This window comes from Solanum dulcamara, chromosome 8 (assembly GCF_947179165.1).
Source record: "Solanum dulcamara chromosome 8, daSolDulc1.2, whole genome shotgun sequence".
Classification (NCBI taxonomy): domain Eukaryota; kingdom Viridiplantae; phylum Streptophyta; class Magnoliopsida; order Solanales; family Solanaceae; genus Solanum; species Solanum dulcamara.
In genome coordinates, this window is record NC_077244.1 from 8,249,285 (window position 1) to 8,321,095 (window position 71,811).

Here is a 71,811-nt window from a genome sequence, read left to right on the forward strand (position 1 = left end):
TGTTCAAGTCTTCACTAAGGTATTAAGGCTAACCTAAACTATGGATTGATTTCTTCCATATGCCCATGGATGTGTTGGTTAGGAGTTGTGAAAGAGTTGCACCTTCTAGAAAGGTTTTTTTGAAAGTTTTCCCTAAACTATGGAATGTTTTTAGATACAAATGGTTGATTGATGATTTTAATGACTTGAATTTCTAAATAGTTATTTTTCATATTATTAACTATAAATGTATTCTTGTATATAGATTTATAGGTATTGACGATATTCTTGAGTTGAGTTTTATTGAGAGTATGGGTTCATGTTTCATTCACATGAACCCAAGATGAGATTTCTTATCATAAATGTGTTGAGGTTGAGATGGATAGTTATGTGTATGTATGTATTGATTGGAATGAAAAGAATGAATTGGATAGTTAAGAATGTCCTTTTTCTTCTATAAAATGAACATAGGACTAAAATAAGGATTTCGGAGTGGATGTTTGACGATTGATGTGATGATCATGTGATGATAATGTTTTATGATGATGTGAATGATGATATATGACGATGATGTTTGATGACGATGTGAATGATGATATTTGACGATGATGTAAATGAAGAGGTTATGTTGAGGAGGATATTGTGTGATGAAGTGGATTGGAGTCTAATGTGATTTTTTTGGTATATGATGTGCATAATTTGAGTTGATTGGAGTCTTAGGAATATTTTGAAAATAAATGATCTTTTGAGAAGGAGCTTTAAATAAATTATTTGTGAACCTTTTTGCATAAACTACTTATACACTATTTTGAGTCTAAAGAATTATTAGTTTCATCTTTGATTTAGAAAGGAGTTTCAGTATGAGTTGAGTATGAGGAGCCTTTAAATGAGTTGAGTATTTTTACATTAAAGTATCTATTTTGAGTTTGAGTTGAGGAGTTGAAATTATGTTTTAACGTATATAATATTTTCTGCATTCATCGAGTTGAGATTGTATAAATTTTTAAAGAGAAGAGTTTGATGATTTGAGATGAGTCGATTTGAAAGGAGGTCCAATGAGGCTTGATTGAGTTGAAATGAGAACAGAGTTGATGAGGTGTCAATGTACCACATGAAACTAGCCGTGAGGGCTTGTTTGAGATGATTGGAGGGAGTCTTATGAGCATAGAGTCATGGGAGGAGTATCGAGCACCAAAGCGGGTAAGAGTATAGTCCATACTCGAGCCCCAGAAACTACGCCGCCAACGTAGGTAGGGATGGAACTGTTAAAGTCGGATGCTTCCCATGGGATCGAACCGTTAAAGTCGGATGTTTCCCATTTTATTGTCCTGAAATGATAGGACTTGACTAATCGATGGTATCCATGATTAGGGAGGCGTTCATGCCCTGTCAAGGTATGGACGGACGTGGTAACAATGTCTGATTGTTCTACTATCACTGGCTCATAAGTGATGGTTGTCGGTTAAGAGAAACTCCCATTTAGGTCTTGATAGTGCTTTGAGTCAGTTGAGTTTCGTGAGTTGCTATATGCTTATGAATTAGTCCTGTCTAAACTATTTCTTGTTAGACTTATGACACTTGAGTGAGTTGTTACATATTTATTGAGTTGAGTCCTTTGAGTTGAATTGTAAAACGTTGCATAATTTAATTTGCATATTTACTGAGTTGAGTCCTTTGAGCTGATTGTTGAGTTGAATGTTGAGTAGATTGTATATGGTCGGATTGGAATAGATGAATTGTGATTGGATTGAATAGAATGGTATGTGACTAGATTGGATTTGATTATTGAGTAGATTGTTGAGTTGAGTGTATATAATCGGAGTGTATATGATTGAAAGGGGTCGAATTGTAAATGATTTGGTTGAACTGTATTATACATAATTGGGTCGGATTGTATGGTAGATGATTGGTCTCTATCTAAACTGTATCCTTACTTTAAATTTACGATGCTTTATTTGAGTCCCTCTTATCTTCCTGAGTTGAGATATTTGAACCAATGTTACTCTTCCTTGAGGTATGTTTCATTCTGCCATTTTACATACCAGTACATTCCACGTACTGACGCCATTTGGCCTGCATCGTTTCATGATGCAGAGATAGGTTTATGAGATCGTCAATAGGAGCATCATTGGGGATCTATTTGCACTCAGCGTATTGGTGAGTCCTCCCCTACATTCGGAGGACACCGTTTGTGTATTCTTACATCGAGTTAGCCCTTTTTATTTCTATTTGAAGTAGCCATGAACATGTCATTGGCACCAATTAGATAGTAGTGATAGAGGCTTCATAGACTAGATAGTGATGAGTCGATTGAGTATTTCTATCCTTGAGTTATTCTTGTCAAACTATTTTTAAATGACAAATATTTTAGTTGATCTGTCGGCCCATGGCCTTTATTCTTTGAGTTGGATGGGTGATTTGAGTTGGCCGTTAAATTATTCTTTATTTTTAAACTTTCCGCTGAATGAATGAATGAACGGATGTGTGATCAGGCTATGTGGTTCGCTTGGGAGCCAGAAATGGTTTCTGAGTGCCGGTTATGTCTAGGGTACCCTCCCGGGGCGTGACAAGTCATGTTTATGCATTTTGACTAACCAAGGTGATTAGGTATAGGTTGGAAAGCATGTGAAATGGGCATAAAATGTGAAGAACTAAATTAGAGGTGAAGCGGATTTGTGGAAGCAAATGAGATGAGCCTAGAAGAAGCAGAAGAAGGGAACAAGAGAAAGAAACCCAGCTCCGTACTGGCTCTGTGTCGCGGAGCTGGTAATGTAAATTCAGCACGCGAGAGTTTTTAAACCAGAGGAGTCTGTAATGACTCTGTTTTGTAGAGAAGGCCAAGTGAGTGGATGGATAGGTCCATAACGACTCCGTTTTACGAACCTGCAAGCTAGAGTTTCGCCGCATTTTTTGCCTATAAATAGACTCATTTTTATTATTAGGAATTGTTCTTTTTTTATTTTTTTGGAGGATAAGACTTGGACGACTTCTCTCTTCCAATATTAGGGCTTATTCCTACTCTTTTTTTCGATTTCGTATATGATTATTAAATATTCAAACATTGTGAATCAAATTATGAGTGGCTAAATTCCTTTGTTCTGGGGATACGACTATGAATAATTGTGAAAATATTACCACCCAACATAGTCTTTTGGTGATGGACTTGGAGATTAAGAGGGATAGAAGAAAAAAAAACCATTTATGATCGATAGAGGATTAAATGGGAGGGTCCTATTCCCTGCCTTCTCTCGGGAGATAGGGGAGAAGTTAATTGGTGTGGGGGCATGGAGTAGTAGCGGAGATGTGAACAACATGTGGGACACGACTGCTGGTTGTATTAGAAATGGAGCTACTGAGGTACTAGGGGTATTGAGAGGTATATTTGGTGGTCGTCAAGGAGATTGGTGGTGGAATAGAGAAGTTCAATACAAAGTGAAAGCTAAAAAAGTTGCATATATGGAGTGGTTGGAGTTTATGTATGATATTAAAAAGTGTAGGCTTAAATCTATCCATAAGACGGCCAAGATGAAAACCAAGTCGGCGGTCATGAGTGTTAAAACGACTGCTTTTGAATGCTTATATATCGAGTTAGGGGAAAAAGGTAGGGATAAGAGATTGTATAGGCTCTCTAAAGTGAGAGAGAGAAAATCTCGCGACTAGGATCAAGTAATGTGCATCAAGGATAGGAAGGTGAAGTGTTAGTGGATGAGACCTCTATTAAGCAAAGATGGCAAGCTTACTTCCACAAACTCTTAAATGAAAAAGGGGATCGAGATATTATTTTGGGGGAGTAGGGGCACTCTCATAGTCTATGGGATTATGGGTACTACAGATATTTTAGGGTTGAGGAGGTTATACGTGCTATTAGTAGGATGAGGAAGGGGAGAGCGATTGGGCCCGATGAGATTCCAGTGGACTTTTGAAAGAGCACTGACAAAGCAAGTTTAGAGTAGTTGACTAGGTTTTTTAATGTTATTTTGAAGACAGCTAAGATGCCCGATGAATGAAGGTGGAGTACTATGGTTTCATTGTATAAGGACAAGGGTGATATTCAAAATTGTAATAATTACAAAGGTATCAAATTGTCAAGGCACACTATGAAGATACTGAAGAGGGTGGTGGAGATAAGGGTGAGGACAGGAGTGTCAATTTCAAAGAATCGATTCATATTCATGCCAAGGAGGTCAACTACTGAAGCAATCCATATTATGCGGAGACTAGTGGAGAAATTTAGGGAAAGAAAGAGGGTTCTTTATATGGTGTTCATTGATCTTGAAAAGGTTTTTGACACAGTTTCGAAGGATGTTCTTTAGAGGTGTCTGGAGGCTAAAGGTGTTCCAATGGTGTATATTAGGGCGATAAAGGATATGTATGATGGAGCCAATAGTCGGATATGATGGTGGGAGGTGACTTTAAGCATTTTTCTGTTGAGATGGGACTACATCAAGGATATGTGCTGAGTCCTTTTCTTTTTGCCATGGTGATGGATGAGCTGACGCGGTCTATCGAAGATGAGGTTCCATGGTGTATGGTATTTGCGGGTGACATAATTTTGATTGATGAGCCTCGGGATAAAGTTAATAATAGGTTGGAGGTTTGGAGACAAACTCTAGAGTCCAAAGGGTTCAAATTGAGCAGGACCAAGACAGAGTAAATAGAGTACAAATTCAGTGGTGCGATGGATGAACAAGGCATGAAAGTGAGACTTGCTACTCAACCTATTTCTAAGAGAGAAAGCTTTAGATATCTTGAGTCCATTATACAGAGTAGTAGAGACATCGACAAAGTGGAGGCTTGCTTCTGGTGTCCTTTGTGATAAGAAGGTACCACCAAAACTTAAAGGTAAGTTCTACAGAATGGTGGTTGGGTCGTCATTGTTATATGGTGTGCAGTGCTGGCCAGTCAAGAACCCTCATATTCAGAAGATGCATGTTGCGGAGATGAGGATGTTGATATGGATGTGTGGACATACTAGGAGTGATAAGATTAGAAACGAAGTCATTCGGAAGAAGGTGAGAGTGACCTCTGTGGCAGACAAGATAAGAGAAGCAAGACTGAGATTGTTTGGGCATGTGCAGAGGAGGTGTGTCGACGTCCCAGTTAGGAGGTGCGAGCAATTGGATTTGGGGGGTTATACGAAGGGGTAGGGGTAGACTGAAAAAGTATTGGGGAGAGGTAATTAGACAGGATATGGCGCAACTTCGTATCACCGAGGATATGACCTTAGATAGAAAGGAGTGGAGGTCGCGTTTTAGGGTAAAAGGTTAGCAGGGGTTGAATGTTGTCTTGCTCTATGACGGTTTGGAGTTGGTCTTATGTCTAGGCGTGCCAATATAGTTGTGTTGTTATTGCCCATTGATTATCACTTTATTTTGCTATTGGTATTCTTCTTGTCTTATAGAATATGCATGCTATGATTTGTATATATACAGTTGCTCTCTCTTTTTTGGGGACTGATACTTTTGAGCCGAGGGTCTTTTGGAAACAGCCTCTCTATCTCTATGAGGTAGTGGTAAGGTCTACATACACTTTACCCTCCCCATACCCCACTTGCGGGACTTCACTGGTATGTTGTTGTTCTTGAAGTAGTATTTTGATGCTTGATCACCATTAGAATAAATATATTATCTTTTTTTTAACTCGAAAGAGGAATAGAAGGATAGAATGTGGAATACAAGGAGCATTATCTTTTATTGAATAAAAACTAGAATTGATTTGTATCAAGAATAGGAATATACCTAGAACCGTGCTTGGTTACAAAATATGATGAAAACTTAATGTTCAACAGTTGATTCAATCTATCCTCGCTCAACGATGTAGTTAGATTGTCAACTGGGTAGGTGATTAGAGGTCGGGAGATCATGATCATAATATCAACCTTGTAAATCAGTAATTTGATAAGCATCTGAAATCCATAAAAGAAATAGGACACATGAATTCTTAGTTAAGCTGCAGCCTTGGAACTATCCCATTCATTGTAAGTTAATCTTATTATTTAATTCTTGCAACTTATTGCGTACAAATACCAATCACATGACTCTTTAGGCGCGCTTAAATAAATAGTTAGACTTAATATAATTTAGTAAAATAGTTAGTCGACAAGTCCTTGTGGGTTCGACATCTGACTTCTAAAAAAGAGCCACTTTATTACTTCCACGACTGCGTACACTTGTGTGTGCGTTTGGATGCAACAAATAACAGGGTTATAGAAAAGATAACCTTTTCTGAGAGTACAAGGACAAATATGATTCTTTTTTGTTTTTACTTAGTTTGTTGTGTTTTGAAAGGATTCTATTTCTCTGTTTAGAAAAGGATAAACTATTGTTATATAGGTGTTATTTTGTTCCTTAATACTATATTTATGTTATTTTACCCAAAAAAAAAATCTACATTGATTACCCCTAACAGTTTGGATATTATTTTCACGAGGTTAAAGATGAATTTCGACATGTATACCGTACTCCTCCTTTTCTGTTTTTGTTGGAAAATGTATAAACTTTTTTCCCTCTACAAGAATTTACTCTATATTTACGTATTACAAATAACTTTAAACTGATGTGAACAGAAGAAAATTAAATTTTGTGATTTTTAGTTTCTTCTATAATACAAAGAAAAAGGGTGATGAAAATCAAGTTGTTAAGCCACACTATAAAAAGTGGCATAGAATGGTGGAGATGAGAGAAGATATTCATACTGGAACGTTCTACTACAGAAGTCATTCATTTTGTGAGAAAAATGGAGAAGCGGTGAGGAACTTATATATGGTGTTTATTTACCTAGAACATAGATTACGATAAAATTTCAAGAGAAGTTCTATGGAGATTCTTGGAGACTAGAAGTGTATTTGTGGCATACACTAGCACAATTAAAAACTTATACAGTGAATCCATGACACGAGATAAGATTGTGCGGGAGACTCAGAGCATTTTTCAATGATGAGATTGTACCAGAGAATGACTTAGCTCGTTTCTATTTGCTCGGTGTTGGATGAATTAATACGTTACATTCAAGATGAGACATCATGGTCTATATTATTTACAAATAATATAGCATTGATTGACGAGACTTGCGATGGAGTTAGCACTAGATTAGATAGAACATGAAATATCGATAACATCACCTTAAATAGAAATGTATGAATACCGCTAATTAGGGTAGGCAACTACATAAAAAAAAATGTATAGTTAATCAACAACTAACCGTCATCGAATGATGAATATAAAAAAATGATGAATTCTGTCTTCTGGCTGCGAGGAGCGCTCACTCACCTTTTGCAAAGTAGTGGACTTTATAAAAAAAATGATTGTGGTTTATGAAAGCCTAAGCCGGCAGTGGCCTTTTAAGTTTTAAAATATAATGACTGCCAGCATTGTATTTAATTATTTTTTGTTCATTATTTTTTTAATGATATAATAGATGCAAGTCATGTGTATAAAATGATGACATAATACATAAACATGCTTTTTAATTTGATCTTAGCTGACATTTATAATTGCCCTTCAACTTTAGATATATGTGCACAAATAAACACTTGAATTTGTATAAAATTGAACAAATAAACACACGAGTCCTACGTGACATAGTACACATAGAACGGATACCTAAACTATCACTCATTAGTTTAAAAAACACATCTCAACTAATATATGTTGGTATGTGTACCACGCTCTATCTTTTATTTAAAAAAACTTTGTCATATGGTATTCCACATAGACAAAAAATTTCACCTTAACAAACATTTAGCAAAGGATAACTTCAAATTCAACTCTGAAATTTTTTATTTTTGTTATATTCATTATGCAAGTAATTTTTTTTCTTAAAAATATTTGTGTATATCTAACCCAAAATAAAAAAAAATGTACAATTCTTTTGGGGGATGGGGGATGAATTTTTTTAAAAATTAATCAAAAAATAAGATTTTTATGGGAGGGGTGGGGGTAAGAAATTCTTTTAAATTTTTTTTATAAAATAAATTTTAAAAAAATTGATTTTTTTGGGGGTGTGTGTGTGTTGGGGGAGGGAGGAGGGAGTGGTGGTGGAATGAGGCAAGAAAAATGTTTTAAATTTTATTTTAAAAATATTTAGTATTTTTTTTATAGTGATACTTTAATCTTTAACTCAAAAAACGGTATGAAATCAAATAAGACATAAGAAATTTTAAACGTTAAAAATAAAGGACACTTTTTTTTATTATTATTATTTATTATTATTATTATTATTATTATTATTATTTTATTATTATTATTATTTTATTATTATTATTATATTATTATTATTATTATATTATTATTATTATTATTTTATTATTATTATTATATTATTATTATTATTATTTTATTATTAATTTATTATTATTATTATTATTATTTTATTTTAAAATACACAATTCTTTTGGGTGGGTTTATAATTTGGTTTTTATTTTTTAAAAAAATCAAATGAGTTTTAGAAATTTGGATGATTTTAAAAAATGACGTGGCTGAATCATCGTTCGCTATGTGGACAAAATGCTTTTGCAAAATCGGATGAATTTTTAATTAACCCATAATCGCATGGATGAACTTTTTCTCAAACGAAAATGATATAGATGAGTTAAACTTTTAACGGATTGCATAGATAAGCCTTTTCTCAAAGTTCGTTGACATATTTGAGCCTTTTTCCAAATTTATATCTTGCATTTGCCATGAATTGACGGAAAAGATGAAGCAACAACAACACAACAATAATATATCTAGTGTAGTCTCACAAAGTGGGTTTTGATGATAATAAAGTGTACACAAACTCAAATGTAGAGAGGTCATTTTCGATAGACCCTCGGCTAAGGAAAAGATGAAACAAAAAAGTAATGCAGGTTATACAATAACCACTATTTCTGGCCAAGCTAACTACTCTATTATATTATCTCTTGGAAATGCCTCGTAGACACCTCCAAAATTATTCAAGAAAAATGATCAAGAGGGAAAGGTAAGATTAAAGTTCAAAATTGAAATATCTCAAGAGAGAAAAGGAACTTTGCGACTAACAACATCGGAAGACATAATACATAAACATGCCCTTTAAGTTGGCTTCAGCTGGCATATATTATATATCCCCTTCAACTTTGGATATGCACAAGTAGACACTTAAACTTGTATAAAATTGAAAAAATAAACACATCCGTTTTATGTGGTGTCCTACATTGCAATTGTGTGTCTTACGTGGCGTCCTATGTGTATTATGACACATAGGACGAGTATATCTATTTGTTCAGTTTTATACAAATTTAAGTATATACTTGTGCACATCAAAAGTTGAAGGTCATAGATGCTAGCTGAAGCCAATTTAAAGGGTATAGCTATGTATCATGTCATATCTGAAACTAATTTCATGACACTATGATACTAATCATATTTTTCTATTGCCAAATAACAGTAGTGTCCACCCCGTTTGCGGGCACATATCGACTATTCCACTGGACACCTATTACCTCATACTAATACATATATCGAATAATTCTTTCCTAAACAGATGCAAAGAAATCACATTGCCTGATTTTCAACCAGAGAAATCACATAGCATAATTTTAGGTAGGTGCAATGAGATTGAATAGTGGGCAAGTCATTCACTAAGAGCAAAAGGATTAACCAAAAATTTCATGAGGTAATGCAACTACCTTTAACTTGAGTGTTGCACATGAAGAAAAGGAAATATTAGAATTTGGGGCTGGATAAATTCAGCAGGCCAAACTTTCTATATAGCATATATTTTCTTGTATTCATTGTTTAGAGCATCTGAATCTGAGAAGACTGATGCTGACCACGACCGCGACCTGTTGGCCCCAGAGTTCTTTCGGAAGCTCCTCTTGTTTGATGACCTTATCCGGTTCGTAACGATCCAGTAACACAATGTTCCCAGCGTCGTAGACATTATGCTTGCTCCTATAAAGGAAATTAATACAGGCATCCACAAATTGTGATCACCTACAACAACATACGATAGGGACAAGTAAGCAATTGAAATGAACAAGCATGCCACCCACATTAGCTTGTTTATAATCGACATCATCTTCTTCTTGGCTCTGCTTTCTATTACCACGATAGTTGTTTGGACAACCACGACAGCAAGAGCGATAAATAAGGATAATGAGTCGAAGATGAAGAAAACTAAAAATGCTGGATTTGGACCAATATTTGCTTCTCCAAGGGTATGATCAGGTGGGATATCGTCGGGATCATCAACCCATTGGCCATTGATTTGAAAGATTCCTCCAAAGGCAACCGTGGCAATGAGCACAGCGACAACCGTGGTAGAATTTATTGCATTGTTAAGGCCTTGCGCGTGCATTTTGTACACACGCTTGGCAATGTCTTGTATACGTCTCCTTGTTAGAGCTGTAGTCTCCAATTGATAGTTCACCCCGTGCTTTATGTCGCTTACAGTTTTCTTCAATTCTCTTTCTGGATTTATTGTCTGTGGCTTGATGGATCTAGCACTTTGAACGCCATATTCCTGCAAGACGGCTACTAATTCAGCCTGTCCTAGTTTCTCTGCAGTGTCAAGGGCTGACTCTTTGGACCTGTTGACGACACTAGTGTCTGTTTCATTTTGCGTAAGCAGCAACTTGACAATCTGCATTTGTCAAAACAAGTATGTATGAATTGTGAGCTCTTGATATATTTCTACTGCATGTACAACATTTCATCGAAAAGAACATACAATATGGAAAGTGAGGATTCATATAGCTGACTCTAACTTGCTTTGTGGATTGAGACGTAATAGTTTTGTTATTAGAAAAAGAACATACCTGATCCCTGCCTTTCCGAGAAGCAATATGCAAAGCAGTATTTCCCTTATTGTCAACCATATTTATCAATGAAGGATCAGCTCTAGTCAACTCCTCCACAACTTCAAGATTTTGTCCTTTGACACCCATATGAAGTGCAGTTTGCCCCTTTTTATCCATCCTTGTAGCAATCCCTGGCTCCTTACTCAAAAGAGCCTTCACAACCTGTAAATGTCCATTTCTTGCAGCAGAGTGCAACGCTGTTTTACCGTTACTTTTAGCTATGGTGGCCAAACTACTCTCTGCCTCCAGTAGATAATTCACCACCTCTATATGCCCTTGGTTTGCAGCTGTATGCAAAGCTGTAGTATTTGAAATATCAACTGTCATTGAGAGCTCTGGATGTGCCTCCATTAGTACCTTTACCATATCTGCAACAATACGATAAAATGAAATTCAGGTTCATACTAAAATCACGTAAATTATACATCAGAGGATAGAAAAGTAAACACGCGCAGTTCATACTAACACCATCTTCGTTGATAAGATTTCACTATAGCATGCTACAGTCAGACTACAATCATTTTATATAACAACATTTCACTATAACATGTATGTTTTCTGTGTGAACCGATATCTCATGTTATGTTATATTATATGTTCTCTAGAACAGTCATTCTCTATGACAACATTTCACTATAACAACCATGTTTTATGCATGAACCGATATTTCATGTTATGTTAAACTATGACAACATTTCACTATAAGTTATAACAACCATGTTTTCTGCATGAACCAATATTTCATGTTTTGTTGTATTATATATTCTCTACAACAATATTTCACTATATAACAATCATGTTTTCTGTGTGAACAGATTTTTCATGTTATGTTATGTTATATGTTCTTTATAACATTATTTCATTATAGCGGCCAAAAGTTATCAGTACAAACAATGTCGTTACAGAGAGGTTTGATTGTATTACTAACATGAACATACCTAAATCTCCTTGTTTGGCAGCAATGTGCAAAGCATCATAACCGTTCCTAGCTTTGATTCCAGCAGTTACAAGATCATAGTAATGTATCATATCCCTAACCAACTGATAATAACCATATTCTGCTGCAACATACAATGCAGTCTCTCCAGCTGAATTTTGCTTTATCATCAACTCTGCCAAATCTTCCTCCCCTGTCTCATCAAGAATCTCTCTTATCGCGACGAGATTTCCAGATCTAGCTGCTGCATGCAAGGAACTATCATCCCTTTTCCCTGTCAATTGTTTTGTCATCTTTTTACGTGGCGCCACTGTCTTACCTACCAGAGGATCCATCATACACAACTTGCCAAAACAACAATAACAACACCTCGATTTGAAATTAGTTGGAGTCAGGCTATATGAATCCTCAAATATTCGTTTCGCTCCTTTTCACCATCCTTCAACCAATGCAACAACAAGAACTACATAAGCCTAAATCCCAAACTAGTCTGGATTGTCTATATGAATCCTCAATATCCATTTTGCTCGCAATGCTAATCTTTATGCAAAAAGATCAAAGGCGAATTCAAAATTTGAAATCTAGGAGTTTCTGTAAATAGAAAATTAATATATAATTCAATAACTTGGTTCACAATCAAATATTTATAAATATTTAATAAACGTTTGACATATATATAGAATATAAGAAAAGATTACTGGATTCATGTGAACTTGTTACTTTCATGTTACGTCCGCCCCTGAAAAAAAGATTGATAAAAGGGAAAGGAATGGCTCTTTTTGTAATGTTGAGGATGAGGGTAATGTTTTGAATATTTAGAACCAAAAAAATAAAAATATTTTGCGGGTGATATCTTTTTTATTTTTCTGTTTTCTTTTCTTTCATTTGGGCAATAATTTTGTGAGACAACAGAAGAAAACGCTAATACCGATGGTGAGGAACTAAAATGAACTAACTATATTACCCGAACCACGTGCCATTGTTTGAGATCCGTATTGGTGTCCAAATAATTTGTATTTGCTCATTACAAAGATTATTTATGAGAGCGACAGTTGCAACATATTTTTTCAGTTTTCAAGAACTTAATCATTCCACCACAACTCATGTTAGTTGAGTGTTTCTAAATAAAATTGTTTTTTTCTAGTAAAAAATGTTTTCAATAAATTGAGAGGATGCCTTTCTCGGCCTTTTTGACTAACATCAAGTTCAGTATCTGTTCTTGTCAGTTTAATATTTTATATGTGAGCAAAACTTTAAATATTAATAAAATTGGTGAACCTGTTTTTTTAGGGTGGATTTTTGTTTTGTTTTCCGCCCGGTGTCCGGAGTCCGTGGAGCCCGACTAAATTCGGATCGTGCACTGCTGGGTCCATTCGAGAGTGACGCTCCCAACAGAGTTTTTTTCATACCCAGGGCTCGAACTCGAGACCTCTGATTAAAAGTGAATCAATCCCACCACTGCACCACAATCTATGTTTGTCTTCTAGGGTGTTATTTTCTTCATCAGCGATAGTCTTGCAGTTTTTGAACAACTGATTTCAATCCTAGATTAATTCTTAAAAGTCTCAATTAAAGCATTCATCAAGAAAATTAATTTTTTTAGAGAGATAAAAATGCAAATTTTCTTTTAAGTCAAAAATACTTACCTCAAAATTTGTTTCCTCTTCTTTCAAGTTTGAGTCTCTTATAGCCATAAACACAGTCACATCTGCTTCTTCATTATCAGACACTTTTGATCCTGATCTCCAAGAAGCCATCATGGCATATTCATCCTCTTTTTATTTTTTGCAATCTCTTTCTCCTTCATTTTTTTCCCGGCCCTTTCTTTCTTCCAATCAATTTCTCATGGTAGACAATTCGTCTCAAGGACTTATTCTCCTTCATCTTGAAAGCTTCATACTCAGTGAACAACAGGATCATCCTGAACGCTCTTACTTGACTAGTCCCTTCATGGATGTTTATCAGTGCATCCCATATTTGCTTGGTAGTAGTACAATTTGGGACCCTATTTTACTCATTAGGTCCTAAATCGCATACTAGAATATTTTTGACCTTCGCATTCTTCTTAAGTACCATGAGATCTTCAGCAGTGAGATTTCTCCTTATTTTTTGAACTTCTTGTCCTTCCATAGTTTTCATCAAAATGGTTATCTTATCTCATAGTTCATAATTTTCAGCTTGAATGAAGTTCTTATTTTTATGTGGAAAACACCCCACTCAAAAGGTGTAAAAAAACCACGACATACCCCTATAGAATTTAACTCCAACTTTAGTAAATTACTGAGCCTCAACATTTTAAGATTTCAAACTATATAAATTAAGGAATTAACCCTAATTCCATAATGTCAACAATCAATCCAATCGTCGAACCTACTTCAAGTTATAAATTTAGATTAAAACTCTTGCAATCATAGGAACTAAATCTAATTCCTAAACTTTAAGTTATGAATTCATATTATAACACTTATAACCCTAGAAACTAACTCTAATTCTAAACTTCAACACAAACCTCCCAAGGTATGTGTTCCAAGTCTTTTGAGTTATCCCAACTTGAAGACAACACTCCTAATACAATTTATAACTCACTGAACTAAGATTTCATCAATATTACAACTCAATGAAAAACTCCTAATACATAAACCCTGTAATAGGACTTGGTTCTTCAATATGTTCCTTCAATTTGCTGGTAGCACTTGCGAAGTCAATTTTTGAATTGCCCTTTTTGCTTTGTTAGTGCACAAGTATTCTGAATGACTTCGCTTCTATTTAAGCTAAACTTTTCAGAAAGTTGTTCTTCACTTCAAACTCAACATTGACTCGAACTCTCTTGTCTTAGAGTTCTACTTCAAGTGAGACTCATTCTTCAATTCAAATTCCTTGCCTCTTTAGACACCATTTTCAAATCAAACTCATTAATTTTTATTTTTTTTATGTTGTAGTCGAACTTCAACTCTTCAATTCAGCTCATGTTTGTTTCCTTGAATTTATCACAAAACTATCATCCATTCCTTGATTATTGCACACTTGTCTGTATTCATTAGTGATTAGCTTGCTACGAATTCAACTCCTTTACTTTCTGGAACTTCTTTCACTCGTTCTGTCGTCTCATTTCAGCTTTCAACCGCATTTCCACTACGATTTTTCTCCAAACGAGAAGCTAGCCAGTGTATCTGTCAACCCAATTGACTTACATGTTTCAGGTTACTTTGTTAGTTATCAAAACTGCATAAAATCCAACAATTTGTATGTCACTTATGCGATCCGCATGTTGACATAGTTCACTCAACTTAAATGTATTCAATTCTCTTCAACTCCAATCTTTGGTATACATTTAGGACATATTTAGATATTAACTTTACAATATATTATTTCCACCTAATTTATCATAATTCAAGTTGAATCACACAAAATTTAAGGGTTCAAATTTCCAAAGTATTAAAATATTGCATTTCTTCAAGAAGATCTACATGATGAGATTTAATAAGATTACACACTGATGAAGCATTCAATGTTGTAGGGAGCATACTTCAACTTTAGAGGAGAGTTTGGTCAACATAATTAAAACTGATTTACTTTATCCTTTATTTTTACTTGTCTATTTTAGATTTTACACGCCTCCTTAAAAATAACTAGTATAGTACTCGTACGATGCACGAATATTATAAGCTTATGATTATGATTTTATTTATTTGAACATGTTAGATCATATTAAATCAAAAAATATGTAATTATTATCTTATTTTGCTAATACAATATACTTAATAATAATTGAAGAAAACAAATTTTATTTATAAATAAAATCATCAAATAACTTTTCGATATACTCCAATTATCATGATTAGATACAAACTATTCGAAAATATAAAATGATTAAAAACTAAGAACACTATAATTTAGAGAAATTTGACAATCTCTCAAAATAACTTCTTTTAATTTTTTTCATGTCTTCAATATTTTTTTTATAGAAGAAAACATGATTTTTATTTTTACCTAAGCAAAAATCTTAAGTAAGAATTTACTTTTCCATTGTGTCAAAGGTCTATTACAAACAAACTTTCTATCTCTCAAACACTACCTATTAAATAACAATGACTATGCTGTTGTTGTTACAAAAATATAGGTGCAATTATTAATTCATTGTTTCTACAACTTAACTTTTGAATTTTAGCTTCATGTCTTACATAAGATTTATACTTTATCTTTAATTGTTTCAATACATTCTCAAATTTTATATAAAAATATTTTCAATATTATCTCTTTCCATTCTTTGCATATCATTGTTGCATTATCTATTATTTAATTTCTTTTATGTATTGTTTATTTATTTTATCTTAGTGGCCAAATTAATTTAACGAATAACCTCACATTATAATTCTTTTATAGATCAATTTCTCTATTATGATATCTTAGTTAACTTTTTTCTTTGGTATACATTCAGTACATATTTAGATATCAACGTTAAAATATATTATCTCCACCTAATTTATCATAATTCAGGTTGAATGACACAAAATTTAACGGCTCAAATTTCCAAAGTATTAAAATATTGCATTTCTTCAAGAAGATCTAAATGATGAGATTTAATAAGACTTCACACTGATGAAGCATTCAATGTTGTATGGAGCATACTCCAACCTTAGAGGAGAGTTTGGTCAACATAATTAAAAATGATTTACTTTATTGTTTATTTTTACTTGTCTATTTTGGATTTTGCACGCCCCTTTAAACATAATGACTAATATGATTGTTAGAATTTAGTAATCATATACATAGAGAAAGCAGAATTACAGATCGAAAACTTACATTAACATCATAATATAATTCAAGAAATATGAAATTCAGTTATTACTAACCTCTTGAAGCTTTCACTCAACTTGTTTATAGACAAGGAATCTAGAACTCTGATCTTCTACTAATTCCTCTCTAATTCTTTAACAATCAGTAGTTTGTGTGGGCAAATGTTTTCAGAAAAGATTGATTTCTTTCTCTGAGGAAATCCACCTATTTATTCTCAATTTTTCGCTGAAGAGAGAATATGTTTTGGCGACATAACGTTCATCAGCCTTTAATGGGTAATTAAAGGTAATAAAACCCATAAAAGGAAAAAACATTTTTGATTCCTTTTCATTAAAAGAAAATTATTTTTAAATCAAAATTTAACTTATTAAAAATATCTTATTTTATTCCTTCTAGAAGACTAGTAAAATACTTCTTTCGGAATATATTTTCTTTTCATAACTGGTTAATTAGTCAGGCATAGTAGGGACCGTAGATTTATTAATTGAGGCTTCCAATAACAATATTAATTTATGAAAGAAAGAATTAGCCATATTGTAATAAATTACAAATTATTCCACTAGAAATCTATAATTGCACTCCTCTATTTAATTTTCAAAATCTACCATTACATCTTATTTAACCCCCCATGTTAGAATTACTGACACCACTCAATTAAATTAAATTTCTGAAAGATTTAATTAATCGACTAATTTAATCCTTTATTATCATACTTAACTTATTTCACATGATGAATATAAAATCCACTTGCAGGGTTTTCACGTGAAAACTTATAAGTAAATATAAAGGGAAGTCTTCTATCTCAAGTCCGAGACACGGTTCTATCAACTAATTATTATTTCACTAGTGGAATTGATCATTATCCAATCCACTAGGATTTTATTGACTCGTTAAAAGATCTTACCTTTTAATAGATTAAAATAATAAAATAAAGATAATAATTATATCAAGATTAAGAGTATAAGTACATGTAATGATCTAAAGAATTTATTTATCAATATTCAGAACATAAATAAATTTTTCTAATTGGCCCATTCAATACATACAAAATGTACTAGGACAAGAAGTTGGAATTTTACCATTCCCATAAATAAGATCAAATTATATTTAATCTTGTGATACAACCATCAAGATGTTTGTCCAAATTATCTTTGATTGTAAACATTTAATTTATAACTTATAAGAACCGATAATTTTAATCTTCCATGTATGAATTAAAATACTCCATACACAAAATCGTCTACTATATAAGTAATGAACACACATATATACACAATGATCTATTTAAATATTTAAATCAAGACTTTATTATAATAACATAAATAGTCTTTCAAGGGATTAAATAAAAAATACTAAAACACAATTACATGGTTAATAGTATATGCCAACTATCTTCCACTTAGACTCATAACCATGAAGCCACAATTTTAACACCCCTTTCTTCTACGTCTTTATCGAAAACCTTCTGAGGTAAGCCTTTTGTAAACGGGTCTGTCAAATTGTTCTTCAACTCGATCTTCAAGACTTTTACATCACCCCTTTAAGTTATATCACTAATCAAGTGATATTTCCTCTCAATATGTTTACTTCTTTTATGGCTACGTGGTTCTTTCGAGTTTGCAACTGCACCACTGTTATCACAATAAAGTGTAATTGGTGCTTCAACCGAAGATACCACTCCAAGCTCTTTTAGGAAGTTTTTGAGCCAAACAACCTCCTTAGCCACCCCAGAGGCAGCTACATATTTAGTTTCCATAGTGGAATCAACAACACATGATTACTTGATACTCCTCCAAACTATGGCTCCACCTCCAGAGTAAATACATTTCCTGAGGTAGATTTTCTTGAATTTCTATCCGACTGAAAATCTGGATCTGTGTACCCAATAGGTACAAGATTACCAGAATGGAATACAAGCATGTAATTCCTAGTCCTTTCAGGTACTTGATAATATGCTTAACTCCGTCTAATTTTTTTGTCCAGAATTAGACTGAAATTTACTAACCATACCAATAACAAAGCAAATATTTGGTCTAGTGCACAACATAGCATACATGAGACTCCCTACTGCAGAAGCATAAGAGTCCGTCTTCATCCTCTCTATCTCATCGATCGTTTTGGGCGACTGATCCTTTGATAAAGTAATTCCATGTCTAAAAAGAAGAAATTCCTTTTTGAAATTTCGCATGTTAAACCTTGCAAGAATAGTATCAATATAAAGTGCTTGAGATAAGCTTAATATCCTTTGTTTGCGATCTCGCATAAGCTTGATCTCGAGGATATGAGACGCTTCTCCCAAGTCTTTCATATCAAAACGTGATGACAACCACTCCTTTATTAAATTCAACATGCTCACATTATTTCCTATAAGCAAGATGTCATCTACGTACAATATCAAAAATGCTACTTTGTCTCCCTCCTATTTCTTGTAGATGCATGATTCATTTTCAAATTGATCAAAACCAAAAATCTTAATCGAATTGTTAAAATAAATGTTCCATGCTCTAGATGCTTGTTTCAATCCAGAAATGGATCTCTTAAGTTTACAAAACATGTGTTCATTGCCACTTTCCTTGAAACCTTCTGGTTGTGCCATATAAATGCACTTATCAAGAGTTCCATTTAGAAAAGTCGTCTTGACATCCATTTGCAAATCTCATAATTGTAATTAGAATCAATGGCTAAGAGAATCCTACTGCACTTAAGCATAGCTACCGGTGAAAAAGTTTTCTCATAATCAATTCCTTCTTTTTGAATAAACCCTTTCGCAATAAGCTTAGCTTTAAAAGTCTTCAGTTTTCCATCCACGCATCTATTTTTCTTGAAGATCTACTAACAACCAATAGGTTTTACCCCTACATGTGGTTATACAAGATCCTAGACTTGATTAGAGTAGATGGACTCCATTTCAGATTTATAGCAACAATCCACATTTCAACACTTTTATCATGTAGTGTTTCCGCGTAATTCAATGGTTTTGTATTAGGCTATTTAGGGATTCTATCATATGATTCTCCCAAGAGCGTAAACCATTCCGGCTTTCTAATAACTTTTCCACTACATCGACTAGCCACTGCAGGATTTGCTACTTCGTGAACTAAATTTGGAACATCCTGAACATTTTCCTCCACAGTTGCAGGTTGCTCGACATTACTCCTACTACTTTGGGGTATTAAAATGTCTTTAGTTTGCTCTAGAGAAACCTCTTCTGCAATCTCATGTACAGTTTTTTGCCTATTGTCATTTCTCCCACTACGAGGACGTAATGGAATGTCAACAACCATTTGTGGAACTTGTTCTCTTGGTACAGTACCAGTTATTCTTTTTGTTAGTTCATGTAATACAACTTTACTTCTAGGAACATGGTTCATCAAATAGTCCTGTTCTAGAAATTTGGTATTTGTTGAGACAATTACCTTTTTGTGACACCCCAGAATTTGTTTCGCAAAGACTCGAATATTTCTTCATGTGTGGGCAGACTCAGACCGGAGGACTTGTAATTATACACATGAGTTAGGATTAATTCATAAGTAATTGAAGTGTGTTAGGTGTGTTTAGGGGTCATAAGGGATCTCTAACACCAAGTCAAGTCCAAAGAACTCCAATCGATTAAGTTTTCGGATGAGTTAGTATAAGGGTCAACTTCAAACGACCATATATCCTAGTATATAAAGAACTGGTGTCCCACGACCTACCAAATTAAAGGTATTTGAGTCTTATTTCCAACTCCACCAAGATTGCAATTTTTGGAGTTCGGAGTCAAACGTTATGGCCATTTTACTACAGACTAGTACTGCAGAAATTTCAAGCCTAGGCGAAATTTGGGCTTGGCGCTCCAGTGGCGCCCCACGCCACTATAGCGCCAGAAAACAGCCTCAGTAGTTTGGGGTTTGGCGCGACGGGCCACTATTAGATGTGCAGGGTTTTAAGCCTATTTTTTCTTGGCACTGCAGTGGCGCGACGCGCCACTATAGCGCCAGCAAGACTTTTGCCCAAATTTCCAGAGTTTTGGAAAAGGGGCAACTTGGACTTTTTCCAAATTATATATACACCATCCTTGAGCATTTTGGACCATTATTTTCATCTTCTCTCTCTCTAAAAAGCCCTAGAAATTTTCCCTCTCTTCTTCTTTTTCTTCCCCAAATCCATCTCCAACAAAGGGTGCCTTCAAGAGCTTCAAGAATTCAAGCCTTCGATTGAAGACCTAACATCAAGTTCCTTCAAAGTCTTCAAATAAGGTATGTAAGGCTAACCTAAAATATGGATTGTGTTCTTCCATATGCCCATAGATGTGTTGGTTAGGAGTTGTGAAAGAGTTACACCTTCTAGAAAAGTTTTCTTGAAAGTTTTCCCTAAACTATGAAATGTTTTTAAATACTATTGGTTGGTTGATGATTTTAATGACTTGAGTTACTAAATAGTTATTTTTCATATTATTAACTACAAATGTATCTTTGTATATAGATTTATAGGTATTGACGATATAAATGAGTTAAGTTTTGTTGAGAGTATGGGTTCATGTTTCATTCACATGAACCCAAGATAAGATTTCTTGTCATAAATGTCTTGAGGTTGAGATGGATAGTTGTGTGTATATATGTATTTATTGGAATGAAAAGAATGAATTGGTTAGTTAAGAATGTCCCTTTGCTTCTATAAAATGAATATAGGACCAAATAAGGATTTTGGAGTAGATGTTTGATGATTGATGTGATGATGATACTTGACAATGATGTGATGATAATATTTGATAATGACGTAAATGATAATATATGATGGTGATGTGATGATGATGTTTTGATGACGATGTGAGTGATGACGTGAATGGTGCTTATTTAAAATGTGTAGAATGATTGATGAAGAGGTATATTGATGAGGATGTTATGTGATAGAGCGGATTGGAGTCTAATGTGGTTATGTGATATGTGATTTGCATAATCTGAGTTGATTGGAGTCTTATGAGCATTTTGGAAATAAATAATTTTGAAACCATTTTTGCGTAAACTATTTATACACTATTTTGAGTTTAAAGAGTAATTATTTTCGTCTGTGATTTGAAAAGAGTTTAAGCGTGAGTTGAGTTGAGGAGTCTTTTAATTATTTTGAACACGAGTATTTTGATTATAAATGAGTTGAGCATTTTACTTGTTAATATGTCTTATTGATCTCTTTAACCATGTGATTATGTTTGTATGAGCTTTGTCCCCTATTTATTTGATTCTATATGAATTGATGAAGATGAGTTGTTAAATATGTTTTATTGATCTTCTTAATTATATAGGTTTGATAAAGGATGTTATTTTCTTTAAAATGTTGCCTATTATTAAGTGTCGATTTAAAGTCTCGAAGTTGTGATGAGTCTCAAAGATTTCTCAAATGGATGGAGGAATGATTTGTTATGTCCATATGTTGCTATAAATGTGCATTTAAATTTCTTTTAAAAAATATGATTGAGATTGCTCGGATAGCATGATTAGAAGAGATTTGATTGTGATAGAGTTGATGAGCTGACAAGGTTGTAATGAGACTTGTCGATATGAGTTGATTGAGTTGATTGGATGGAGTTTTATGAGCATTGAGTCTTGGGAGGAGTATCAAGCACCGAATTGGGCAAGAGTATAGTCCATACTCGAACCCAATACCTGTGTTTCCAAACGTAGGGGGGATTGAACCATTAAAGTCGGATGCTTCCCCGAGAGTTTTTTTTCCTGACATTATAGAACTTGGTTGGATTGGATCCATGATTGGTTGATTCGTTTATACCCTGGCAAAGTATGAACGGACGCGGCAACAATGTTGGTTTGTTGTACTTTCACTGGCTCATAAGTGATGGTTGTCGGTTAAAAGAAACTCCCAAATAGGTCTTGATAGTACTCTAAGTCATATTGAGTTGAATGGTATGTGATTGGTCCCGTCTAAACCATTTCTTATTAGACCTAGGGACACTTGAGTGAGTTGTTACATATTTATTGAGTTGAGTCCTTTGAGTTGAATTGTAAAACGTTGCATAATTTAATTTGCATAGTTATTGAGTTGAGTCTTTTGAGTTGATTGTTGAGTTGATTTTATATGATTGGATTAGGTGATGTGTGATGGATTGGATTATATGATATGTGATTGGATAGTGTACGATGGAAAGGTATATGATTGGATTGGATCGGATCGTATATGACCGGATTGAACCGATTATATACGATTGGATTGAATCGGATGGTATACGATTTGATTGAACTGTATTATGTATGATTGTATTGGACTGTATGGTATATAATTGGTCTTTGTCTAAAAATGTATTATTACTTTAGACTTATGACGCCTTATTTGAGTCTCTCTTATCTTTTTGATTCGGAGATATTTGAACCAACGTTATTCTTCCTTGAGGTATGTTTCATTCTGCCATATTACATACTCGTACATTCCATGTACTGACGTCCAGTTGGACCTGCATCAGTTCATGATGCAGAGACAGGTTTAAGAGATCGTCAATAGAAGCACCATTGAGGATCTATACACACTCAGCGTATTGGTGAGTCATTCCCTACATCCGGAGGACACCGCTTATATCATTCTTACATCGAGTTAGCTCTTTTCATTTTGAATTGAGGTAGCCATGAACATGTCATTGGCACCAATTAGATAGTAGTGATAGATGCTTCATAGACTAGATAGTGAAGGGTCGATTGAGTATTTCTTTCCTTACATTATTCTTGTCAAACTATTTTTAATGACAAATACTAGAGTTGATTTGTTGGCCCATGGCCTTTATTCTTTGAGTTAGATTGATGTTTTGAGTTGCCCACCAAATATTCTCTTTATTTTTTTTGTCTTCCGCTGATTGAATAAATGAACGGATGTGTTATCAGGCTATGTGGTTCGCTTGGGGGCCAGAAATGGTTTCTAAGTGTCGGTTACGTCTAGGGTACTCTCCCGGGGCGTGACACTTTTGTTCCTTAGGAAAATAAAATAAACCTCCTTTAGAGCCTTCCCGATATCCAATAAAAATGCACACTTCTATTCTAGATTCCAACTTATCTATTTTTCCTTTTAGTACATGAGCTGGACAACCCCAAACTCGAATATGTCGTAGACTAGGCGTGCACCCATTCCACAATTTAGATTGGGTTAAAGGTACAGATTTCGAAGGATACAAGTTCAGAATATAATTGGCAGTTTCCAAAGCATATTCCCAAAAACTAAAAGGCAAATCAAAATAACATAACATTGATCTAACTATTTCTAAAAGAGTTCTATTTCTTCTTTCTGCCACACCATTTTATTTTGGTGTTCCTGGAGCAGAACATTAAGATATAATTTCTGATTTTGATAAGTATTTAATGGATTTGGCAGAAAGGTATTCACCACCACGATCAAATCGTAATGTTTGGATATGTTTGTTATGTCGCCTTTCCATTTCTATCTTAAATTTCTTGAATTTTTCAAAGCATTCAGATTTACGGCGCAACAAATCAATATAACCATATTTTGAGCATATGCGAATGTCACAAAATACTTAAAACCCCCTCTTGCTTGTATGTTCATAGAACCACACAAATCAAAATAAATTAATTCTAATTTATCACTTTCAATGAACTCAGAGGTCCATCAGAAACCAACCTTGAAATTCTATTTATATTGATGTGACATAGACGTAGATGCCATAAGGAAGTTTGACTCAATTCAGAAATTCATTTTCATTTATGAGAAATATCAATGTTATACAGTATAGTTCATTTTGTTGTAGCATGTTATGGAAAACTTCACACATAAATAAATCATGTATCTTAGGAGAATTATGGATTAGAAAATTATTATACTTACCAACAACACAATTATTAGCAAAGTAAACCGAGTAACCAACATCCATTATTTTTTAAACTTAAATTAAATTCCTTCTTATCGAAGGTACATAGAGGACATTACTTGAAACAAGAATTCCGGAGGAATAAAAGAAATCGAGACATGTCCTATAGCTATGGCTAGTGCTGGATCTCCATTAGCTTGGAAAACAGAAATTTCATTTTCACTTAGCTGCCGCTTCACCTGAAACCCCTGCAAAGAAGTACAGATATGATCAGTGGCTACGAAATCTACAACCCATAATTGGGTAGAAAAAGCTGCTAAACAGGTTTCAACGACATTTAAGAAAGAATTACCTTTGTTTTTCATCTTAGCCAGAAAATCAGGGCATTACTTTTTATGGTGTCCAGGCTGCTTACAGTGAAGGCACTTACCTTTCGGTTTCATAAGACCACCCCTAGCACCACCTGGTGTCACAACCTTGCGTGGCTTTTTCTTCTTCTTTTTGAAACTTAGCTGGATTTGAAGAAGAGGGTTCAGCCTTATCAATCAAGAGGAGGGTCTCATCACTATCCGAAAAAGAAGATAGATATTCAACAGAGCGCCTGTTGATGATCTCTAGCACTAGGATTTGCATCATAAAATAATGCAGGCCAAAAGGCATCAGTACATGAAATTTATTGTATGTAAAATGGAAGAAAGGAGAAACAGTCAACAGTACTCACCTCAATCCCCACAATCAACTTAAAAGAAAGGAACTCAATCAGAATGTTATAAATCTAAGGCAAGAATAAGGTTTAGACAGAAACTAGTCTTATACAATCCAATCCAACCAGAATACTATCAAGACCTATGTGGAATTTTCTCTTATCCGAAAATCATCACTTATGAGCCAGTAATAGTATAATAAGCCGACATTATTGCCATGTCCGTTCAATACATTGCCAGGGTAAGAAAAAATTAACCAATCATTGATTCAAAACCAATCAAGTCCTATCATGTTGGGACAATAAATTAGGAAACATCTAACTTAACGGTTCAATCCTCTGCTACATTTGGCGACGTAGTTATTAGGTTCGAGTTATTGCTCGATACCTTTCCTAAGACTCAAAGCTCATAAGATAGTCAACCCAAATCAAACCAAATCAATTGGACTCTTATCAGTTCATATGTTCTATCAAATCAATTCTTTCAACAAATCAATTTCTCAATCATTTATTTAAAAGAAGTTTGGACAACCATTTATGACAACATTCAGTTGAGACCATTCACTTGGGTTCAATTATGAAATTATAAAGGACTATCAAGTTCACCAACACTATCATCATGCTCACATTCCAATCACAATCATGCATTCACAAATTCAAGGCTCTAGACTCAATCCTTTGCATATACATTCAATATCCATCATCATGTTGTTAGAGTTTATGAAATAGGTAGTTCAAATCATTTGTTCAAGAAACTAGTTCGAGGAAAAGCATTAATTTCTCAATAATTAGTAAAACATATTAATTTTAAGAAATAAGTTCCCAAGAAACACAATCATGGGGACTCAATCCAATCACTATCAATCAATCACAATCATGGGCACATAGAGGAACAAAGTCCATGTTTTAGCTCAACCTTACATACCTGAAAGTTAGAGGGAACGCTTGAAACTTGAAGGGATTGCTCGAAGACCTTGGACCCTAACTTTCTTTCCTTTCTCCAATCTCATATCTCAAGAAAGTACAAGTGTGAATGAAAGAAAAAATTATTGGGTATGATAAGGGACTGATTTTTAGTCGTTAAACGTGTAGGGTTCAGTCGAAAAAAGGTAGGAAAAGACCGAAATGCCCTTCATTAAAATTAGGCGGGAACTCTTTATGGAAATCCACCATGGCTCGTGAAGCTCACCACAGTCCGTAGTGATGCCTGTGGTCCTGGACTTGGTTCTTGCTAGGGGGTTAATCTTCACGAGGGCCACCACGATCCATGATGGCCACCACGGGCTTGAAGGCTCTCTGAAGTCACCCTATCCCAAAGTTCTGAGGGTCAAGTTTCACGAACCCTTTACACGGTCCATGGAAGCCAATACAGATCGTGAACATCGACTTTGGTCCTTGCATGCTTTAGGGTCCTGGGGTAAGGATCACAAACGGTTTTACTACCCGTGGATTGCACCACTCTCCATAGAGCTCTGGTGCAAGTCTCTAGTTCATTCAGAGTTAGTTTAGGCTAAGGACTTCGGGTGTGTTACATGATGTCTCTAAAGTTACCATAGATTAAATTCTTCTTGAGCTTCAGTAATGGTGATGTATCATCTCTATAAACACACTCACAACAATCGTTGTTCTGATACCATGTAAACTTTTAACTATCTAATCTACCATTGATGAATGAGAAACAACTGAGAGAAAGGAAACTAAAAGAAGAGAAGATAGATTTATTAATGTGCTGATTGTACTTGATCACACACTGTACATGCTCATTACGTAGAGAGCAATATCTTGTGCTCTAAGAAAGCTCACTGAACAGTGTGAGCTAACTAACAGAATTTTGTTATAACTGGACAACTAACTCTATGAACTAACCAACTAACTCTGTTAACTAACAATCTAATAACAACTTCTCAACAGCTAGGCATCAATTAGCAACTATCATGAAAAAAATCATCCATTTCTGAAATACCATTATTATAAGTTGGAGCATTTACGGCTTTGCAAAATCACATTCAGGTGAGTAAAAATCCCAAAATTGAATTTGCCGTGAAGGATATATTTTAATACGTCCTTGGAAGGAGGTGTGTTGTGAAATGGGGGCTTGGAGCACATACTCCGAGCTCACTATTTCTGCATATCCCTCCAGGCAGGATTATTCCCGCAAGAGTGGGATGGGTCCCGCCAGAGTGGGGCAGTCGCGACTTAAATAATAAAAAACCCAGAAACAGTCTTTTTGGCAAAATGAGTTTCTAAAACTTCAAGAGGCCACCTAGGGTAAATTCTACCAATTTTCCACGAATTTTCATGCTTAAGGTAAAGATTTTACTCCCTTAATTCATACGTTGATTCCTAAAACCTAGAAAGTATGGTTGGTAGTCATTGGGGGAGGGTTGAATTGGAAACTAATGGTGGAAAATAGCCATAGGGTGAGGTTACTATCATGGGCTTAGCCTAGGGTGTAAATTGTACTATATTTCATGATAGTTACGCCATTGTGTTGATCCTTTTATATGTACTTACTATTTTCTAGACTAAAAACGAGAAGAAAAAATCCGAAAAGGGAAGAATCTTGCATTGTAAGGTTGTTGAAGCTTGAAATTGAGGTAGGTGCTGGTGTAGTTTACTATATGTGTTTCATATACTTGTTAGTTTGGAGGAGCTAGTTGCAATTCTTGATCATAATGTCCTGAATCTGAGGACTAAGGAGATCAATATGGTTAAAGTGCAATGGAAACTTTGTTCAATAGAGGAAGATACTTGGGAGACTAAGAAAGTAATGCAAGTCAAGTATCCTCAACTATTCGAAGAAACAGGTACTACTCTATCTTTACTTTAGCCTTGTTTTCCAAGTTAGTCAGTAGGGGACGAATGATGGGTAAATTGGTATTTATTGTAACAACCTATCCCCGTCGTTAGAATAGGACAATGGGAAAGGATTTTTGGGCCAGAAAACTTCGGGTAGTAACTTCGAAAAAATTTAGCCTAAGCTAGACTTGGACGAATTTTGAGTCAGGTAAAGTCTATAGTGGTCATGTGAATGATGGGGGTCAAATCTCTAATTTTATTGTATAGGATGATAACCAAGATGATACGGAACATTTACGGCTTTGCAGAATCATATTTGAATGAGTAAAAGTCCCGGAATTGAATTTGGCGTGAAGGGCATATTTTAATACGTCCTTGAAAGGGGGTGTGTTGTGAAATGGAGGCTTGGAGCACAAAATCCGAGCTCACTATTTTTGTATATCCCACCAGAAAGGCATGGTCCCACAAAAGTGGGGCAGTCGACACTTAATTCGTGAAAACCCCATAAACGGTCTTTTCTGCAAAATTAGTTTCTAAAACTTCAAGAGGCAGCCTAGGGCAAATTCTACCAATTTCCCATAGATTTTCATGCTTAAGGTAAGGATTTTACTCCCTAAACTCATACTTTGATTCCAAGAACCTAGAAAGTATGGTTGGTAGTCTTTGGGGGAGGGTTTGAACTGGAAACTAATGGTGAAAAATTGCCCTAGGGTAAGGTTAGCATCATGGGTTTGGCCAAGGGTGTGAATTGTACTATATTTCATGATAGTTAAGTCATTGTGTTGATCGTTTATATATATTTACTATTTTCTAGACCAAAAACGAGAAGAACGAACCCAGAAAGGGAAGGCTCTGGCATTATAAAGTTGTTGAAGCTTGAAATTGAGGTAGTTGATGGTCTAGTTTCTCATATGTGATTCATATACTTGTTAAATTGCTTCATGATATACTAGATTATGTGTGAAATGCTCACTTGCTGGCCTGTTTTTGTGATGAACCTGTTCATGGTGATATAAATTCTGTAAATACTGAATGTATTTGTGATTGTAGACAAATACAATCTTCATCCCATACTAATACAGTAAACGAGAATGTCAAGTGTTTAGATGATGTTGTTATTTTCTTCCATCAAATGGTTAGGATGAAGCCTCTTCCTCATGTTGTATGCTTTGCTAAATTATTTAAAACTATAATAAATATGAAGCATTACTCTCCTGTTATTTCTCTTTTTCGAGAAATGCAGAAAATGGGTATCCCAATTAGCGGATTCATTTTGGCTAGTGTGATTAACAGCTATTGCCTGATGCATCGTGCTGATTGTAGGTTTTCGATGTTACCCATTTACCTCAAGAAGGGTATTCCGTTTAATACAGTTACCTTTAACACCCTAATAAGGGGAATCTTTGTTGAAAATAAGGTCAAAGATGTTGTTGAATTGTTCAAAAAGTTGGTAAGAGAGAATAGTTGTGAGCCCAACCAAGTCACATATGGAACCGTAATGAATGGGCTCAGCAAAAGGGGGCATACTCAGAAGACTTTAAGTTTGCTACGGTTAATGGAACAGGGGAACACTAAGCCCAACATATTTAACTACAACATCGTCATAGATGCCCTTTGCAAAGATGAGAACTTAGATGCTGCTATCGGCTTTATGAACGAGATGAAGCAGAAAGACATTCCTCCAGACATAGTCATGTATAATTCATTGATTGATGGTTTGTGTAAGCTTGGTCAGTGGGATAAGATTAGGACTTTGTTCTCTGATATGGCCTTGAACCTTAATATTTATCCAGATGTGCGCACCTTCAACATAGTGATACATGGACTATGTAAAGAAGGGAAAGTTGCAGATGCCGAGGAAGTAATGAAACTCATGGTGGGAAAAGGTGTAGAGCCCAATATAATCACCTACAATGCGATAATAGATGGATATTGTTTGCGTGGTCAACTTGATGGAGTAAGGAGAATTTTTTATAACGTGATAGATAAGAACATTGAGTCTGACAATATTAACTATAACATACTAATAAATGGATATTGTAAGAAAAAGAAACTGATCGAGGCCATGCTATTGATTTGTGAAATTTCTCAAAAGGGATCAAAGCCTGATGTTGTTACCTACAATACTATCTTGCAAGGTTTGTTTGAAGTTGAAAGAATTGGCGATGCAGAAAAAATTTATGCCGAGATGCTATCTACGGGCACCATACCTGGTATATCCACACATAACACTTTGCTCAATCGTTATTTTAAATATGAGCTTGTTGAAGAAGCTATGTCACTCTTTAAAAAGTTGGAAAGAAAGAGAAGATACTAGTATTGCAATTTACAATGTTGTTATTAATGGATTGAGCAAAAATAGTAAACTCAGAGAAGCTTATGCTGATTTTGAGAAACTTTATTTCATTGGATTGCTTCCGGATGTGAGAACATACAATGCAATGATAAATGGATTTTGTCTTGAAGGGTTGTTTGATGAAGCTAAAGATATTCTAAAAAAAATGGAAGATAATGGTTGCTTTCCAGACAATGTCACTTACAATGTTATTGTGCAAGGATTTCTCAGGTGCAACAGAATTAGTGAAATGGCCATTTTCATGAAGGAAATGGCCGAATAGACCAAAAAATGCAGGAAGGTACAGCAATTGTGTAGTGTTCATTGTCCCTCAGGCTGCTTAGTGCAAGTTTAATGCATCCTGGCATGATCCATTGGACACCAAAAATAGCACGAAACATAGTCCATATCTATTTACTGAAGGTGCAGTGAAGCAGTGGATGATTTACTGATTCATTGGCACTTTCACACAAAAAGCATTTGCTGCACAGAACAAGATAGGGGAGTAGCGATCCAAGTGAAACATGTCGCCCTCAGGGGTGCAATTGTCTTCCAAACTGTTCTCCATGGCAAGTCCTTCTGAAAGCTTCCCATATTCCCCAAAAGATAACATACTTCGACAATAAACTTGGGTCTTTCTGAAATTTCCACCACAGTGAGTCAGAGACCTGATCATTGAGAGAGAGCCTCCAATTTCAGCAGCAATTCATTCACATCTTCAAATTCCCAATCAACTCCAAAGAGTTAAAAAACACCAACGAAAAATGAGAGTTGCAGTGGTCTATTTCCCTCGGATGGAAAACATTAGACAAATGATCAGTAGCCAAAGAACAAGTTTAAACTTGCAGCTCTATCCCCACATTAGTCATAACTCATAATAGCTACTAACCTTAATAGCGCCTTTACTAGCAAATAATGGCAGTTTTTATGTCATTTGGTAAGAATTTAATGCACTTCTTTTGACAAATACTAAAAAACGTAGTGCTTTCTAATGGAATTATGACACATCTTCCAGTGGAACATAAACAATAAGAAAATACTAATGAAATTCTGAGTTCAAGAGCAAGTTAATTATTTCACCCTTAAAGGAAGGCCCAAAAGAGAATTAAGTAATAAAAGCTTTAGATACGAACTTAGTATCAGAAAGGACACAGCAAATCATAAGATAACTTACATGACAAGTCATCTGCAGAATTCATACTGAAAAATCAGAACTCTTTTAGAAACTAAAGTGTAACGTAATCTTCTTTAACTTACACAGTAATAATAGTGGAAGAAATGAAAATACGTCCCAATATAACTAGGTATGCATTAGTTTCATCGGAAGGTCATTGCATACCTTACAGTGACTACAGAGCATAGTGCAATATTTCATCTGTGATTATGCAATGTTCTACTGCGTCCATCTCACTAATTAAGTGAAGTTACCAACAGTATAACACAATGTTAAAGTATAAGATTAGACACAACAGTTTTTCTGCATATTCTTAAAATAACATGTAGGGATACAGTAAAAATTTAATCTAAAATATAGAAATAAAGAATTACAATAGAGAATTGCATAAAAAATTCTACATCTTCAAAAGAAATCCCTTCCCTCCATGAACATTAGTTGAAAATGGCTATAGTCAAAGGACAATTTTTATAAGTCCAGGCCAGTTAGGTACTGTTTTTATTCTTGAGCTGTACATACCCTTACTTTGGTAATAGAATTCTTTATTTACCAAAAGAAAAAAAAAGAAAAAGTTACACTTTTATTGTTCTAAAAATTCAATTCCCAAAAGATCATCCAGTACTTTTAGTTCATACATAAAGCTCCTAAAATTATATCTTAATATAATTCAAATATTGTGTTGACCATCCATATTTGCATATATTCATACTATATGGTTCATTGAAAAAAAAGATAGGTCGAACTTGTCAAAAAGATTGTTTCCATTACATTTTTAGGTACAGGCAATTGTTATTGATTCCCAAAATGATAGTACATGAAGAAAACTAATACCACTCACAATGATATCCCTAGACTTCAAAAGAGTACCCCTAAAGGAACCACCATTATTTATCTGATTTTCAAAAAATAGAAGAGTGGAAAAACAACTAAAATATCAAAAGTGATGTACCTCCACAATAAGAATCTTGAAAGCTCAAGCAACACTCTGACTGCAATTGTTTCAGCTACTGCAAATGCATTGAATGTCGTCTCTTTTGCAGGGGTAAGAAGGAAATTGTATAATAGTGGCAGTTTAGGCAAACAAACCAAGTGAAAGAAATGTTCACTGGTTTTTTTCCGAGCTAAGCTCTGGTATCATATCGAGGACGGAAGGATTCACCCTTATAACATTTAACAAAAACTCAGTTGTAGTTGCATCAAATGAGAAGTCCCTTTCGGCCATTTCCTTCATGAAAATTGCCATTTCACTAATTTTGTTGCACCTGAGAAATCCTTGCACAATAACATTGTAAGTGACATTGTCTGGAAAGCAACCATTGTCTTCCATTTTTTTTAGAATATCTTTAGCTTCATCAAACAACCCTTCAAGACAAAATCCATTTATCATTACATTGTATGTTCTCACATCCGGAAGCAATCCAATGAAATAAAGTTTCTCAAAAACAGCATAAGCTTCTCTGAGTTTACTATTTTTGCTCAATCCATTAATAACAACATTGTAAATTGCAATACTAGTATCTTCTCTCTTTCTTTCCAACTTTTTAAAGAGTGACATAGCTTCTTCAACAAGCCCATACTTAAAATAACCATTGAGCAAAGTGTTATGTGTGGATATACTAGGTATGGTGCCCGTAGATAGCATCTCGGCATAAATTTTTTCCGCATCGCCAATTCTTCCAACTTCAAACAAACCTTGCAAGATAGTATTGTAGGTAACAACATTAGGCTTTGATCCCTTTTGAGAAATTTCACAAAACAATAGCATGGCCTCGACCAGTTTCTTTTTCTTACAATATCCATTTATTAGTATGTTATAGCTAATATTGTCAGGCTCAATGTTCTTATCTATCATGATATCAAAAATTCTCCTTACTCCATCAAGTTGACCACGCAAACAATATCCATCTATTATCGCATTGTACGTGATTATATTGGGCTCTACACCTTTTCCCACCATGAGTTTCATTACTTCCTCGGCATCTGCAACTTTCCCTTCTTTACATAGTCCATGTATCACTATGTTGAAGGTGCGCACATCTGGATAAATATTAAGGTTCAAGGCCATATCAGAGAATAAAGTCCTAATCTTATCCCACTGACCAAGCTTACACAAACCATCAATCAATGAATTATATGTGACTATGTCTGGAGGAATGCCTTTCTGTTTCATCTCGTTCAAAAGGCTGATAGCAGCATCTAAGTTCCCATCTTTGCAAAGGGCATCTATGACGATGTTGTAGTTAAATATGTCGGGCTTAGTGTTCCCCTGTTCCATTAACCGTAGCAAACTTAAAGTCTTCTGAGTATGCCCCCTTTTGCTGAGCCCATTCATTACGGTTGCATATGTGACTTGGTTGGGCTCACAAATCTTCTCTCTCACTACCTTTTTGAACAATTCTACAGCATCTTTGACCTTACTTTCAGCAAAGATTCCCCTTATTAGTGTGGTAAAGGTGACGGTATCAAATGGAATACCCTTCTTGAGGTAAATGGGTAACACCGAAAACCCACAATCAGCACGATGCATCAGGCAATAGCTGTTAATCACGATATTCAAAATGAAATCACTAATTGGGATACCCAATTTCTGCATTTCTCGAAAAAGAGAAATGACAGGAGAGTAATGCTTCATGTTTATTATAGTTTTAAATAATTTAGCGAAGCATACAACAGGAGGAAGAGGCTTCATCCTAACCATTTGATGGAAGACAATAACAGCATCATCTAAACACTTGACATTCTCGTTTACTGTATTAGTATGGGATGAAGAATAAGGTCTAACAACTGTAAATGCCGAACCAGAAATGGAATTAGTAAAGAAAGAGAGAAAAGGGATACCATTGGAGCAGTAACTCAAAGGAATTCTCTTCATCTTCGATGGGCACTTCTCACTCTGAATCTGTACCCTAATTTTGCACAACTTTTGTATAGAGGGGTTTTCTTAAAGTATGTTTTTATTAGATATAAAAAGAAGAAATACACATGTATTGGATTGTTGTGAATACATAGTTTTGAATTCCAGTATTGAATATATATAAAAATAATAATTATTGACAGTATCTCCCTAAAAATAAATTTTGCAATGCGCAAATCTAAATTAATTGAGTTTTAATGATAACATCTAAATACACATTATTATCGTTACTTACATATGTTTGGTGTTTTGAATTTTAAGAAAAGTTTCAAAAATATATGAAATAGTTCTTTTTAAAAAAAATATTACGTTCAAATTTTTAAAAAATTGACAATCTATTTTTCACGCAAATTGTTTCATTGGTCTGAATCTTTTTATTTTGATTAGAGACTTTTTATAAAAATGTAAGTGCTGATGTGAAAAATTTAAAATCTCTAATGTTAGAAATCTCTTAATTTCTTTAAAGACATTTTTTTATATTAAAATAAAATGAATGCAGTTGATTGAAAGTTGCAAAATATTCAAAAAGTATGATTTAACACATCAAATCAAAATAAAGAATTTTAAAAAAAAGAACTCATTTCTATTTATAGTTCTACATTTCATTTGCCCTTTCTTCACTAATTATTCTTGAATAGCACCTGCGTCGATCGAGATTTCTCAATTGTGAATGTATCGAAATCATGAATAGTAAAAAGAAAGTTATAACCTCCTCTTGACAAAATGTCAAGAAATCCACAATTGACAAGTTTTATGTCGAAATGATTTTATATTCAGAACAAAAATAGTACATACAAAATTATAGATTTAAGGCCAAACACATACACGATCTCCTTAATTTGTTCCTAAATTTTATTTTGGCACTTCAATTCAATTTTGTTCCATTTCAACCCTCCAATTCTATTTTTCATGTATATTTAAATAAATAAAAAATTACCCAATATAATTGTGCAGCTCATGTTAGATAAACATTAAATGGTAAAGAAAAACATTAAGCAACTTACGTAAATAGCTATACTTGTAGTGTTGTTGAATTTGAATATCTATAAATATGTTATTTATAAAAAATGATTATAATTTATATCTACTATTTTTTGTATATTTGTTTATTTATTTATATATACAGTAATACAGTCATAAATATACTGCAACAAATAAGGTAAAAATCTGATATTATTATTTACTTCCTAAAAACTCAACTTTCCATTATTAAATTCACAATTACTAATTACTTATTGAAAGACATGTACCACTAGAATCTTAACAGATTAACTAAAAAATTGAGATACATCGCTTCTTCTATTTTGTCTATGTTGTTCTTCTTCGGGAGCCATAATTTGTGTTGTATTTGTTTAATGTTTAATATATTAATACACTCATGGCTATGAATATGACAAACTACCATGTATAACCTTTCATTCCAACTAAAAATCTCTTATCAACTTTTACCCATTTTATTTTAAACTTGTTGTCGTTTTGTTCCTCTATTTCAAAAGGATGAAACGACGAGTATATTTCAAAGATGACGTTTCCATCTATAACTTAGTTAGAAATTTAAACATAAACATAATGAGGAACCAATTAGTAAGGGCAATGACTAAATAAGATACTCAATATAATTTTCAATTCAACTTAAATTTTCTTGTCAGACTTTTACTCATCTTAATACAAACAAATGCCACAATTTAAACACATTACTCTTAAGAATACAACAATACAGTGTATATATGTATAGTCTGGATATTAAACAAAAGTTTGATACATTTGGACAACCATATAATAGAAATAAATAGAATAGAACATACCACAAAATAGTATCCAATTGTATTTAAGAAATACTAGCATATATGAATACTTTGAATTCAAATGGATGCAGTATTTATATAAGTATGATTGTTTAAAATATCAGTGTTGGGGGGATATATGAAAACTTTGAATTCTAATGAAGACAATATTTCTTCAATGAAACCTTATAAAAAAATAGATGAACCATGTAGTTGTATACACGTGTAATCTACAAAAAGACGAGGACAAAAATTGAAATTGAAGGATACCTGATAAAGCTGAAATCGTGCAAAAGAAAATCATGATTAAGATGGAAATATGGGGGGGAAACAATGAAACAAGGATATTGCAAGAGAAAACCTTGAAGATGGTAAAAAATTGGGAAGTGCATTGATTAGGAGTGCATTCATTATTTAGCTATTAAGTATTTGTTTAATTATGTATACAATTTAAAAAATAATTATTAAAAATATAATTAACTTTGTTATTTAATATTTAATTGTATCTATATTATATAAAAAAAGATAAACTATAACTATTTATATTAAATATATATTGATGTTTGATATATTTGAGAAGGCTATAAAGTTATCAAGTACAGACACAACTTCCAAAGCATTCATATAAGCAAATGAATCACTCAAAGGAGAGAAATATTACAAGACCCTTCATCGTTATTGTAACACCCCTCAAAATTTTCCCTAAGATTCGGGCCTTCTTTGTATACGTGTGGGGCCCATCGCATTTATTTCGAAGTATGTGCTTGAGTTAAGATGAGTCCCTGAGGAATTTAAGAGCGTTGGAGGTGATGTGGGGTCATTGAGGACCCCTAGGACCGAGCTAAGCCCAAAAGATCCGTCGTGGCTAAGTTTAGGACGAGTTCATGTAAGGGTCGACTTTTAACGACCCTATCTTTTGAAAGACGTCAATCTGGGTGGACCACGACCTATCAAATTAAAGGTCGTCGAGTCTTCTTTCCAACGCCACCAAGAACGTAAATTTTGGAGTTCGGAGTCAAAAGATATGACGATCCTAAGATGAACTAGCACGATAGGAATTTCATTTTGGCCTGGGTTGCAACTGCTGGGGAAATGGCCTTGGCGCTGTAAGGGCGCGACGCGCCACTATCGCGCCAGAAACATGCCTCAGTAGTTTGGCCCTTGGCGCGACGCGCCACTAAAAGTTGTGCAGGGTTTTTAGGACAAATTCCCAGAATTCAGAACAATGGGCTTGGCGCTGTAAGGGTGCGACGCGCCACTATCGCGCCAAGGGCGTTTTGGCCTAATTTTCAGAATTTGGAGGAAGGGCAATTTGGGAATTTTCCCAAATTATATATACACAAGCCTTGTACATTTTGGGACCATTTTCTTCAGCCCCCACTCTCTCTCTAAAAAGCCCTAGGAGCTTCTCTCTCTCTCTCTTCTTCATCTTCTCCATTTCCAACAAAAAGAGTCCAAGAGCTTCAAGATTTGAGTCCCCCATTGAAGACCCAACATCAAGGTTTCTTCAAAGTCTTCAAACAAGGCATGTAAGGCTAACCAAAACATGGGTTGAGTTCACCCATGTGCCCTATTCTTGTTTTGAGGTTAGATATTCATGGGAATGGAGTTTCTTGGTATGGTACATATTTGAATGAGTTTTGTTCCCATCTTATTTGATTATTTATGTGTCAATGTTGTTGAGCTAAGAGGTTACTAAAATGAACCCTTATGTGAGTATGAGATGATGAAGAAATGAGTTGCTAAATATGTTTTATTGATCTTCTAAATTATGTAGATTTGATAAAGGATGTTATTTTTCTTAAACATGTTGCTTAATATGAAAGGTCAAATTTAGAGTCTTGAAATTGTGATGAGCCTCAAATGTTTCTCAAACGGATGGAGGTAATGATTGGTCATATCTAGATGATGTTATATATGTGCATTTAAAACCTCTTTTGAAGATATGATTGAGATTTGATTGTGATAGAGTTGATGAGTTGACAAGGTTGTAATGAGACTTGTCGATATGATTTGATTGAGTTGATTGGATTGAGTCTTATGAGCATTGAGTCTTGGGAGGAGTATTGAGCACCGAATTGGGCAAGAGTATAGTCCATACTCGAACCCAATAACTGCGTCGCCAAACGTAGGGGGGATGGAACCGTTAAAGTCGGATGCTTCCCCGAGAGATTTGTCCTGACATTATAGGACTTCAACGGTTCAATCCCCTCCTACGTTTGGCGACGTAGTTATTGGGTTCGAGTATGGACTTTACTCTTACCCAATTCGGTGCTCGATACTCCTCCCAAGACTCAATGCTCATAAAACTCCATCCAATCGACACAATCAAATCATACCGATAAGTCTCATTTAAACCTTGTCAACTCAATCCACTCTAGCACAATCAATCATCTCTAAATCATATCTTCCAAGAGAATTTTAATGGCACATTTATAGCAACATGTACACATAACCAATCATTTCCTCTATCCATTAAATCAATCTTTGAAACTCATCACAACTCTAAGGCTTTAAATCAACAATTCAAGATAAGCATCATTTTTGAGAAAATAGCATCCTTTATCATAATACACATAGCTAAGAAAATCAATAAAACATATTTAACAACCCATCTTCATCAACTCCTACTCACATAAAGACTCTTCTTTGGAAGTTCTTGACTAAACCTCATCAACATAGCAAGAATCACTCTAATAGACAACAAAACTCATTTGAACACAACCCTAGCAAAAAACTCCATTTCTATAAGCATTTATTCTCAAAATGAAGGTATAGGGCACATGGGTGGACTCAACCCATGTTTTTAGTTAGCCTTACATACCTTAGAATAAACTCTTGAAGAAAACCTTGATGTTGGGTCTTCAATGGAGAACTCAAATCTTGAAGCTCTTGGAACTCTTCTTGTTGGAAATGGAGAAGAAGAAGAAGAAGAAGAAAGAGAGAGAGGAACTCCTAGGGCTTTTTTGAGAGAGAGAGAGAGCTGAAAATATGAGATCAAAATGGACTAGGGTAATACTTATATAATTTGGGTAAGTTCCCAAATTACCCCTCCACAAAAGTTCTGAAAATAGGCTAAAAAATGCACCTGGCGCGATAGTGGCGCGTCGCGCCATTGCAGCGCCAGGCCAATTACGCCTAAAAACCTGCACATCTGCTAGTGGCGCGTCGCGCCCTTATAGCGCCAATGCCATATTGTTCTCTGGGTTCTGGAAATTTGGCCTGAAAACCCTGCACACCTCGTAGTAGCGCGCCGCGCTAGGGGCAAACTACTGAGGCGTGTTCCTAGTGCGATAGTGGCGCGTCGCGCCACTGCGGCACCAAGCCCAGATTTCCAGCAATTGCAACCCAGGCCTGAAAATCCCTGCTGTGCTAGTTCGTCTGAGGATCGTCATATCTTTCGACTCCGAACTCCAAAAATTACATTCTTGGTGGTGTTGGAAAGAAGACTCGACGACCTTTAATTTGATAGGTCGTGGACCACCCATATTATCGTCTTTCAAAAGATAGGGTCATTAGAAGTCGACCCCATACACGAACTCATCCTAACTTAGCCACGACAAACCTTTTTGGACTTAGCTCGGTCCTAGGGGTCCTCTGTGACCCCACATCACCTCCAACACTCTTCAATTTCTCAGGGACTCGTCTTAACTCAAGCATATCCTTCGAGATGAATACGATTGACCCTACACGTGTACAAGGAAGGTCCGAATTTTAGGGAGAAATTTTGAGGGGTGTTACATTATCTCTCCCTTGGGATCATTCGTCCTCGAATGACAAGCAACCAAGAATGGACTCGGGGTATAAATCACAATCAAAATTTTAGTCATTCAACCAATCAAATTCTCAAACAATTATCAATCAAAACTCAAAATGCTCAAATGAATTCAAGTCAAGGAAATGGACATTACCTTGAACATTCTCCTCGGTAGGCACGAATAGATGTGGATATTTAGATTTCATGGCTTCCTCCGCTTCCCATGTGGCTTCCTCAACAATTTGGTTCCTCCACAGGACTTTGACTGAGGCGATCTCTTTGTTCCTTAGTTTGCGAGTTTGGCGATCAAGAATTTGGATCGGAACCTCCTCATAAGACAAGCTATCCTTAATTCAAATGCTATCAATAGGGACTACCAACGAGGGATCGCCCAAGCACCTTTTCAACATCGAAACGTGGAACATCGGATGAATAGAGGATAGCTCTGAGGGTAACTCTAACTCATAGGCAATACTCCCAATCCACCTCGAAATCTGGTAAGGACCAATATATCGAGGACTGAGCTTCCTCTTCCTTCCAAACCTCATGACACCCTTCATGGGTGACACTTTCAAATACACCCAATCATCCACCTCAAACTCTAAGTCTCTCCTCCTCACATCAGTGTAAGATTTTTTGCGGCTTTGGGCTGTCTTTAGCCTATCTTGAATAACTCTTACCTTCCCCATGACTTGGTGAACAAAATCAGGCCCAATCAACTCAACTTCACCAACTTCAAACCACCCAATGGGTGATCTACACCTCCTCCCATACAAGGCTTCATAAGGAGCCATTTGAATGCTTGCATGATAGCTATTGTTATATGCAAACTCTATGAGAGGTAAGTGATCATCCCAATTTCCCTTGAAGTCAAGCACACATGCCCTCAACATATCTTCTAATGTCTGGATGGTGCGCTTTGCTTGGACATCTTTCTGGGGGTGGAAAGTCGTACTCAAGTTCACCTTAGAACCTAGTCCCTTCTAAAAGGATTTCCAAAATTGGGAAGTGAATTGAGCTCCTCTGACTGAGATGATAGACAAGGGAACCCTATGCAGTCTGACAATCTCTTGAATGTATACCTTTGCATAATCTTCTACGGTGTCAGTAGTCTTAACCGCCAAGAAGTGAGCTGATTTCGTCATCCTATCCACAATCACCCAAATCGAATCGTGTTACTTTCGGGATTTTGGCAAACCAGTGATAAAGTCCATGTTGATCATCTCCCACTTCCATTCCAGAATTTCTATGTTTTGGGCTAAACCACATGGCCTTTGATGCTCAACTTTCACCTGTTGGCAATTCGGGCACTTGGAAACGAATTCCGCAATATCTCTCTTCATCCCACTCCACCAATAGATTTCCCTCAAGTCATGGCACATTTTTGTAGAACTCGGATGAATAGAGTATCTAGAGCTATGTGCTTCGGCCATAATCCTTTCTCGAACATCATCAACATCAGGTACACATAATCTATTTTGGTACCTCAACACACCATCTCCCCCTTTGGTAAAGACCATTACCTCTTGTTTGTGAACAACTCCCTTTAATTTGAGAAGGATGGGATCTCGGTCTTATTTCTCCTTTACCTCCGCCACAAGTGAGGATGTAGACCCATCTTGAACAGTAACTCCGCCTTCATTGTTCTCCTCTAGACAAACTCCCAATCGGGCTAATCTATGCACCTCCTTTGCCAATTCCCTCCTTCCCTCCTTTACATGGGCAGTGCTACCCATAGACAACCTGCTAAGAGCATCAGCAACAACATTAGCTTTACCTGGATGGTAGAGGATGCTCATATCGTAGTCCTTGAGTAGCTCGAGCCATCTCTTTTGCCTCAGGTTGAGTTCCTTCTGGCTGAAGACGTATTGTAAGCTCTTGTGATCGGTGAATACATTAACATGCACTCCATACAAGTAGTGGCGCCAAATTTTAAGCGTAAATACCACAGCTGCCAGTTCAAGGTCATGAGTTGGGTAATTCCTCTCATGAACCTTAAGCTGTCTTGAAGCATAGGCTATCACCTTCCCCTTTTGCATCAACACACAACCCAAACCAATTATGGATACATCACAGTAGACCACAAAGCCCTCTGTTCCATCGGGCAAGGTCAGGACAGGAGCAGTGGTTAGCTTGGTCTTCAATTTCCTGAAACTCTCCTCACAAGCATCGGACCATTGGAACTTAGCCTTTTTTTGGGTCAGCTCCGTCAATGGTGATGATATAGATGAGAATCCATCTATAAACCTTCGATAATAGCCGGCCAAACCCAAGAAGCTTCTTATCTCTGTCGGGGATGTGGGCTTGGGCCAATTCTTCACCACTTCAATCTTCTGAGTGTCAACCTGAATACCATCTCCAGATATAATGTGGCCTAGGAATTCCACTGATGCAAGCCAAAATTCACATTTGGAGAACTTTGCATACAATACCTGGTCCCTCAAAGTTTGTAAAATGACTCTAAGATGATAAGCGTGCTCCTCTTCATTCTTGGAGTAGACTAGAATATCATCTATGAATACAATCACAAACATATCAAGATATGGTTTAAACACTAGGTTCATGAGATCCATGAAAGCTACGGGGGCATTTGTCAATCCAAAGGACATGACCAAAAATTCAAAGTGGCCATAACGAGTCTGAAAAGTAGTCTTCAGAATATCACATTCCCTCACCTTCAACTGATGGTAGCCGGATCTCAAGTCTATCTTTGAGAAACATGTGGCACCCTGAAGTTGATCAAATAAATCATCTATTCTGGGGAGAGGGTATTTGTTCTTTATGGTGACCTTGTTCAGCTGCCTGTAGTCAATACACATTCTAAGGGACCCATCTTTCTTCCGCACAAATAGGATGAGAGCACCCCGTGGTGAGACACTCGGCCTAATGAATCCCTTATCTAACAATTCCTTCAACTTATCCTTCAACTCAGCCGGAGCCATTCTATATGGAGGGATTGAGATAGGCTGGGTATCGGGAAGAACATCAATCCCGAAGTCGATCTCCCTATCAGGAGGGACTCCAGGTAGATCTTCAGGAAAGACATCCGGAAACTTGTTGACAATCGAAACCGACTCAAGGAATGGAGACTCAATACTGTTATCTTTCATCCGGACCAGGTGATAAATGCACCCTTTTGAGATTAGCTTCCTGCCCTAAGGTAGTAAATAAACTTACCCTTAGGCACAACAGGACTACCCTTCCACTCTATGACAGCCTCATTCGAGAATTTGAACTTAACAATCCGAGTCCTACAATCAATAGAGGCATAACAGACATAAAGCCAGTCCATGCCAAGGATCACATCGAAATCAACCATGTCCAACTCAACCAAGTCAGCCAAGGTATCCTTGTGATGAATTGACACAGTGCAATCTCTATAGACTCTCTCAGCCAAGACAGAATCACCGACCGGAGTAGCTACACTGAAAGGCTCAAGAAGGCATTCAGGAATTTTATTGAATTTACCAGCCACGTAAGGAGTCACAAAAGATAGGGTGGCACCCAGATCCATCAATACATAACAATCAAGAAAAAGGACTCAAATCATACCCATCATGACATTTGGAGAGTTCTCTTGATATTGGCGACTACCCATGGCATACAAACGGTTTGTACCTCCACCGGTGCCTGAAATAGTGCCCCTATGATTGCCTCTGGCCGGTGGTGCAGTGGTAGAATATTTGGCCCTGTCTCCCCATGCTAGACACTCTCTCTGAAAATGGTTTATTTGGCCACAGTTATAACAACCGGCCCTCCCCGCTCTGCACTCTCCCAAGTGGAGCTTACCACACTTGACGCATGGTGGCTTCCCTTGCAAACCTTGACCTATACTAGCTTGGGGTTAAGAACCCTGGGGTCTAAAATTCTGGCGACTCTATCCTTGCCGGTCATACCTGTTCTGTGGCATAGGTGCACTTGCGGTAGATGAGGTATAATTGGGAGGCCTCTTCTGGAAGAAGGACCTGTTGCCCTTGTTTTGCCTCTGTTTATTCTCATGCCCAGCTGATCTTGCCTTCTTGCTTAGATGCTCCTCTCTATCTTTTCTCTTCTCATCCTCCACCTGTTGAGCATACACCATTAGTCTCAAAATATCCATGTCCGAGATCAACAATGTTGCTTTGCACTTTTTCTTTACATGCCTCCCTAATCCAGAGACAAACTTCCTCATCTTTGATCGCATATCTAGGATCATTTCTGGAGCATACCTGGATAGCTGGATGAACTTCAGGCCATACTCCTTAACTGTCATACCCTCCTGTTTCAGATTCACAAATTCCTCCACTTTCGCTTCCCTCAATTCTCGGGGAAAGAAGTGGTCAAGAAAGGCTCCCTCAAATTCATCCCACTTAGCCGATTCAGCATCCTCACCCCTACCTTACTCCCATTGGTTATACCAGATGTTTGCCACATCCTTGAGTTGATAAGACACCAACTCAACCCCCTCAATTTCTGTAGCATGCATAGCTTTCAGAATTTTCCACATCTCATCAATAAAATTTTAGGGGTCTTCATCAATTTTCAAACCCGTGAATGCCGGCGGATTCATTCTCAGAAAGTCTCTAATTCTAGTGGTAGCAGACGGCTCTTGGTAATTAGAGCTAAGAGTCGGCGAACTCTGGTTACCATTTCAGGCAGCCATTAATTGCGTGAGTATTACAATCGCCCCACAAAATTCTGCCTCTGATGTGGGCGCAGGTGGAGTATTAGGCACTTGAGGTGCCTCCGCATATCTCGCAGGTCGGCCTCTAGCCCTTGTTGGGCGTACCTCTGACTGGGGCATCTCTGCATTTTCGGCATTTCTCTGGCTGGCAGTACGTTTTGGAGGCATTATCTGTAACGTATAAATGCATGAATTAGAAGGGAAGTTTCATAGAGTTTAACTCCATCGCACGAATTCAGAGTATGAAAGAGGGGAAACAATTTCTAATGTCCTATAGCCTCCTGCTTATAAGTGTGGTGCACAACACACCCATAAGCAAGACTCTATTAGACACGGCTTCATAGACTCCCTAGAACACTTGAACTCTACGCTCTGATACCATGTTTGTCATGACCCGGGAGGGTACCCTAGGCGTGGCCGGCACTCAAAGGCCATTTCTGACCGCCGAGCGAACCACCTGGTCCAGTCACACATTCATTCGATCACATTCTCTTAGCGGAAAACTCAATTAATGATATACTGTTCATGAATTAGGGCCAAAGGCCAAACAACCATCAACTCGACAAGAAATTTTAAAAGGGCTACCTAAAAGAACAATTCCACATTTCTACACTCTGGTCTATGAAGCCTCTATCTACAATCTAGAAGGTTCCCATGACAAGCCCATGGCTACCAATCATTAAACAAAGTAAATAACATCAAAACTATACAAGAAGGGCTTAACATCCTCCGGAACTAGGAGGGTTCACCGCTAGCTGGAAGTGAGTATGGATCTTCAATGGAGCGTCGGTTGATGATCTCTGGTACCTGTCTCTGCATCATGAAATGATGCAGGCCAAATAGCGTCAGTACGTGGAATGTACTGGTATGTAAAATAGCCGGAGGAAACAAATATCAAGAAAGCATCAATATCGACTCAGGATCTCAACTCATATATATATATATATACCTAGCAACTCACTCAAGTGTCCTAAGTCTAAACGAGAATACGGTTTAGACGGGACCAAACACATACCATTCAACTCAATCCGACTCAGAGTACTATCAAGACTTATGTGGGAGTTTCTCTTATCCGACAACCATCACTTATGAGCCAGTGACAGTACAACAAGCCGACATTGTTGCCGCGTCCGTTCATGCTTTGCTAGGGCATGAACGAGTCAACCAATCATGGATCCAATCCAACCAAGTCTTATAATGTCAGGACAAAGCTTTTGGGAAACATCCGACTTCAATGGTTTAATCCACTCATACGTTTGGCGACGTAGTTATTGGGTTCGAGTATGGACTTTACTCTTACCCAATTCGGTGCTCGATACTCCTCCTAAGACTCAATGCTCATAAAACTCCATCCAATCGACTCAATCAAATCATACCGACAAGTCTCATTTAAACCTTGTCAACTCAATCCACTCTAGCACAATCAATCATCTCTAAATCATATCTTCCAAGAGAATTTTAAAGGCACGTTTATAGCAACAAGTACACATAACCAATCATTTCTTCTATCCATTAAATCAATATTTGAAACTCATCACAACTCTAAGGCTTTAAATCAACAATTCAAGATAAGCATCATTTTTGAGAAAATAACATCCTTTATCATTATACACATGGCTAAGAAAATTAATAAAACATATTTAACAACCCATCTTCATCAACTCATACTCACATAAAGACTCTTCTTTGGAAGTTCTTGACTAAACCTCATCAACATAGCAAGAATCACTCTAATAGACAACAAAACTCATTTGAACACAACCCTAGCAAAAAACTCCATTTCTATAAGCATTTATTCTCAAAAAGAAGGTATAGGGCACATGGGTGGACTCAACCCATGTTTTTAGTTAGCCTTACATACCTTAGAATAAACTCTTGAAGAAAACCTTGATGTTGGGTCTTCAATGGAGAACTCAAATCTTGAAGATCTTGGAACTCTTCTTGTTGGAAATGGAGAAGAAGAAGAAGAGAGAGAGAGGAACTCCTAGGGCTTTTTTGAGAGAGAGAGAGAGCTGAAAATATGAGCTCAAAATGGACTAGGGTAATACATATATAATTTGGGTAAGTTCCCAAATTACCCCTCCTCAAAAGTTCTGAAAATAGGCTAAAAAATACACCTGGCGTGATAGTGACGCATCGCGCCATTGCAGCACCAGGATAATTACGCCTAAACACCTGCACATCTGCTAGTGGCGCACCGCACTAAGGACCAAACTACTGAGGCCCATTCTTGGCGCGATAGTGGCGCGTCGCGCCCTTACAGCGCCAAGGCCATATTTTTTTCTGGGTTCTGGAAATTTGGCCCGAAAACCTTACACACCTCATAGTGGCGCCTCGCGCGAGGGGCCAAACTACTGAGGTGCCAAGCCCAGTTTTCCAGCAATTACAACCCAGGCCTAAAAATCCCTGCTGTGCTAGTTCGTCTGAGGATCGTCATATCTTTCGACTTTAAACTCTAAAAATTACATTCTTGGTGGCGTTGAAAAGAAGACTCGACGACCTTTAATTTGATGGGTCGTAGGCCACCCAGATTTTCATCTTTCAAAATATAGGGTCATTAGAATTCGACCCCATACACGAACTCATCCTAACTTAGCCACGACGAACCTTTTTGGACTTAGCTCGGTCCTAGGGGTCCTCTGTGACCCCACATTACCTCCAACACTCTTCAATTTCTGAGGGACTCATTTTAACTCAAGTACATCCTTCGAGATAAATACGATTGACCCTACATGTGTACAAGGAAGGTACAAATTGTAGAGAGAAATTTTGAGGGGTGTTACAATAACAAAATCTTCATCACCAAATCTCTTGTAATAAACACAAGGATCTGAACTATGTCTATTATATCCAAGGCTTATAATGAAGGAATCAAATCTCTTATACCAATACCTCGGCGCCTGTTTGAGACCATATAGAGATTTGTTCAACTTGCAAATCAAGTTCTCTTTTTCCTGTTCTTCAAAACCTTCTGGTTGGAGCATATGAATTTATTCCTCAAGTTCTCCATGAAGAAATGCAGTTTTGACATCTAACTGTTCCAAGTACAAAACAAATGTAGCACACATCGCTAGGACCACTCGAATTGTTGTGAGTCAAACCACCAGAGAAAATATCTCATTGAAGTCTATACCTTCTTTCTGAGCGAATTCTTTCACCACCAATCTTGCACGATACTTCTCCATTTGATTATTACCATTGCGTTTGATCTTGTAGACCCATTTGTTTCCAATGGCCTTCCTTCCTTTTGGTAATTGAACAAGATCCCATGTTTTAGTTTTATGAAGAGCTTCAATTTCTTCTTGCATTGCTGCCATCCACAGAGATGATTTTTGGCTTTTCATAGCCTCGTGAAAGGTTAAAGGCTCACCATCTTCTGTTAATAGACAGTATGCCACATTGCTCTCTATAGAATAATCTAAGTGCCAAGCTGGGTTTTTTCTCTCCCTAGTTGACCGTCGAACTTCTGGAGTTTCGATCTCAGCTTGTTCTTGTTCTCCGTGCTCTGGTGCTACTTCAGAAGAAACTGAAACTTCTTTTTCAATTCCAACTGTAGTAGTCTCTGATTTTTCTTTTAAAGTGCTACCTTCTTTTATTTGTATCTTATTCAACAAATACAACATCCCTACTGATTATCACCTTATGGGCAGTGGAATTCCACAAGCGATACCCCTTGACTCCATTAGTATACCCTAAGAAAATGCATTCCCTGGATTTTGGATCCAACTTCAATTTTTCTTGAGTGTTGTACATAACATAAACAGGACTTCCAAATATATATAAGCGAGAATAATCAGACGGTTTTCCTGTACACATCTCCATTGGCGTTTTCAGATCAATTGCGATTGATGGTGACAGATTGATCACATAATAGGCGGTTTTGACTGCTTTTGCCGAAAATGGTTTTTCCAACCCTGCAGTTGCCAACATAGCTCTTGTTCATTCCAACAAGGTTCTATTAATCCATTTTGCTACTCCATTTTGTTGTGGAGTATATGCCATTGTGAACTATCGTTTAATACCTTTTTATTTACAGAAGTTATTAAATTCATCACCAATGTATTCTCCTCCATTATCTATCCTCAAACACTTGATCTTTTTCTCAGATTCAAGTTCCACCCGCGCTTTGAATTCTTTGAAAACTAAAAAAACATCTGTCTTCCTCTTGATTAGATACACCCAACTTTTCCTAGAGTAATTGTCAATGAATGACATGAAATATTTTGCTCCTCTTAGGGACTCCACCGGTGCTTGCCAGACATCAGAGTGGACTAGATCTAATATTTCCTTGTTTTTAGCAGAGGAACTGCTAAACTTCAGTCTACTTTGCTTACTGGTAACACAATGTTCACAAAAGGGTAGTGAAACCTTTTTGAGTCCTGGAAAATGCTTTTGCTCAATAAGAATCTTCAAACCTCATTCCGACATATGGCCAAGTTTACGATGCCACATCATCATTAATTCTTCAAATGAACTTGCTGATGCGGTTGATGCTTCTCCTTCTTGGTATGTTTCACCTTTAAGCACATATAGATTTGCATCAAGTTTTTCTGCTTTCATAACTACAAGCGCTCCTTTGGATATTTTCATGACTCCACCTTGAGACTTATATGAACATCCATTATCATCCAGTTGTCCTAAAGATAATAGATTCTTCTTCAAGTCTTTTACATATCGTACCTCCTGGAAGGTGCGTACCGTGCCATCATACATCTTTATTTTGATAGACCCAATACCAATAACATCCAAAGCATGATCATTTCCCATAAACACAGATCCTCTTGAGATATGATTATATTGATGGAACCATTCTCTCCGGGAAGTCATGTGCCATGTTGCTCATGTGTCCATGATCCAGACATCAGCAAAACATTTTTTGCCTTCATTATTTGATATTGCCTCACTACATAAAATATCGTCATCATCCGAGGTACATGCAACATTCCCTTGAGCATTTAATGGCTTAGGGTGTTCACTCTTTTTTTGAACCGACAATCTTTCTTGAAGTGTCCTTTCTTGCCATAGTTGTAGCATTTGATAATCTTCTTACTTCTTGATTAAGATCTGCCATGATTGTGACTCCCACTGGGGCCACATTCCGTTGGTCTTCCTCTCACCATCATCAAAGCTTCAGCTTGCTGCGAACTTGCTTGTCTGTCTTCCTTATTTTTGCGTCGATTTTCTTCTTCCAAAAGGGCGACTGCAATTTCATCAAAAACTAGACTATCTGTATTATTCGTCAGGTTGATGATAAGTTGATCATACGAGTCAGGCAGACTTTGAAGTAGAAGCTCCGCATGTTCAGTCCCCTCTATTTTGTAACCCATTGTTGTAAGTTGCGAAAACAGAGTATTCAAAGTATTGATGTGTTTAGTAACTGATATGAACTCTGCCATTCAAAGAGTATACAATCTTTTTTTAAGAAGATTTTATTATGCAAAGACTTGGCCTCATATAACCCCATAAGAGTATCCCATATTTCCTTCGCCGTCTATTTTTCAGCCACATTAGACAATACTTGATCAGCTAGTGTCAAGTGTAGATCAGCAACTGCGTTGCTGTCTATGTCATTCCACTTGTTGTCATTAGTAAAATCTGTGGGTATGCCTTCAATTGCAGCTAAACAATTGTCCTTTCTCAATATTACTTTTATTTTTATTTTCCATAATGAGAAATTAGTCCTTGTGAATTTTTCAACGTCAAAATTTATTGTACTCGATATTGTTATTTGCTTTACACCCTTTTAGATTATTTCTGAATATTTTTGTGAACAATCGTGACAGACTGTACCGTCACCAAGATTTACTATTCATATGAATAGTATTATTCACTAAATTTTACTATTCACAAAAATTTACTATTTACGGATAGTATCTTCCCATAAAACAGACAGAATAATCGAGGGCTCTGATACCACTGTTGGGGTGAGAAAGCGCCACAACTAAAGTTTGATATGACAATTAATATGAAAATAAATTAGATACGAGAATTTTATGTGAAAACCCCTCTAACTGATAGAATGGAAAAACCACGGGGTAGAAAGATCTCCCTATTAAAATATGGAGTACACTGCTCTCAAATAAAAGGAGAAAACAACAATTAATACTTCTCTCTTGTAAAAGGAACAACTACTAAAGAAGACACTCAAGACTACAAAATTTATCTTGGTGTATAGCTCTCTTTGTATTCTTACTCTCTCTTTCTGGGATGGGTTAAATGAGGGCAAGAGGCCCTCTATTTATAGGAGAATGAGAACGCATAAAAGAACTTTACGCGTTTTCAAAACGCTCAAAAATGAGGCTGCTTGGCACAATTTTTCAATAAATTGCTGCGCCAGCCTATTACAGTTCTTTTCCTCCGTTCTTACTTTTTCCTTTTCAACAATTGCTGCGCCAACTTTTTTTTTCTTTTTTTTTTTACAATTGTTGAATACTTTCTGCTGTAGCCTTTTTTGACCCTTTGTTTTTCTTTTCATTTTCTTCCTACCAAACACATTCCTAATGTTGGACCATATCTGCCAAATCAGATATTCTCACATGGCGAACTATACGTTGCACTTTCAAGAGGGATTTCCATGTCAACAACTAGAGTGTTGATTACGATAGAGTATCCCAAATGAATGAAAGGAACATACACCTGTAATATCATCTATAAGGAAGTTTTAGGTTTAGGTGAAATATGTTTCATTACATGATTATACAACATAAAGGCAACATAAGTTTAAACAATTTTCAGTTTTAACTAAACTAAAGATGATCATTTGTATAGGTATATACGATATGAAATTATCTTGATAATGAAAAACATGTCAAGATTCAATGATCAACATGGACAATTCAACTATTTTTTACTATATTCATTCATCTATACTTTTTAAAGCACATTTATTAGGAAAAATAAAGTATGGGGTTGAGCATACACCACAGTGAGTAAGCAACCTGATCATTGAGAGAGAGAGAGAGCCTCCAATTTCAGTAGCAATTCATTTACAAAATTCCAATCGGATAGGTCCTTTTCAGTAATAATAAACTTTTCTTCGACATTTATTACTATTTTATGAAAATGTCAATTACCAATAAGCATTCAATACTTTTGGATCATACATAAACTTCTAAAAATATATTCTAAAATAATTTTAATATTATATTCACCATTCATCTATCGAAACAAGAAGAGGTCGTTGACTGTAGGTTGTAGCATAGACGAGACTCACCTTTCCAGTTCTAGTTTTTTTTGGTGCACTCGCTTTATATCTCTGACACACAAGGAAGGAAGCAGCTCCAACCTCTATCTGACGATCATTTCGCTGGCATCTCGCATTCACACTCCCGTTTTGACTGCCGCTCGGGGATTTTTCAGCAGCAATTCATTTACATCTGCAGATTCCAATCAAATAGGTCCTTCTCAGGAACAATGAACCTTTCTTCAACAAATATTATTGCTGTGAAAATGTCAATTCCCAATAAGCATTCATACTGTTGGATCATGTATAAATTAAATAAAATAATTTTAATATGGCTTAACATGAATCGGATTTATTACCTCCTTTGTTTCAATTTGTTTGTGTTGTTTTGACTAAACATGAATTAGAGTTTAAGAAAGTAAAGAAGACGATTGAATCTTATATTAGTATTAATCATGTAATGTGAAAAGTTAAAATTTTCGTAGATATAATATTATATAATATTATATATTGAGATACGGATCGTAATATTTATGTTGGACTGTATATCTTTGAAATCTACAAATTTTATTGAATAAGATTTATGCCTTATCATACATATCTTCATTTTTGCTTCTTTTTTTGTTGATATTCGAGCCGAGAGTAAAGTAGAGTTTGGAATAGATATCATTTTAAAGCACTATTTCGTTGTTAGGTAAATAGAGAAACCAAATAAAATAGTTTGAGAGTGAAATCAAGAAAGAACAGAGCTCAACTCTAATCAGTGAAAAACCATTTCTTTAATTTCTGTACACAAAAGAAAGCATTTTCAAACCCTTCAACACTACTATTGAGTTATAGGAAATTTCAGAGTATAATTTTTGGCTCCATATCCCAAAGAAGCCATTACACTGAATAAGTATTCTATTACTACCAGTAGAGTATCTATCACTATTAATGGTACTCCGGAAGGTTTTTGGCCTACTCAGCCGTGTCTAAGGCAAGGTGATCCAGTCTTGCCATACCTTTTTATTCTTGCTTCTCTGGTCATTGAAACATCTACTATTCCTCTCCATCAAAATAGACTAGAAAATGCAGGAAGGAACAGCTTGCATAGTGCTCATTGTCCATGGTGAAACTGCCTGTACCAGCTGCTAAATGCAAGTTTAATGCATCCTGGCATGCCAATTGGACCCCAAAATAACATGAAACATTATCCAGATCTATCTAGTGAGGGTTCAGTGAAGCGGTATATGATTTACTAATTCATTGGTACTGTTATGTCGAAAAAAGACGGTTTAAAATTAATTTCAATTTTTTAGAGAAAAAATCAATTTTAGAAAAAAAAAGAGTCGCCACTTAATTTTTTAAAGAAATTAAGAAAACTTAATTTAAAAGACCCTAACAGATTTAAGTCTTAAAAATTCAGAGAAAAAGGTACGAGGTTCTTATTTCCACTTTGAGAAGGTGTTAGCACTCAAAATGGCCGCTAACGTGCGGTTATCCGACGATTTGAAAAGTATTTGACTAACTTTAAAAAACATTACTTGTAAGTAGTAAAGATAAATATATTTATTTGAATAGTAAATCAACTTGAGATATTTGAGATAATTTATTAAGAAAATATATTCTATTAAATGACTGAGTAAATGGATTTTAAATATATTTAAAGAGAAGTGGTAGAGCTAATGTATTTTAGCAAAATTAAAGATGATTAAGACTTTAATTACATAAGAAAAATCATTTGAGCTATTTAGAATATTTATTTATTTTTTAGAGAAAGACACTTTAAACTCAATTGATTTGAAAGAACATCAACTTATAAAAAAAAAACTTTAAGATAATTTGAAAGAAAATTCTATTTTTTTTTAAATGTCTAACTAAAAGAAAAATATTTGAACAAAGTCATTTTAGAGCAAATTAACACAAAAATGGTTTCTCTTTTAAGGGGAGTTCGATTAAGTCAAACCAAACTAAAAATTAACATCTAAGCAAGTATACACAACCATAAATAAATTAAATTATTACAACCCAAATAAATAGAATAACAATATAAACAAAACAAAAATCCGGCCCAATACTTAGTTTCTGTACACCTGGACTAAGATATTGGGCCACCTGTATTTTGGGCCTTTGGCCCATTTCGTTTCTGTATATCATGATTATATATAAATATATATCAATATATACAGTCACCCTTTTTCTGTATCTCCTGTATATAGATTGTATATCAGCCTATTTTCTTCCTCCGGAACCTATAGTAAACCTCCTTTACATCTGCGTATCAGCTTTCAAAATTCGAACAAGGGTAAAGTTGACTCAAAATTCAATGATATGCGAGGATTTAGTCCAAAGATGGACTCGAATGGTGTCACATGCACCAAAATAAAATCATATAAGCAACTATTCATTTTAAATTGAACAAAGAAATATAACATAATATTTTAAGACAATAAATTGAAGATTGTCTTTCTATGTCAATTTGGAGAATGCAACTAGAAGTGCATATAAAGTAACATAGTGACTAACAACATGCATACATGTAAAAAAAAAAATAATAATAATATATATATATATATATATATATATATATATATATAGAAATATATTCAAATAACTAAAGAACATGAAATCAACCTATACATTAAACTAACTCAAATTTTAAAGCAAGATTTACATCAATATAGTGACTAACAACATGCATACATGTAGAAAATATATATATTCAAATAACTAAAGAACATGAAATTAACCTATATAGTAAACTAACTCAAATTTTAAAGCAAGATTTGCATCAATTAAGCCATGAAAAAATGAAAATTCTAACTCAATGATAACTTAAGTATATATTTATTATTTAAATCATGATAAAGAAGAAATTAAAAATATGAGAATCTATATGGTCAAACAAAACTACTAAAAAAATCATGAACGAAATTGAGATTTTTCTTCTTCTTTTTTTATAAGATGTCTCTACACTTTAAGCAAGACAAAAAAATTTCATTTTTTTTATCATTAATCTAATTGATTCTAACACATGCTAACTAAAAATAATTACAAATCAACTACATAGAAGACATGAAATAATTATTAATTAAGTAAATAAAATCGAGAAAAGATTCTTACCTATTTTCGGGCAGCGATTGAGACGACGAATTTGAGGGCGATGAACTCCTTTAACCTATCAAGAAATGAGAGAAAGAACTAAAAAAAATGAAAAATCCGAAACTAATTTTTTTTTTTATGATTTTCTTTTTTGTAGTATTATGTTCTTGCTTCCTTTTTTTTTCTTGTATGTTGATGAATATTGATGATTGTAGATTAATTCTCCCTTTTGTTCTTCTTCCTTTCTCTCCTTTTTTTTTTGTGTGTTCTTGATTATTTTTTTTGTGTGTGTGTTCTTGGTGAAAAAAATGGTGTCTCTCTCTTTCTTGTTCATCTTTTTTTTTATGAAGAAGATGAAGAAGTCTTTTAAAAAGAATGAGGTTGGTGAGAGTAATAATGAAGTTTTGAATAATGATGGGTTTGGTGGGGTGAAAAAGGAAAAAGAAAAAAAGGAAAAGGAAAAAGATGAAGATAGGAGAATAATGATGTTTGGGATTTTAAGAAAAGGTGGTTTAGGTGGGATTGGGAGGTGAAAAAGGAAAAAGTAGAAAGGGGTGGGTTAGTATTGTATAAGTATAATATATGTATTGTAGTAAGTTGGTGTTGGGCCAAAACTATTATAAGAATTGGGCTTTAGGTGAATAGGTGTTAGAATGTTGTAGTAATATAGGTTGTTGTTGTTATTGGACTTGTAGAGAGTGGATGACAATATTGGATTGAGATGAATTTGGGCCCAAATTTTGAGTTTAAAAAAAATGACTTGAAATTTGGTTAAGGGTGGAGTAAAAAAAATGGTTAGATTTATAAGAAAAAATTACTATATGAAAATTAATTTCGTTTGTGAAGGGTCAAAATTGGGTGTCAACAGGTACTTTCACACAAAAACATCTGTTGCACAGAACAAGACAGGGGAGTAGCGATCCAAGTGAAACATGTCACCCTCGAGGGTGCAATTGTCTTCCAAATAGTTCTCCATGGCCATTCCTTTTTTGAATGCTTCCCTATTCCCCAAAAGATTTAAATACTTCTTTGACAATAAACTTGGCGTCTTCCTGAAATGTTCACCAGTGAGTCACCAATCTGATCATTGAGAGATAGCCTCCAATTTCAGCAGCAAGTCATTAACATCTTCAAACTTGATGAGCCAACAATGTTCTAACTTTTGATAATGACAAAGGTGAACTAGGTTCATACACATTGCAGGATATAAAGATTAAAACAAAAAGGGCTACATCAAAAAGAAAATAAAAAGTCAACAGCAACAAACAAGAAAAATGATATAATTAGGACTTCGAAAAGGAAAAGAATTAGGTGGACAAATAGTTTTCCAAATAGGACTCAATAAGGTTTATGTTTGCATACTATAAAAGGGAAGCAACGGCATTAATTGCAGCGGCTTCTTAGAAAATCTGATCGAGAGTTTTCTGTCAAGCAAGAGGCAAAGCAGCAGTTCAAGAGAAAAACATTGAAGAAAGAAGAACTAGAGTTAGGTTTTCTTTCTGAAAGTTAATTCATGTGCTTGAACTCTACTTAGGAATATTATTGAGTTATAATTTTCTAAGGTAGAAAGTGAGGCTTGTAACAAAAAGTGGGTTTGAGTTTTTAGTGAGTTTGAGTTGCGATTATAGTTAATCGTTAGAGTTTAGGGATTTAAGTTAATTCCTTGATTATTGAGTTGTAATCTAAAACTGCTCTCTGAACGGTTAGTGAAGTTTGGTGAAAATCCTACGAGTGTAGGTTGTGGTTTTTCTTCCCTTGAGCAAGGAAGTTTTCCACAATAAATTTTGTGTCTTATTTTTACCGTTCACTTTCGTGTTACTAGTTCAAGAACCTGGTTGTTGAATTTGTTAGGTGGTATAAGTTTCTTCAATTGGTATCAGAGCAGGTCTTTTCACTCAAAGTTTCAAATCTTGAAAAGGATCAATGGTTGCACCACCCACCGCACAAGAAGGACAATAACAAACAAGACCACCACTATTCAATGGAAATACTACAGATGGTGGAAACACAGGATGATGAATTATCTGATAGGAGATAGTCCAGACCTTTGGAATGTTTTCCTTGATGGACCTATTATTCCTATGAAGATTGGAATAGATGGGATAACACAGGTACCAAAAGATAGGAAGGAGTGGAATACGGAAGACAAATTGTCAATTCAAAACTACGCAAGGGCTAAGAAAATTTTAATTTGTGGAATAGGTCCAGATGAATACAACAGAATATCTACCTGTCAGGATGCAAAAGCAATATGGGACACCTTGCAAACTACCTACGAGGGAACAAATCAAGTCAAGAAATCCAAGATCGATAATCTGAATTGACAGTATGAACTATTTAGAATGATGGATGGAGAAACAATTCAAGAAATGCATGCCAGGTTTACTGTCATAATCAATGAAATCTACTCTCTAGGAGAAGTAATTGCAACCAGAAAAGTTATCAGAAAACTCCTAAGTATTCTCCCTAAATCATGGAAAAGTAAAATAAAAGCGATCACTGAGGCACGTGATCTCTACACTATGATGATGGATGAACTCATTGGAAGTCTGCTGACCTATGAAACTAAGAAGAATCAAGAGAAAGAAATCAGAGGCAAAAGGAAAGAGAAGAAATTCATTTTTGGAATTCTGCATGTTAAACCTTGCAAGAATAGTATCAATATAAAGTGCTTGAGATAAGCTTAATATCCTTTATTTGCGATCTCACATAAGCTTGATCCCGAGGATATGAGCCGTTTCTCCCATGTCTTTCATATCAAAATGTAATGACAACCACTCCTTTACTGAATTCAACATGCTCACATTATTTCCTATAAGCAAGATGTCATTTACGTACAGTATCAAAATTGCTACTTTGTCTCCCTCCCATTTCTTGTAGATGCATGATTCATTTTCAAATTGATCAAAACCAAAACTCTTAATCGAATTGTCAAAATAAATGTTCCATGCTCTAGATACTTGTTTCAATCCAGAAATGGATCTCTTAAGTTTACAAAACATGTGTTCACTGCCACTTTCCTTGAAACCTTCTAGTTGTGCCATATAAATGCACTTATCAAGAGTTTCGTTTAGTAAAGTGTCTTGACATCCATTTGAAAATCTCATAATTGTAATGACAAGCAATGTCTAAGAGAATCCTACTGTACTTAAGCATAGCTACAGGTGAAAAAGTTTCCTCATAATCAATTCCTTCTTTTTGAGTAAACCCTTTTGCAACAAGCCTAGCTTTAAAAGTTTTCACTTTTCCATCCACACCTCTATTTTTCTTGAAGATCCGCTTACAACCAATAGGTTTACACCTATAGGTGGTTATACAAGATCCCAGACTTGATTAGAGTACATGGACTCCATTTAAGATTCATAGCAACAATCCACATTTTTATCATGTAGTGTTTCCACATAATTCAATGGTTTTGTATTAGGCTCTTTAGGAATTCTATCATATGATTCTCCTAAGAGCGTAAACCATTCCGACTTTCTAATAACTTTTCCACTACATCGACTAGCCACTGCAGGATTTGCTACTTAGTAAACTAAATTTGGAACATCCTGAACATTTTCCTCCACAGTTGCAGGTTGCTCGACATTACTCCTACTACTTTGGGGTATTAAAATGTCTTTAGTTTGCTCTAGAGAAACCTCTTCTGCAATCTCATGTACAGTTTTTTGCCTATTGGCATTTCTCCCACTACGAGGACGTAATGGAATGTCAACAACCATTTGTGGAACTTGTTCTCTTGGTACAGTACCAGTTATTCTTTTGGTTAGTTCATGTAACACAAGTTTACTTCTAGGAACATGGTTCATCAAATAGTCCTGTTCTAGAAATTTGGTATTTGTTGAGACAATTACCTTTTGTTCCTTAGGAAAATAAAATAAACCTCCTTTAGAGCCTTCCCGATATCCAATAAAAATGCACACTTCTGTTCTAAATTCCATCTTATCTATTTTTCCTTTTAGTACATGAGCTGGACAACCCCAAACTTGAATATGTCGTAGACTAGGCGCGCACGCATTCCATAATTCAGATGGGGTTAAAGGTACAGATTTCAAAGGAACCAAGTTCAGAATATAATTGGCAGTTTCCAAAGCATATCCCCAAAAACAAAAAGGCAAATCAAAATAACTTAACATTGATCTAACCATTTCTAGAAGAGTTCTATTTCTTCTTTCTTCCACACCATTTTATTGTGGTATTTATAGAGCAGAACATTGAGATGTAATTTCCAATTTTGATAAGTATTTAATGAATTCGGAAGAAAGGTATTCACCACCATGATCATATTGTAATGTTTGGATATGTTTGCTATGTCGCCTTTTCGTTTCTATTTTAAATTTCTTGAATTTTTCAAAGCATTCAGATTTACGGCGCAACATATCAATATAACCATATTTAGAGTAATCATCTGTGAATGTCACAAAATACTTAAAACCCCCTCTTACTTGTATGTTCATAGAACCACACAAATCAGAATAAATTAATTCTAACTTATTACCAGCTCTATTTCTTTTAGAAGGGAAAAGTCTCCTTGTCATTTTGCCTTCTAAATAGGATTCACAAGTTGGTAGTGCCTTCACTTTTAATGAACTCAGAGGTCCATCAGAAACCAACCTTGAAATTTTATTTATATTAATATGACTAGACGTAGATGCCATAAGTAAGTTTGACTCAATTCAGAAATTTGCTTTCTTTTATGAGAAATATCAATGTTGTACAGTTCATTTTGTTGTAGCATGTTATGGAAAACTTTATATATAAATAAATCATGTATCTTAGGAGCACTATGGATAAAAAAGTTATTATACTTAACAACAACACAATTATTAGCAAAGTAAACCGAGTAACCAACTTCCATTATTTTTTAAACTAAAATTAAATTCCTTCTTATCGAAGGTACATAGAGGACATTATTTGAAACAAGAATTCTGGAGGAACTAAAAGAAATCAAGACATGTCCTATAGCTATGGCTAGTGTTGGATCTCCATTAGCTTGAAAAACAGAAATTCCATTTTCACTTAGTTGTCGCTTCACTTGAAACCCCTGCAAAAAAGTACAGATATGATCAGTGGCTACGGAATCTACAACCCATAATTGGGTAGACACAGCTTCTAAATAGGTTTAACGATATTTAAACAAGAATTACCTTTGTTTTTCATCTTAGCTAGAAAATCAGGGCATTGATTTTTGTGGTGTTCTGGTTGCTTATAGCGAAGGCACTTACCTTTCGGTTTCATCACACCACCCCTAGCACCACCAGGTGTCACAGCCTTGTGGGGCTTTTTCTTCTTCTTTTGAAACTTAGCTGGTTTTGAAGAGGAAGGTTCAACCTTGTTAATTAAGAGTAGGGTCTCACCACTATCCGAAAAAAAAGATAGATCTTCAATAGAGCGCCTGTTGATGATCTCTAGCACTTGTATCTTCATCATAAAATGATGCAGGCCAAAAGGCATCAGTACATAAAATGTAAGTGTATGTAAAATGGCAGGAAGGAGAAACAGTCAATAGTACTCACCTCAATCCCCACAATCAACTTAAAAGAAAGGAACTCAATCGGAATGTTATAAGTCTAAGGCAAGAATAAGGTTTAGACAGAAATCAGTCTTATACAATCCAATCGAATCCAACCAGAATACTATCAAGACCTATGTGGGAGTTTCTACTATCCAACAACCATCACTTATGAGCCAGTGATAGTACAATAAGCCGACATTGTTACCACGTTCGTTCAATACATTGCTAGGATAAGAACAAATCAACCAATCATGGATCCAAAATTAATCAAGTCCTATCATGTCGGAATAATAAATTAGGAAACATCCTACTTCATGGTTAAATCCTCTCCTACGTTTGGCGATGTAGTTATTGGGTTCGAGTTATTGCTTACTCTTACTCAATTTAGTGCTCGATACTTCTCCTAAGATTCAAAGATAATAATACAATCAACCCAAATCAAACCAAATCAATAAGTCTCAATTGGACTCTTATCAGTTCATCAGTTCTATAAAATTAATCCTTTCAACAAATCAATTTCTCAATCATTTATTTAAAAGAAGTTTGGACAACCATTTATGACAACATTCAGTTGAGACCATTCACTTGGGTTCATTTATGAAATTATAAAGGACTATCAAGTTCACCAACACTATCATCATGCTCACATCCCAATCCCAATCATGCATTCACAAATTCAAGGCTCTAGACTCAATTCTTTGCATATACATTCAATATCCATCATCATACTGTCAGAGTTTATGAAACAGGTAGTTCAAATCATTTGTTTAAGAAACTAGTTCCAGGAAAAGCATTAATTTCTCAATAATTAGTAAAACATATTAATTTTAAGAAATAAGTTCTCAAGAAATACAATCATGGGACTCAATCCAATCACTATCAATCTATCACAATCATGGGCACATAGAGGAACAAAGTCCATGTTTTAGCTCAACCTTACATACCTGAAAGTTAGAGGGAACGCTTGAAACTTCAAGGGATTGCTCGAAGACCTTGAACCCTAACTTTCTTTCCTTTCTCCAATCGCATCTCTCAAGAAAGTACAAATGTGAATGAGAGAAAAACCTTATTGGGTATGATAAGGGACTGATTGTTAGTCCTTAAATGTGTAGGGTTCAGTTGGAAAAAGGTGGGAAAAGACCAAAATTTCCTTTATTAAAATTGGGCGGGAACTCTTCATGGAAATCCACCATGGCCCGTGAAGCTCACCACGGTCCGTGGTGATGCCTGTGGTCCTGGACTTGGTTTCTGCTAGGGGGGTTAATCTTCACGAGGGCCACCACGATCCATGATGGCCACTACATGCTTGAAGGCTCTCATGATGTCACCTTATCCAAAAGTTCTGAGGGTCAAGTTTCACGAACCCTTTACACGGTCTGTGGTAGCCAATACAGATCGTGAACATCAACTTTGGTCCTTATATGCTTCAGGGTCCTGGGGTAAGGATCACAAATGGCTTTACGGCCCGTGGAGAGCACCACGGGCCGTAGGCTCTCCGTGGTCCTTCCCTCGACTCTTTTAGTGATGCCAGATCTCATTCACGTACCATATTCATGGGCCGTGAAGCTAATTACGGAACATGAAGGGTCTCATGGTCAGCCTATGGTGCAAGTCTCCAGTTCATTCAGAGTTAGTTTAGGCTAAGGACTTCGGGTGTGTTACACGATGTCTCTAAAGTTACCATAGATTAAATTCTTCTTGAGCTTCAGCAATGATGATGTATCATCTCTATAAACACACTCACAACAATTATTGTTCTGATACCATGTAAACGTTTAACTATCTAATCTACCATTGATGAATGAGAAACAACTGAGAGAAAGGAAACTAAGAGAAGAGAAGATAGATTGATTAATGTGCTGATTGTACTTGATCTCACACTGTACATGCTCTTTACGTAGAGAGAAATATCTTGTGCTCTAAGAAAGCTCACTAAATAGTGTGAGCTAACTAACAGAATTTTGTTATAACTTCCCTAACTAACTGGACAACTAACTCTGTTAACTAACTATCTAATAAATACTCCTCAACAGCTAAGCATCAATTAACAACTATCATGAAAAATATCATCCATTCCTGAAATACCATCATTATAAGTTGGTCATTCTTCACAACCATAAAAGACCATTCTTGGTGCATATGTTTGTTCCCCTATGCCAGAGCTCACAATGGCTTTGAGAAAAAAATTGTACTCATTTAAGCCAAGATTCTTATCTCTTCTAATCATTTCTTCACAAAATCTTGTGCTAAGCATTTGATCATCGGTTGTTTTGTAGCATTGATAGTTTAAAATGTAACATTTTTGGTGCCTTTTGTGATTTATGATATTCCATATTATGATGAATAGACAAAATATTAGGAGGCCATATAAGAAAAGGGAAATGGAATCCATGAGAAAAAGAAAAAGTAGGCAGTATTTAAAAGTGGTCCAATAGAGTTATGTTATGACTAATTTATATATATCAAACTTCTATACATACAAAAGAGCAGACATAATATATAAACAAATATTTAAACTTAGTCTCTGACAAGTAAACATTTTAATTTTAAGTATACACATATAGATACCTCAATTCGTATTTATTGTGTTAATTGAACACTTCAACTTATAAAATGATCATCTAGAAATACCTCAAAAATTTATGTGTCACGACAACGCGGGTGTCCATGAGACATATTGAGGACGAGTTTGAGTGTTTTGTTGTCAGTTAAAACCAAATTAAACTGTCTAGATGTGCATTCTCAAAGTTCGAGTACTATTTAGTTGTCATATAAAGCCAAATATAAGTGTCTGTTTATGTATGACATATAATTTTTTGTAATTCACTCAATTCCCAATAATTATTTGGCATTAGAATATAAAGTTTATAGGTTTAGAATTTTATGTGTTAAAATTATTGTATTTTAAATTAATAATTTATATTATTAAATGGTTTTTGTTTTTTAAAATACGAAGTTTTAACCACCAAATTACTAAATCTGGTCAGTACTTTGCTCTCCGACTCCGCCCCTATTGATCGGTGCATGGTTTCTTAACGATAGTATCAATTTATGTACTATGGAAGTGGAAATATTTTTGTCAAGTTTCTTAATTAGCTTGCCACAATTTTTTTCCGCTTAATTAAGGAACCACAATTTGATTAGGGATGACAATGGAGCGTACAAATGCTGAGCAAGATAGGTTAGAGCTTTTGTTGGGGTGGATGGTCAGGTTAGGCTCAAATATTTTTTAATAAAATTATGCATAGTAGGGTGGGTTTGCGGATTGCAAATTTAATTCTTATGATCTTAAATTAAAATTTAAATCGCGAAAAATTATACACTAATCAATTTTGTTCTTCTCTTGTAGACAATAGTTGGTCATAAATTGCTCCAAAGAAATTTGATTTATAATTAATAAATATGCTACCCCTCCATAAATTTATAAATGAAAAAATGATTTATTATTGTTGAAAGAAATAACAGTATTGACGTTATCATTTAATCAAGAAGTCAATTTATGATTCAAAGGGAGAATAGATTTGGTCATTTGGACAGTACTACTAATTCTAGTTCTTGCTGTATATTGTGTATTGTGTTTAGATTATTTCACTGTTATTATTGCTTCTTTCTTGTAACGACATGTCCCCGTTATTAGGAATAGGCCAATGGAGAAGGATTTTCGAGCTAGAAAACTTCGGGTAGTAACTTCAAAAAATTTAGCCTAGGCAAGACTGAGATGAATTTTGAGTTAGGTAAAGTCTAGGGTAGTCATTTGAATGATGAAAGGTCAAATCTCTAATTTGATTGGAAAAACAGATAGCAAAGACGATACAGAGCATTTACTGCTTTGCAGAATTACATTCAGGTGAGTAAAACTCCCAAAATCGAATTTGCCGTGAAGGACATATTTTAGTACGTCCTTAGAAGATGGTGTGTTGTGAAATGGGGATCTGGAGCACATACTCCGAGCTCACTATTTTTGCATATCCCACCAAGCGGGATTATTCTTGCCAGAATGGGATGGGTTCCGCCAGAGTGGGGCAGTCGCGATTTAAGTCATGAAAAACCCTGAAACAGTCTTTTCGGCAAAATCAGTTTCTAAAACTTCAAGAGGCGACCTAAGGTAAATTCTACCAATTTTCCACGAATTTTCATGCTTAAGGTAAGGATTTTACTCCCTTAATTCATACTTTGATTCTTAGAACCTACAAAGTATGGTTGGTAGTCATTGGGGGAGGGTTGAATTAGAAATTAATGGTGGTAAATAGCCCTAGGGTGAGGTTAAAATCATGGGTTTTGCCTAGGGTGTAAATTGTACTATATTTCATGATAGTTATACCATTGTGTTGATCTTTTTATATGTATTTACTGTTTTCTAGACCAAGAATGAGAAGAAAAAATCCGAAAAGGGAAGGATCTTGCAGTGTAAGATTGTTGAAGCTTGAAATTGAGGTAGGTGATGGTGTAGTTTACCATATGTGTTTCATATACTTGTTAGTTTGGAGGAGCTAGTTGCAATTCTTGATCATAATGTCTGGAATTTAAGGACTAAGGAGATCAATATGGTTAAAGTGCAATGAAAACTTTGTTCGGTAGAGGAAGATACTTGGGAGACTGAGAAAGTAATGCGAGTCAAGTATCCTTAACTGGTCGACGAAACAGGTACTACTCTATTTTTACTTTAGCCCTGTTTCCCTAGTTAGTCATTGGGGGACGAGTGATGGGTAAATTGGTATATATTGTAACAACCTATCCCTGTCGTTAGGATAGGCCAATGGGAAAGGATTTTTGGGCCAGAAAACTTTGTGTAGTAACTTCGGTAAAATTTAGCCTAGGCAAGACTTGGACGAATTTTGAGTCAGGTAAAGTCTATGGTGGTCATGTGAATGATGGAAGGTCAAATCTCTAATTTGATTGGATATACTGATAATCAAGATGATACGGAGCATTTACAGCTTTGCATAATCGCATTTAGATGAGTAAAACTCCCGGAATCGAATTTGGCGTGAAGGGCATATTTTAATACATTCTTGGAAGGGGGTGTGTTTTGAAATGGGGGCTTGGAGCACAAAATCTGAGCTCACTGTTTCTGTATATCTCGCTAGAGTGGGATAGTCCCACAAAAGCGGGGCAGTCGCGACTTAAGTCGTGAAAAACCCCATAAACAATCTTTTCTGCAAAATCAGTTTCTAAATCTTGAAGAGGCAACCTAGGGTGAATTCTACCAATTTTCCATAGATTTCCACGCTTAAGGTAAGGATTTTACTCCCTAAATTCATACTTTGATTCCTAGAACCTAGAAAGTATGGTTGGTAGTCTTTGGGGGAGGGTTTGAACTGGAAACTAATGATGAAAAATTGCCCTAGGGTGAGGTTAGCATCATGGGTTTGGCCGAGGGTGTGAATTGTACTATATTTCATAATAGTTAAGTCATTGTGTTGATATTTTATATGTATTTACTGCTTTCTAGACCAATAACGAGAAGAATAAACTCAGAAAAGGAAGGTTCTTGCATTGTAAGGTTGTTGAAGCTTGAAATTGAGGTAGGTGATGGTCTAGTTTCCCGTATGTGATTCATATACTTACTAAATTGATTCATAATATGCATGTGTATATGAATAGGGAAACATACTAGATTATGTAAGAAATGATCGCTTGTGTTATATTCCGTATTTTTGCACATTGGACTAATCATGAGCTAACGGGTATAAATTCAAGGACTTTTAATTTTGAATTTTAAAATGGCATGATTTGTTGTAAATGACAATTTATATGGATAATATATGTGAAGTTAAAGACATCTCAAGAAGGACCCTTGAGCCAAATCAAAGTAGAAGCCATCAAATATTATTTTCTTAAAGTCACATTTTCGGGTAAGCTGACTTCGAGAGGCCATAACCCTTTATCATTTGGTTATTTGCAAAAATTCTCAAAATTAAAGTTGTATAAAATTGAAATATCTTTTCAACCATAGTCGTGGGTATGGAGGCAACATCAGGATAAGGAGATATGAATGTTTTAAGGCAGAAGGGTCAAGCTGAACAATGGATTCGGCCCAACCCGATTCCAACTCGGGTCAGGCTCGATACCCACATTATTTAAGGGATATTTTCAGATTTCTTTCTAATTATCAAACCAAGAAATATCTAAAAATTTCCAGAGAGAGAGAGAGAGAGAGGAAGATCTTAGAGAGAAATACCAAATCCGACCAAAATCCAAGTCCCAAAATCTGAAGCTCATGAAGAGAAACGTATTGTACGTCGCGTTGCCTTCAATTTAAGATAAACATCAGCCAAGAAGGAGAGTGTTAATGGGGTTGATGTACACTTGAGGTAATATTAAAGTCCATTTTTCATTGTTAACAAGTTTATTTAGAGTTTTAATAGATTAGAACGGAGAAAATAACGTTATAAACTCGTTTGCTGATTTGTTGAGATTTATGAGTTAAGGGGATGTTTTAGGTGGATTAAATGGATGGAATTAGCTTAGTGATGATGTATAATAATGTTTGATATTGTTTTGATGTTGTTGATGAGTTGTTGTTCTTGAATTTGGAGGAATAAGGTGTGTGGAGATTGTAAGTGTTCAAATCCATTTTTGGGATTGCGTAGCTAGTGGTAATTCTTGAATATCTCATTGTGTAGACCTTTGATTATAGAAAATAAATATTTTTTGGAAATATAATACACGTACCTACAACTTTTATGTTTATGTTGGAGCCTATATCTGCTGTTATTATGTCAAAAAAAGAAGATGAATCATAAGACGAGTTCTGTCCATATTCTTGGTTGAAAAATCCCTCATGTATAGCTGTTAGTGTTTTGATGATACCGTTTTGTAAAAAATGAGTTTTGAATTGATTTCTTTTGGATTGAAAACTTAATACATAGATCTAAAAGTTTCATGAAGGTCGTCAAGTCCAGTTTTGCCATTTGTAATTTCAAAATTTAGATACAACTTGAGGTACTCGGCTTTCCAAACTTACTGTTTTGGTAGCATAATTCGGGTGGCAACATTCTAGGCTTATTGTCAATAATAAATCTTATTTTATGTCAATATTTAGATTATTGATATTACTTGATGATTATATGGCTGGTTTGGAAGTGGGGAAAGTGAGCGGTATAGGGAGGTGCTGTCTAATATTTTTTAGAAATAACCTACTAACGATAGAGTACATTTTATTCCTCTCCATAGCTTAACCATAGTGCTTAATATTTTAATATAGGTTGAGACAATATTGGACAACATATACGTATAAACGCTAAAGGTATGTAAAGCTAACCCTTCCTTCTTTTGGCATGACCCATATGAAACGAACGGACAACGAATGTATAAATTCCAAAGAAGCTCTTATTCTTAGATATACTAGGATGGCTAATGTTCTTGATTTTCATAACTTATATCGTTATGTCTTGACTCATGTGTATGCTTCCAGCCGTCCTAGTTGGTATAACTCATATTTTGGTATAATTCATATTTCGGTATAATTCATATTTGGTATAATTCATAAAGACAATAGAAGAGTACTTGAAATGACTATTGTCTTGGTTTTCAAATGATGGTTCGTTTTGATTATTCTACTAAGTCTTCGATGATGATGAAATTACACATGGTTGCTAATGATACCCTATTCATGCATATTGTTATGGTATGATCCACCGAGTCTCTTATTAGAGGGCCGGGTACGTTGTCATATATGATTCCACTATATTATCCACCGAGTCCCTCGCTAGGGCCGGGTATGCATATTTTACCACATTATTCACCGAGTCCCTAACTAAGGTTGGGTATGATATATGATGATGCAATGATATGATTATGGCACTGAGACCCATGACGGGCCTGGTACTGTATATGTGTACACAACTTTATTCACCGAGTCCCTTACTAGAGGGCCGGGTATGGTATATGTATATGACGATATGATGATGTGATGATATGATAATATGATGACACGACTTTATTCACCAAGTCCCATGATGGGCCGGGTATGGCATATGACAATGGTAGGTATAACTTCATTATAAAATACAAGTATAGTGATTTCTTGATTTACATACTTGTCTCCTAAATCTCTACTTTAGATGTGATCTCATTTATGATATGTTATGATTTATATACTCAGTACATATATCGTACTGACCCCCTTTCTTCGGAGGGCTGCGTTTCATGCCCGCAGGTACAGACGTTCATTTCAGAGATCCACTAGCTTAGGATTTCTACTCAGCGATTTTGAAAGTGCTCCATTGTCCCGAAGCCTAGACTTTTGGTATAGATATTTTGATGTATATATTTGTTTATCTAGGGGTACGGCGGGGCCCTGTCCCGTCATATGTTATGGTTGATATTCTTAGAGGTTTGTAGGCATATGTGGGTTGTATATAGACATTGTCCAGCTACGTTAACGATTTATGTGGTCAGGGACATTACCTTTTGTAGAGGCAGCCTTGTCAGCTTGCGTATATGTATATAGTGGGACATTCCTATATGTAATGACAACCTTGTCAGCTCACATACTATGTTATCTTTTGACGATTATGACTCCCAGGAGACATGTGAATTTGGGGTGTATATATATATATATATATATATATATATAAGATAGTTGAGATGACATTCTATTTCCTTAAGTCTCATATCATGTTTAGTTGCGAATTGATTATAGATAACAAGTGTGTATATGAGTGCCCAATTCGGACACTAGTCCCGTGGGCCGTGACAACTTGCTGGCCTGTTTTTGTGATGAACCTGTTCTTGGTGATATAAATTCTGTAAATACGGAGTGTATTTGTGATTGTAGACAAAATAGAAGAAGAGATGTATCCCAATTTTTTTGGTTAATCTGTCAACGTTCTAGTCGTACGTGTCTTTCAATAAGTAATTAGTAATTGTGAATTTAATAATGGGAAGTTGAGAGTTTTTAGAAAGTAAATAATAATATCAGATTTTTACCTTATTTACTGTAGTATATTTATGACTGTATTACTGTATACAGTGGCGGAACCAGAAAATTTATGAAGGGGGTTCAGCATTTTATTACCTAAAATCAGAAAAAAATGTGATTATTCGGATTCGGACCTGCGAGCTGAGAGACAAACTAAGACAAAATATTGAACCCCTTTGCCACTGAGCTAGTCCCTTGGCTTATGTTCAGGGGGTCAATGTTAAATATATACTCATAAATTAAAAAGTTTATCTTATATATACAGTGTAATTTTTTAACGAAGGATGAACCCCTTGGATAACACGTGGGTCCGCCCCTGATTGTATGTATAATTTTGCATGTACTACTTTTGTTCTGAATATAAGATTGTTTCGACATAAAACTTATCAATTGTGGATTTCTTGACATTTCGTCAAGAGGAGGTTACAACTTTCGTTTTACTATTCATGATTTCGATACATTCACAATTGAGAAATCTCGATAGACGCAGGTGCTATTCAAGAATAATTAGTGAAGAAAGGGCAAATGAAATGTAGAACTATAAATAGCAATGAGTTCTTTTTTTTGAATTCTTTATTTTGATTTGATGTGTTAAACCATACTTTTTGAATGTTTTGCAACTTTCAATCAACTGCCTTCATTTTCTTTCAATATAAAAAAATTAAATGTCTTTAAAGAAATTAAGAATTTTCTAACATAAGTGATTTTAAAATTTTCACATCAACACTTACATTGTTATAAAAAGTCTCTAATCAAAATAAAAAGATTCAGACCAATGAAACAATTTGCGTGAAAAATAGATTATCAATTTTTGAAAAATTTGAACGTAATATGTTTTTTAAAAAGAACTATTTCATATATTTTTGAAACTTTTCTTAAAATTCAAAACACCAAACATATATAAGTAACGATAATAATGTGTATTTAGGTGTTATCATTAAAACTCAATTAATTTAGATTTGCGCATTGCAAAATTTATTTCTGGGGAGATGCTGTCAATAATTGTTTTTTATATATATTCAATACTCGAATTCAAAACTATGTTCTCGCCACAATCTTGAGACGCTTCAAGATGCAAGATTGTAAGTCAATTTCTACCCCACTTTCTATTAATTTCAAGTTATTCTCAAGTATGATTCCTAGCAATGAAGCAGAGAGGATGGAGATGTCTCGAGTACCGTATGCATCAGCAGTGGGAAGTTTAATATTCGTCATGCTATGTACAAGACCTGACATTGCACAAGCAGTGGGAGTGGTCAGTCGATACATGGCTAATTCTGGTAGAGAGCATTGGAATATTGTTAAGAGGATCCTGAGATACATCAAGGGAACCTCAGATGTTGCAATATGTTATGGAGGATCAGACTTTACTGTTAAAGATTTTGTTGATTCAGATTATGCAGGTGATCTTGATAAAAGTAAGTCCACCACAGGTTATGTGTTTATTCTTGCTGGAGGAGCTGTAAGCTGGGTTTCAAAACTGCAATCTATCGTGGCTACATCTACGACGGAAGCAGAATATGTAGCAGCTCCACAAGCTAGCAAAGAGGCAATATGGATGCATATGTTACTGGAGGAACTCGAGCATAAACAAGAGAAGGTTGCTCTATTGTGTGACAATCAGAGCACTTTGCATCTTGTAAAGAATCTGGCATTTCATTCAAGGACAAAGCACATACTAGTTCAGTATCACTTTGTCCGTGAGAAGGTGGAAAAAGGCAGTGTGGATATTCAGAAAATTCACACTAATGACAACCTAGCATATATGTTTACGAAACCAATCAACAGTAACAAGTTCATATGGTGTCGATCTTCTATTGGCCTAGCAGAAATGTAACATTGCAGCAGTTGGGTAGAAAGGATGGTGTGAGGACTTAATTGAATCTTAATTAAATCTTCAAGTGAGAGAATGAAAAGAAAAACAAAGGGTCAAAAAAGGCTGCAGCAGAAAGTCTTCAACAATTGTCAAAAAGAAAAGAAAAAAAAGCTAGCGCAGCAATTGTTGAAAAGGAAAAAGTAAGAATGGAGGAAAAGAACAGTAATAGGCTGGTGCAGCAATTTGTTGAAAAATTATGCCAAGCAACCTCATTTTTGCGCATTTTGAAAATGCGTAAAGTTCTTTTACGCGTTTTCATTCTCATATAAATAGAGGGCCTCTTGCCCTCATTTAACCCATCCCAAAAAGAGAGAGTAAGAATACAAAGAGAGTTATACACCAAGATAAATTTTGTAGTCTTGAGTGTCCTTTTTAGTAGTTGTTCCTTTTACAAGAGAGAAGTGTTAATTGTTATTTTCTCCTTGTATTTGAGAGCAGTGTACTCCATATTTTAATAGTGAGATCCTTCTACCCCATGGTTTTTCTCCTCTATCAGTTAGAAGGGTTTCCACGTAAAATTCTCGTGTCCAATTTATTTTCATATTAATTTGTCACGCCCCAGGAGGGTACCCTAGACGTAACCGGCACTCAGAAACCATTTCTGGCTCCCAAGCGAACCACATAGCCTGATCACACATCCGTTCATTCATTCAATCAACGGAAGATTTGAAAATAAAGAAATAATTTGGCGGGCAATCCAATTCAACGATCTAACTCAAGAAAGAAAGGCCATAAGCTAACAAATCAAGCTCCGATCGTTGT

General features: G+C 35.5%; 3 protein-coding genes, 1 long non-coding RNA gene and 1 pseudogene across 6 annotated transcripts; 2 read left to right on the forward strand and 3 right to left on the reverse strand.

Moving 5' to 3' along the window:
• Window positions 1-9,572: 9,572 nt before the first annotated feature.
• On the reverse strand, window positions 9,573-12,320 carry LOC129900990 (ankyrin repeat-containing protein At5g02620-like). Its single transcript, XM_055976091.1, has 3 exons — window positions 11,740-12,320; window positions 10,760-11,169; window positions 9,573-10,584 (listed from the first exon to the last, which is right to left on the reverse strand). Exons 1-3 carry the CDS (start codon window positions 12,074-12,076, stop codon window positions 9,706-9,708), a joined length of 1,626 nt encoding a protein of 541 aa, XP_055832066.1. The 5' UTR covers window positions 12,077-12,320; the 3' UTR covers window positions 9,573-9,705.
• A 590-nt stretch (window positions 12,321-12,910) lies between these two features.
• On the forward strand, window positions 12,911-13,021 carry LOC129901892 (U2 spliceosomal RNA; annotated as a pseudogene).
• A 16,315-nt stretch (window positions 13,022-29,336) lies between these two features.
• On the forward strand, window positions 29,337-30,456 carry LOC129899776 (pentatricopeptide repeat-containing protein At1g62670, mitochondrial-like). Its single transcript, XM_055974796.1, has 2 exons — window positions 29,337-30,051; window positions 30,140-30,456. Exons 1-2 carry the CDS (start codon window positions 29,337-29,339, stop codon window positions 30,454-30,456), a joined length of 1,032 nt encoding a protein of 343 aa, XP_055830771.1.
• Window positions 30,149-34,314, reverse strand: LOC129898974 (putative pentatricopeptide repeat-containing protein At1g12700, mitochondrial). Of its 3 annotated transcripts, XM_055973709.1 has the most exons (4): window positions 34,186-34,314; window positions 34,043-34,095; window positions 32,297-33,884; window positions 30,149-30,841 (listed from the first exon to the last, which is right to left on the reverse strand). In XM_055973709.1, the coding sequence occupies exons 2-3, from the start codon at window positions 34,069-34,071 to the stop codon at window positions 32,450-32,452; spliced, it is 1,464 nt and encodes a 487-aa protein (XP_055829684.1). In that variant the 5' UTR covers window positions 34,072-34,095; window positions 34,186-34,314; the 3' UTR covers window positions 30,149-30,841; window positions 32,297-32,449. The 3 variants fall into 3 exon arrangements, with proteins under 3 accessions (XP_055829684.1, XP_055829683.1, XP_055829685.1); XM_055973708.1 differs by having other exon boundaries at window positions 34,043-34,314; XM_055973710.1 differs by lacking the exon at window positions 34,043-34,095 and having other exon boundaries at window positions 34,186-34,313.
• Window positions 34,315-53,623: 19,309 nt separating this feature from the next.
• Window positions 53,624-55,198, reverse strand: LOC129898976 (uncharacterized). The gene is made up of 2 exons (XR_008769455.1): window positions 54,754-55,198; window positions 53,624-53,915 (listed from the first exon to the last, which is right to left on the reverse strand). It is a non-coding gene; the product is annotated as an uncharacterized LOC129898976 (long non-coding RNA).
• Window positions 55,199-71,811: the final 16,613 nt, after the last annotated feature.

Bases quoted from the DNA above. Each gene is read 5' to 3' on its own strand.
- LOC129900990 (XM_055976091.1), bottom strand. From the start codon at position 12,076: ATGATGGATCCTCTGGTAGGTAAGACAGTGGCGCCACGTAAAAAGATG. The intron at 11,170-11,739 runs GTATGTTCATGT...GTATTGTTGCAG, and splicing joins TGCCAAACAAGGAGATTTAG to ATATGGTAAAGGTACTAATG. The intron at 10,585-10,759 runs GTATGTTCTTTT...TGACAAATGCAG, and splicing joins CTCGGAAAGGCAGGGATCAG to ATTGTCAAGTTGCTGCTTAC.
- LOC129899776 (XM_055974796.1), top strand. From the start codon at position 29,337: ATGAATGGGCTCAGCAAAAGGGGGCATACTCAGAAGACTTTAAGTTTG. The intron at 30,052-30,139 runs GTATATCCACAC...AAAGTTGGAAAG, and splicing joins ATCTACGGGCACCATACCTG to AAAGAGAAGATACTAGTATT.
- LOC129898974 (XM_055973709.1), bottom strand. From the start codon at position 34,071: ATGATGCTGTTATTGTCTTCCATCAAATG. The intron at 33,885-34,042 runs GTTAGGATGAAG...CGTGATTAACAG, and splicing joins TTATTGTCTTCCATCAAATG to CTATTGCCTGATGCATCGTG.